Genomic DNA, 72089 nt, shown 5'->3' on the forward strand with positions numbered 1-72089 from the left:
ATGTAGGTGTAATTAATTTCTAATATGCCCAACTTTCGACTAGCAAAGGCTATTCAACTAATACTATGCATTGTTGCTGCTGAAAATATATAAAACATTTCACCCTTTTAAGTGATTTTAAAAAAGGTGCTTTGGCAAGCTCCTGCTTCAAATCATCAAAAGATACTTTACAAGCATCACTCCACGCAAACAGATAGTTAAACGACAATAGGTTCATTAGTGGCAACGTTCTTTCTACCATGGCATTGATAAACCTTCGATAATACCCTACTGATGACAGAAAACTATGTACCTTCTTTGGAGTACGTGGCAGACTCATAGCAACTATGACCTTTATCTTTTAAGGGTCAGTTGCAATCCCTACTGAACTAACCACATGGCCTAGAAATAGCCCATAGGGTACTCCAAAGACAAACTTTCGTGGGTTAAGAGTAAGAGCTATGCAAAGTTGTCTGCAATGCTCAAAACACTTCCTTAGAACGATCAACTATCTATCCCTTACTGTGGCTGCCCCCAGATCATTGATAAATACTTTCAACTCCTCTCGAGAGATTTCACCAAAGGTCTTATCAGCTGTTCTTTGCCATGAACCATATGCATTACATAAACCAAATGCCATCACATGGTACACAAAGGTACCAAAGACAGTAATAAATATTGTTTTAAGATTGTCTTCTTTTGCAATTGCAATCTGGTTGTAAACCACAAAACAATCCATGAACGAATATATTTCCCTACCCGCTAGTTGATCCAAAATTTGGTCAATAAAGGGCAACATGTAGTAGTCCTTAATTTTTTTCTTATGTAGCTCTCTGAAGTCCACGCAAAGCTGGATTTGATTATTTTTCTTCTTCCTGATCACAACTAGTGAACTGGTGAACTTTATGTGTATATGTACTTGGGAAATTTTTCTTTTGTTGGGACCGGCATTCAAGGCATGAAGTCCCAAGGTTAGGTTAGCCATGTCTAGGGAGATTTGAGCAGTTGTCTGCCTCCTGTAAAGACACTGTCAAGCACTCTAAGAGATATTTTTTAGGGTAGTCCCAGTGACCCTATTCTGTTAGCTTGCTAGGCAATTGTTTTTTTAGGAATCCCTATTAGTTGCGAGGCACATAGAGAAGTGTACCAAATAAAAGAGATCAGAATCAATGGCTATATTTAAAATATATAAGATGTGTTAAAAGGGATTCTAACCCCTAAATTTAAAAAATAATGAAAGAAAAATTCATAGAGTAGATGATCATTGCCTTGCAAAGGCCTAGTAGGTTCCTACGGATGAGTTAGGACTCGGGATTGATGCCTTGTCTTCTTAGGAGTGACATTTAGCCAAAAAATAAAGAAGAATGATTGGAGAAAAAATAAAAGTTAGCGAATAATTTAGTATCACCTTGTGAGAGCTTGGTAGGTTTTTGGATACCAAGATAGGATGTGAGGTTGATACCTTGTTCTCCTTGGGACACAATACACTCAACTGCCCCCTTTTTACATGCTCAAGTATAAAGTACTGAAGGAAAAATGTGATGAAATGAAAAATATGTGACTTTTTATAGACCACACTATAGGAGTTCTTACCTAGTAGAAGTTTCTAGTCCAATTATCCTAGGTCAAGTAAGTAGGTTAGATCACGACTTAGGACGACTCCTTTGATGGTTATTTTTAGCTGATCTATGTTGGAGCAATTGGTTAGTAACTAGCTTTGGACCTCTGTTAGATTATGCTTTGCCAGCTTGATGCTCTTTATGATTTGTGTTTGTGCAAATCATTTTGTGCTTCGATGGACTGAGTCGCCCTATCACATGGTCACCAAACAATAAAAGATGATTTAAAGCTAAATTTCAAGTGCAAAGATAGCCCAAGATCTGTAAAAAATGTCGTTTGAGAAAAAATTGAAACGATCACGGATCAAGGAGTTGGAGTTTTTCTAGATGCATTTCGATGCCAGGAATTCAATGCAAGTGTCTATTCATCAATTGGAGTCCATTGGTCCCCCAATTTAATGATCAAGTTTGGCACTATGAAGCAGCTACTAGATGTGAAAGCCGAAAAGCACGTGACGGAGGCTAGGGTGATAGATTTTGATGCTAAAAAGCTGCTTGTCCAGTCAGATCACCATTTCAAGGCCATTTGCCCCTTCGTCTAGGCCAGAACCACTTGTGGACAAGTGTGAACATGCAAGTTTGAACTAGATATTTTGGGACTTGTGTTTTAATCATGATTAAGAGGGCCAAAACCAAAAAAATCACACGAATAGGGTCGGGCATGTTTTTTTCGGTGCCCCTTCTTTCCTATTAAAATTCTTATTTTTGTGCATGTTGCAATCTACCTCCATCTTTGAGGCATGAGTTCTCAAATTTCTTTGCTCTCTAATGCTTCAGACCGTAAGAAAAATGATGTAGTAAATGAAAAGATCCAATTTCAATATTTCTCTCTCCTCTTTGTTCCTTATTCATATGGTTGCGTATGAGAGAGAGAGAGAGAGAGAGAGAGAGAGAGAGAGAGAGAGAGAGAGAGAGAGAGAGAGAGAGAGAGAGAGAGAGAGAGAGAGAGAGAGAGAGAGAGAGAGAGAGAGAGAGAGAGAGAGAGAGAGAGAGAGGATTGATTCAATGAATTGGGGATGAACGATGGTTCAAAAGCATAATGGCACATAGACTGGGTGATTTGGATGCATCAATAGGGGGCTGGAAAAAAGCATTAGTGGCTCCATTTTCTTGGAATATGAGGCATACGTATGCAAATTTTAGAGTAAGCGACTTTTATATAATTGTTATGATGAATCATTCATGCATATGATGAAAATATGATTAAAATTGGTTGAAATATGTTTATTGATGTTTGAAATTTCAAAAATTCATTCATTTTCCTTCACACATATTAAAAATAATAAAGCTACAAAATCCAAAACATAATATTCAATGGAAAAATAGTATTATTATTGGATTTTGGAAGACAAATGATGTTCATATGGCATAAAAATGAGTATGCTAACATTTACATGAGTTATAAAAATTAAAAAACCTTAAAATTTTAATAATTTATGAATAACTGCATTAAAACTTATAAAAAATCAAGAGAATGTTTGTGATTGTGTAATGAAGGTAAAGCATGAGGGCTTACCTCCATTTGTATGTTAAAGTGTGTGTTTAGAGCTTTTTTAAATAAAAAATTATCATGAAATATTTCTACATATGTGCAAGTAAAACGTTAATGGTAGGGTGTGCGGGACATCTACTCCCATGACTTCACGTTTTGCTCAGCCATCTGCAATAGTTGGTATCTCTATGGGTGCTACTTTGAGAGATATCACCCCTGCAAGTATGTCAGATGGACAGGGGTCTCTTGATTATGCCTAGGAGCATGGGCCTTTGTGGGAGAGGTTGTGCCTTAGACATAACATAGCAGGATACTGGTACCTCATGGATTAAAAAATAGGTGTTGTGATCATGAATGATGAGGGGAAGAGGGTAATGGCTCGCATGAGAGAGTTATGCCAACAAGTATGTAGGCACAATGTTTTAGACCATTGAAAAAATATACTAGAGGGAAGCAATGACTATGTGGTAGCATTCTTGTATGAGAAATTTATGGAATGCGCATCCTTTCCTTTCTTAGCCCTATGATCTATGCATTATCTTTTCATGTAGAATTCCTTAGATATATTTCTCATCCTTTGTATGGACTCGTGTTTTGTGATATTTATAGATACATTTCCATGTTTGTTTTGGACTCTCCTCTCTATCATTTCATTTAGTTTTATGAGTTGTCATCATCAGTCTTGTACTTATTTAAATATTGAATCAATGACCCTTTTTTCTAGCATCTCATGATGCATCTGTATTGATAATGATTTTGTATTCAATATATAATTGCTTTATGAAACATTATTCAGTACATGATGCTAGAAGGTGATAGGGCAGCATGCTGATTTGCCACCTTTTTTTCCCTGTAACTATCACTAATTTACTACATGCATCACTATTCGTGTGGGTATATGCATCGAAAAGCATTGCTATTTTTTATTAATTTTGCAATAAAAATGTAAATTGATGCTTTTAGCGATGATGGGGATATTTTTTAATGAATATTTGCAAGATTTAAATGTCAATACGTAGCCCGTAGCTTGTGGCGTATTTAAATAAATACAAAGATGAGGAAGATTTAACTCAAGTAAGAGTTAAATACTTTGAAGAAATGAGAATTTGGTAGAGATTGTAGTAATTTTGGTATTATTTTCCATTATTGTAGCAAAACATGTCATATTGCATCCCATTGTTATGCTAAGAAGGAGGCTATATGCAGTGATAAATTGCAATAACAAAACTATGCATCATCTTCGTGATAGAATGAAGACAAAAATGAATGTCTATTTGTTATGAACATATAATGAATGCTAGGGGATACATGATTATGTATGGTATATCAAGTTAGGTGCATCTAGTCATATAATCCGTCTTGCTAAATGGCTTGGAGCTTGTTTAGAGGGATGAAAGATTTACAAAATCTAGGTTATTTGTGGACGGGTGATGATCTATGCCACCCAATTTCACACATTGAAAAGGTTCTCTTATCTTTGCATGATGGCTAGATAAAGAGTTTGTCAGATGTATAACATATGCCATCAATCATAAAGAATTTAGTGTATGTTGGCCAAATGCTAGAGCAAGGGTTGCAAGTTTAATTTAATGCAAATGGTTGTTTTATAGAAGACATTAATGATAAGTGCAAGTTGTTCATAAAAGGAAGTAGAGTTGAGTTGGCCACATGTTCACTCTAGATGTTGGAATTCTTGTCATGAATGCGACTATATATGCTAAAGAAAAAGGAGTGGTTGTAGACATTAAAATATGGCATAAACGTATTGGACATACAAATGTGCAAAGTCTGAAATTAATACAATCCAAAGGATTGGTTGCAAGGTCACTTGCTTTTAGAGTCGCATAATTTCATAAAGTGTGTGAAGCATATCAGTTTGGCAAGTAGGTAAGACAACCTTTTTTGCATAACATAGATGTGAGCAAAAACATACTTAATGTTGTACATTTAGATGTTTGGGGGTCTACATATAATATATATCTTGGTGGCAGTAAACATTTTGTTATATTTATTAGCGTTTTTAAAAGGAAAATTTGGGCATATTTCATAAAGGAAAAGCATGATGTATTTGAGTACTTCAAAACTTTCAAAGCTGTTGTTAAAATAGAAACGAGCTTGAAAGTTAAATTCTTAAGATCACATGGAGGGGAAGAGTACCTATCTAATGAGTTGATTGACTTCTTGAGATCTCATTGGATAAAGGGATAGTCTACTTGTAGGTATATCCCACAACAAAATAGGATTTTAGAAAGAAAAAATAGGCATAATGCAAAAGTTGCATAAGAATTGATGGATGAAAAAAATATGCCCAAATATTTTTGGTTTGGAGCTGTTCATATTGTTGTCTATATTATGAATAGAACTCCCACAGCTACAGTTCATGCGATGACCCCCTTGAAGAATGCTTTATAGGCAAGAAGCTCGATGTGTCACACTTGTTTGGGTGTATTGCATATGTTCATATTCTAGATGTGCTACAAAAGAAGATTAATCCAAAAGTTAAAAAATGCATTTTTATTAGATACTCTTTAGAGTAAAAACGCTTTCATTGTTATAACCTTATCTCATAGGTGAGTTCAAAGTGAGCAAAGATGTTACTTTTGATGGGATAAGCACTTGATATGTATCTAGTGGTAATGCAATGGATGATGATCATGATCATGATAGTTATATGTAGAAAGAAAAGTAAGAATCACATAGACTTAGTGGACCAAAAACATAATATGGTGGTACATCTATTGTTAGCCCTTAGTCTGGGAGACTAAGGAGTAGCTCCACGTCTTCATGGTGATCTACAAGTGTTGTATGTAAAGACAAAGAGAAGAAGAAAGTGTCAAATGATAATGATGCATCTACTAGTCATTTGGGATTTAATGGAGGTTCTAGTGGTTGAGAGAGTTTGGATGATGAGCTTGGTATTCCTTTAGTCAAGACACCAAGTGTACAGAGAGCAGATGGTAATGTAACGGCTCCATTAATTGATCGATTGGTATGTAGGTCTAGCACGGAAAGATTCCCTATTAAAAGATTTGGTTTGAAGGTTATGGAGCTCACTATTATGATTATATACTAAAGGTGATTGAGGGTGTTAAACCCACTTGCTTTGAGAATACTATTGGTCATGCTCATTGGAATGCAACAATGGATGAGGAGATGGCTACATTAGAAGCCAATATGACTTGGGATCAGTAACATTGCATAAGGGCAAGAAATCTATTGGTTGTAATTGGGTTTAAAAAATCAAGCATAATGCAAATGGTTCTATTAGTATATATATAACTAGGCTAGTTACAAAATATGCTCAAACATATGGTATCAGTTATAAAGAAAAATTCAGTCTAGTTGCTAGAATGGAAACTATTAGATGTGATTGCTTTAGTAGTAGCCAAAGGTTAGATTTTGCAACAAATGGGTGTCAAGAATGTCTTCTTGCATGATGAATTGCAAGAAGAAGAGTATATGGAGCAACCAACTAGTTATGAGAATTTAGAGTATCCCACATATGTGTGCAGGTTAAAGAAAGTGCTCCATGGACTATGTAAGCAACTAGAGCATGGTCTAACAAGATCAAAGAGTAACTTATCAACATCGAATTTTATATTTCTAATGCTAATCACTCACTTTATGTGAGAAAGAGAGATGTAGGTTTGGTCATCATAGTCATCCATGTGAATGACTTGATTATTACAGGTGACACTGATAGTGGGATTGCTAAAGTTAAGGACTTTTTGAAAAAAAAGTTTGACATGAAGGATTTGGGTGAGCTAAGGTACTTTCTTGGTATTGAGGTAATCAAATATAACAATGGTATGTGGCTGTCCCAAAGGCAATATGGCTTGGATATACTGTCCATGTATGGTATGATAGCATGTAAGCCTCTTTCAATACCATTGGAGCAAAATGTAAAGTTGAGTGGTGCTAATGTTAGGAATGAGATAGAAGACCCTACTATGGTCAAGAGGATAGTAGGAAGGTTGATTGACATGACTATCACAAGGCTAGACTTGAGCTATGTTGTTGACCTTGTCAGTTAGTTTATGCAAATGTTTAGAGAGCCTCACTTGGATGTAGTTAGATGCATATTGAGGCATGTGAAGTCCACTTTGCATTATATACTTTTTTATAAGGCAGGTAAGGATATACAAGTGTTTGAAAATATAGATGCAAATTGGAGTTTGACAGAAGATCTACCAATGGATTTGTGTTTTCCCTTTGTAGCGTAGTAGTTATATGGAGTAGAAAAAAGTAATCTACAATTGCTTTATCTAGTATAGAGGCTGGGTATAGAGGTGCTACCATGGGAGCATGTGAGGTGGTATGGTTTGAAAAGTTTTTGGGTGATTTGGATGTGCAGGGAAATGGTCTAGTTTTCATTCACTATGACAAGATGAGCAGCATGTAGTTAGCTAAGAACCCAGTCTTCAATGCTAGGACAAAACATATTGAGGTGCATTACCACTTTGTAAGAGAGAAGGTACTTGCAGAAGCAATTGACCTAGTATATGTTAGCACAGATGATCACATAGTTGACATTTTCACAAAGGCATTGGATACAAATAAGATTTAAAAGTTTCGAAGCTTACTTGGAGTTGTAGAGATACAATTGAGCTTGAGTGGGAGTGTTGAAATGGCAAGCTCAACACATATAGACATTGATAATGGACCATGTGGCTAGATGGGTCTGCATGTCTACACTTAGTGCATTAGTGGTCATTATGATTCTCACATGGCTACCTAACTTATCACTTATTATATTTAGTTTGTTGCACCTACCTACAACTAGCATACTTATAGTACCAATCAATTAGTATAGTTAGTTGTGCATTGTTTGACTTATTAGGCCACTTTTCTTTATGTTGTATCTTTTCTATACTTTGTGTCCATTGTATTGCGAGTGGAAGAAGAAGAAAAAACTAGCATGAAAATGTTTTGGCCTCCATCTCTCTTCTTATGTTCTTGAGTGAGCTTCCTCTTGTGTGTATGGTGTGTGTTTGGTGTAGCAACTCATGCAAGTCCCTCCACCATGAGATTCTTGATATATCATATGCATGGTCATAGATATGAGATGGTGTTGTGAACACCAATCGCCATACCTAGGAGCCCACATGCACCTTGTAGAGTTGGAAAGTGAAAATGAAAGGAAAATTCACACCATTACTAAGCATATGTTTTACCTAGTAGTGCTTACATTCTCAAGGATGAGGTTATCCTCTAGAGGGCTAAGCTCTAAATATTGATGGGATTATAATCATTAGATTGTTGTTTGGTCATCAAATATATTGCAATGATGTTATTAGTGATGATGGTTGAGATTATTACCCTTGCTCATGTTCACAATCATGTTTGAGATTATATCCATTGGATTGTTGTTTGGGCATCATATAGATTGCAATGATGTCATTAGTGATGATGCTTGAGCTTACTACCCCATGTATGTTCTCAATCATGATACACAAGGCATATATGTGTGGGAGGAGGATTAATCTTTTGATATGTCCTTTCTTTCTTTTGACATTGATTCTTGCCTTGACTCATGGATGTAGAGATTTAGCTATGATGAGGATATTCTAGATGTTTTGAATGATCAAGACCTTTATATGATAGGGGCACATAGCTTATTGTATATAGGCACTTCATGGAACATGGCATGTTATGGATGATGATGGACATGATTGGGACTGTGATGAGCTTCAAGAATTTTTGAATGGGAGAATGGAGCAAAATGTTGTAGGAGCCCTTTGTTTGCAGATTAGAAGTGTTGTGTAAGAAGATGATGCTTTGACAATATGTGGATCTTGTTACCTTGCTATAAGGATGGGTGTATATTATTATTATCCATGCCACACATTTTTTGAGCATGCTTATCTTACATCGAGATTGGATTTGGAGGCACTTTGGGAAAATATACATTTGCATGACACATGCTTATAATGGAACGATTTACTTTGTCACACCTATTCTGACTCATGGCCGAGAGGTTCCAAGAGCTATCGTATTATGCCTTGTTAGTGCATTTGAGTATGGATGCTATGGCTTCTATTAGCTTGTGCTAGTAGAGTCCATAGCTTTGAATGTGACCGGAGGAACAAAAGCACTGGCTCTTTCTAGACTTGGCCATAAACAAAACCACAAGCACTAGTGCTTTCTAGATAGTTGGCTAACTATTTTAGCATCTAACTATTGTACCCTTTGAGATTCTCCTTACAAAAACATTGAGGGTTTCCTTACAAAAACATTGAGGACCTCCTTACAAAAATCCAAAAGTACTGGTGCTTTCCTTTCTACCATATCCATTTTTCGATCAAATCATTAGTGCACCTAAGGTATCATGTATCTACATTATAATCTAACCTAAGAATGCAAATGCATGGAGGCATGTGCCTTAAGGGAGGTGTGGTCCTAATCAATGTGGCTTAAGGAATATGTCTTGTAGAAGACCAATATGTGTGTGTAAGTGAAGGATGTGTCTAATGTAAGAGAGTTATTGTGAGTGGAAGTGACTAAACTTTAATTAATTAATGATTATTTTCGCACAAGTTGAGTTTAATGTATCGTAACCAAAAATGGGTCCGGCACTGGCTCTAGGGCTCTTGCAGCTAGACCTCTTATACTTACCTAAACAATCCCATGGCCTTGTGGCGGAGTGTATAGACACTATGAACTGATTTATTAAAAGAACATGTTTGTAGATGCAATCTCTAGATTTTAGTCCGACGTGATGTCCTTCTCAACTCCAAGCAGAGGAAGTGCCCAAACATATAGGTGGCTAGCACCTCCTTACACAAATAAAGGGAGCACTCCCTAGCGTATAATTGTGGCCCCACTATCGCTCTCCTACACCCCCAAGGGATTGGCCCTAGGATGTGCTATCTCAACATATAAACATATAACACATACATACAAAGTCTACTCTTCACAATATTCATTCCAAGAGAAAGTATATTCCTCACTAAATTAGTTCCCAAGAAAACAATTATACTAAACCTACAATATAGGATGCCTCTCACACTCATTGTGGGTCAATACTTTTAAATCAAGTGATATACATCCAAGAGATAGTTCTATTTATATCATGTTGATGTAATGCAATGCAAAGTGGATGCCTTTAAGTACACAAATATTTTACTTAAATGAAATCAACATTGTGAATGTGCTCAAACATTCTTTCCATGATTTTCTTTCACTAACGACTTTGTTGCAATGATAAGGCAGTGTCGGGCTACTCTGTGCCACTGTACCTCTTAATACTTAAAATAAGATCAAAACATGTATGAAAAGTGTAGCAAAAAAATAAAAATTTGAACCATATTTAGTATGTAAACCCCTTCTCTCCCTACCATTTAGGGTTTTTCTTACGATAGTAGGTAGATTAAGAGGTGTTTCTATGTATGTTTCTTCATAATGTAAGTAATAAATATGCACTAAAACATACAAATGGGATAATCTGAGGCAAATCCTTGTGCCCTACCTCCATTATACTTGCACAAACATAGCCTCTATATGTGATTTAATTTTTTCTCAATGAAAACTCATTTTTTCTCCATTTTTCACAATTATTTGTAAGTTTTTTTTTTGCATTTTCTGATGTGAAACACTCAAGAATATTGAGATTCATTATTACTCTCCATTTTTCTCCATGGAAACACAATTTGTCATGATAAAACTCATAAAATTGATGATTTAGCATAAAATAGCACTTTACGTGTTTCACGTGTTTTAAATAAAGTGTGTAAATGATTAAGACTTGTTGTTCATGTTGATACTTTTAATATAATGAACCATTTTGAAATACTAGAAACCATTTTCAACCTTAGGAAACCAATATGCATCATAAAACCAAAAGAAAGCCCACTTACACATAAAATCACATACGCTTTCCATTGTATTTTAAGAACAAGATGCTATTGACGCTCATTTACAGTCACTAATGCTTCCTTGGTGCCTTCTTGGTCTATCCCTTGCATTCTCTTGTCACCACCGTCATCCATTCCCCCTCATTCTCTTAGCCCATATGAACCATGTTTATAGCGAGAGAGAAAGAGGAGAGAGAGAAATACTGAAATTTGATCTTGCTGAATACTACATCATTTCTCGCATAGATTGGAGTGATGGAGAGTGAAAAATTCATCGATCCAATGCCTAGAAGAAAGAAGAGAATCATGACATGTCCGAAAATTCCATTTTTGGGGGGATGGAGGAGGTATCGAAAAAAGTGTGCCCTCCCAATGGCATTTCAATTCTTGCTTGATTTTTAATTCTTTCATCAATTTTAATCATTAATCTAAGAAATAATCAATTAACCTTCAGAACAACAGAAGGCATAAAGAGACTTATGAAGGAGCATGAAAAGACAGCTCATTGGAAAAATAAGATCAAGAAGTGTGGAAGAATGTTAAAAATCAAGAATAAGACACACAAGAAATAAAGTGTATCTTAGCCCCATGTAAAAGAGCACCACGGTCCCTCCTATGTAAGTTGTAAATAAAAAGGCGTATGTAAAAGAGCTATGAGAATAGGAAAATAATAGGAAAAAAAGGGGAAAAGATAACCAAGGTCAGATGGTTGGTCATGGAAAAGGGTTGGATGCCCAAGGGAAGAAGGGCATGTATAAAAGTCAAAACGTAAATGGATAAGCTCATTCTTGGTATTTGTACAAACTAGCTTTCTTCTTGTTCTTGCTCTTGCTTTCTTCTTGTGCATGAGAGACGGAAAGAAGGTGTGTGAGAGAGGGAGAGAGAGAGAGTCTGTGTGTGTATGCGAGAGAGAGTGAGTGTGCATGAGAGACGGAGAGAGGGTGTGTGAGAGAGGGAGAGAGAGAGAGTGTGTGTGTATGCGTGAGAGACCGTGGAGAAGCTCTTCTTCTCCTCCTTCTCTTCTCTTTTCTTACGTGCACGACTATGGAGATTGGAGCTTGGAGTTTGGAGATGGAGCTTGCTTGAGAGAGTGCCTTGAGTCGTGGAGTCATTGAAGGATTCAAGCAAGATGACTACAATGATCAAATTCAACAGTAAGCTCACTACATCCTTGTGTGAGAGCGTGCACGGCTATGTAAGAGGTAGCCATCCCCACTTTCTTGAAACACTTGACTTGATAAGCGGTATTTAGGGTCTCGATAGTTTCTAATGATAGCGACGAAATTTTGGCTCCATTATCGGGACCAATGGACTCAAGCTTGAGTGCTTCCGTGCTCCAAATCGAGTGACAAAGTAGGAGTTCATCTCTGAAACGGTGCTTGGTTTAGGTAGGAAGCGAGAAAGTCGAAAGGTGTTTGATCTCCTATGCTAGATAGTTTAGGTATTGGAAGATTCAAGAATGTTAGTTAGATCAATGATAGGAGTTTTTTCATTTGTAGGATGATGCAATAAGGCTTGGAAAATAGGGAAAAAGAAAGAAAATATAAGTTTTTGTAACAACCAAGAATAGGGAAACAGAGAAAGAAAGGAAAAAAGATTTTGAATATCTTGGAAGGAAAATAGAGATTAAGGAAAGAAAGAAAGAGAGAGCATTAAAAGGAGAGAAAAAGGGAGGGAGATCTCACTTCAGCTTGTGAGATAATGAGAGAGAGAGAGCAGCAGGTCATCAAGGGGGAGCACCATGCCAAGAGAGCAACAGAAATGTGTGTGTCATCACCCTCGGTGGTTCTAGGTACGGTCAGAACTCTCCTATTGACTGATAAATGAGGATAGGATCATAGTTAGGCACATGATTAAAATGGTGGCAAAGAATTTCCAATTGGGGAGGAATTGAATCTCATGTAGGTTTGCTATTTTTCTTAGCTCATTAAAAGAATTGCCTATTGGGGAGGAATTGAATCTCATGTAGGTTTGCTATTTTTCTTAGCTCATTAAAAGAATTGCTACACAATGTACTAATAGAGAGAGCTACTAACTTTGCTCTTGGATTTAACTCTATAGGATAACAAAAGTCCCTAGGAACGTGCTCAGATTCAAAGCATAAACTTGTCGGAAATCATCCATGCTAGCTGGTTAGTAGTAGGTGAAGATGGAAAACAAAAGATATCACTCTATGATGCATGTGTTACTGATGTTTTGAATGCATATATCCAATGTGCAAAGAGGTTGGGATATATCATGGGTAGGTATATTGGATCTAGGCCTTCAATGGACTCTTTGATGGCTAATGCTAGCAAAAGGAAATCCCCAAATCTTGCCTTTGTTGTGCATGCATTGCACGGTATTGTAGCTAGCAGTCCTTTGTATGAGGAGCCCACAATGCAAGGTGATAGGAAGACTGTGCATAGAAAAAATAAGGGAATTGGAGCAACTACAAGTTCCCACAAGCGGGGATATGTGATTGAGTCAAGGCAACGTAAAAATAGGGGCAGACCACGAAGTATGCAGTTTGATGATGGTGAGTTGGAAGAGATATATATTCAGGATGCTGAGGAGAATGAAGAGATACCAGTCAAAAGCCGGCGGAAAGTGGAGTAAATGTGCCAAATGCAGGAACATCGAATTATGTAGAAGAGGTAAAAGTGGCATAGGAGGAATGGGCTTTACGAAGGATGCCACCTAACTGTGTGAGAAAATGTTTTGGTATGGAGGGTAGAAAGAGTTGTAGCAACAAGTTACAAAGTTGGCAAGTGGGGCTAGTTGCACCATGCTTTTGGTTCGAGAGAGCCTATAAGGACAAGATCATTGCACAATGGATATGGTTTTCCAATCATGACGTCACATATACAAATGCTTTGTAGAAAAAAGTGAAAGTATCACTAATAGTTCCTTTTTTGTGGCCAGTTAATATAGGGACAAATATAACAAAGGAAGAGTGTAACAATTTAAAACATATTGGTTTCAAGTTTTCCTGCTTTTCAACACCATCAAAGAATGAGAAGAGAAAACCTCTTACTTCTGTAGAGGGTGGTTCAAGTGGAAGGAGACACAAGTGGAGGCATGGAATTTCCAAAGACGCACAAAGGAGAATAGAGGTAGTTGTTGCATGGTTGCAACCTTCTTGGAGGAGATAGTGAAACTTGAGAGGCAACATTCAGTATTTCAAGACTTGATAGAGAGTTGTTATGATGTGCACATCAAAGAAGAGCCTAGGTGCACTTGTCCTGATTTTCAAAGAAGAGAATCTACCCAAAAGGCATTTCTTGCCTGCAAACATATGTATTTTGTGTACGTGCACATACTTGGCCTTCGACCTAAGGAGCACATAGTTATACATCAACTTGCACTAACTCCCACTGACCTCGCCTTTGTGTTAGGGAAATCACATAAGATATGCCGTGCCATGTGGAAAGCCCAAAAATAAGCATAACTCATTCATTGTTTTGGCCCACTCGCCATCATGCTCACATTAGTATGGTGTGGCATGTCCTTTTTTATTGCAAAAATATTGGGGTGTAGCAATCTTGGAAAATTTCTAGATATTGTACTCTTTTTGGGAGATACAGAAGTTCTCTATTGCTCACTGGAGGAAGGTTGCCCATACTCTTTCTAGATATTTCTCTCTTTTTGGGTGATGCGAAAGTTTTGGTTGTAGAAAACTTGGAAAATTTCTAGAATTTTGTATTGCAACTTCCTCAATTCTAGATACTATACGTCTTGTTGCAAGCTTGAAAAATCTTGAAAAATCAATTTCAATTACAAAAACACGAAATTGAAAGCTCGCAAAAATAACACACTCACGGCTAAGAGGAGCTCAAAGAAAAAAAATTTTGAGTTATGAAGAAGACTGAGAGGAGCTCTCTCTTTGTCGGTGGAGTGGAGAAGAAGAGGAGGAAAAGGGACAAGACAAAAAATGTTTTTATTTGAAAGGAAAATTTTTGGCATCTAACACCCTAGAAGCCATTTTTTCGTTTTTCAATAACGAAATGATAGTGATATTAATCTTTTGAATCATAAATCTCATCGTATCCGCGAATCATCTTGATTAGATATTACTTTAATAATATTATTTAACTATTTTTAAGATGACGTAATTAATAATCTTTAAATGATTATTAAATAAATCACTTTGTTCAAGGTTTATTGATTACATAATTATTAAATCATTTTTAATTAATTAATATTACTTTTAGAGTTAATATGATTTAATCGTTATTAATTGTTAATAGTTAATTGTTATTACTATTTTAATTATTAATAATTAACCGTTAATTGTTAATAATCATTAATCATTAATCATTAGTTGTTTTGATTATTAATTGTAGATCATTAATAACTAATTGTTATTAATAAATAATCCTTAATTAATAATTGTTAATCCTTAATGATCAATAATTGATTAACAATTAATAATTACAATGATTAATCAATAATCGTTAATCATGGTTTTAATTATTAATCGTCGTTCAATAATCGTTAATCAATATTTCAACTACTAATTATAACTCAACATTTTAATTATTAATCGTAATGTTAATCAACATTTTAATTATTAAACATTGATTAAAACGTAACGCTAATCAATAATTAAAATGTTAATCAATAATCACTAATTAAAACATTAATACGTTAATCACTAATTAAAACATCTTAATCAACGTTTTGATTAAGGTCATGATTAATATTAAAGATTAAAACGTTTAATTAATTAATGATTATTTGAATTAACATTTTAATTAATGATTAAAGATGATTTGAATTAACGTTTTAATTAATGATTAAAACGTTTTAAAGCTTTAATTAATGATTAAAACATTTTAATGAACTAAAACGTTTTAAATTATTAAAAGTTTTAATTAATCGTTAATTAATTGATCATTAATTAAAACGTTAATTAGCTATTAAAACATTTTAATTAATTAATAGTTAAATGTTAATTAATTAAAAAATTAACTAATTATTGAAACATTTTAATTAATGAAAATTATTAATTATTAATCATTAAACATTAATTAATTAAAATGTGCATTTATTATTAATTAATGAAAACATGTAATAATTAAAATGATTAAAATCATAGCATTAATTAATGATTTAATTATTAATGATTAAGTATTTAATTATTAATCATTTTAATTAGGCATTTATTATTTGGCATTTTGGAGAGGGTATTTGTTATAACATCTAGGGACATCTAAATGAGAGAGTGATTATCAAAAGAATGTACTGGTTTATTATCAACAAGGCTAAAGAATAAGCTGGAATAATAAAGCACTGAAGTAGGGTTGTTTTCCTATTAATCTCCTTCACCATATTTCCATGCCCACTTGTTTGAGAACCTCCTGCTCGATTAATGTTTATTAAAGGCTCGCAAGTATTACAATTTTGTGAAGTAGATGGCAAAGACCGAGCATCCATTGTGAATTAAAGGTGGCAATCATAACTACAGACATCCTATTGAAGGTGTTTATTATTCTATCATAGTGAGGAGTTTGGTTCATTGAAGCTTTCAAAAGGTCCTTATTTCATCCTATCTGATGCTCATCCAAAGGATTATCATAGTGCATTGCTATTGTTTGCAAGAATCATAAGCCGTATACTCTATGAGTTGAATTTGACTGAGTTTTACACACTAGATTCGATGTCTAGAGCTGAATGTTGGCTTACAATATCATGTGCTTTGTGATAGAAAGGGGTGTAGGTCATCTCTTACAATTCCACCTTCATGGTCGCAACTCATTGGTAGCTGAAGCAAAGTCATATTGAGAGATCAAAAGTGATTATTAGCTTCATGGAAATGTGATGTCATTAGAAAAGGGCTATTATGGGAGGTTGCCACCAACGACTATAGTCTAGGTAAATCAAGAAAGGAATCAACTCAAAGAGAGCATGAGAAAGCAAAGAGAGTAAACCTCAAAAACCCATTAAGGCACTCTTCACCCTTTTGTATTTGTCCACATCCATATTTTTCCTTGGTAGTAGCTCTCCAATATCATGGGATGAAAGTTGTGATTGATCGGGCATTTAAGTGTGAAGCTTCATGATGTAAATGAAACCTAAGGGTATTGTCTTGCTACTTATACTTGAACTAAAAAATAAGATCTTGATATTTGTATGATGTAAGATGAGAGATAAAGAGAAACACTATGTTTATGAGGATGATCAAGGTAATGAGTAGATGCTCATAATGTAAATATGGTTTCTTCTTGGGATATGGATTGAGATACATATTGATAGATGTGGCTTAAAGCAGAAATAAATAAAATGGATGTTCATTAGTGTTTGTAGAGCTTAAGTATATCTCTTCTCCTCTTTCCCGAATCACTTCATAAAAATCCTATGTCTTTTTTTGTGTACACACTAATATTTTTTATAATGCAAGGTAGTCTTTTAGGAGGATCTTTAGTAGCATTCATGTATGCATTTTATATTCATGCATTCTATTTTCTAACATTATATTAGAGAAATTCTCAATTACTATATCACTTTCACTTTCACTATTCTAGTCTCACACTCTATTTTCTAACACTATTAGTGCATACAAATGACAAACAAAGTGGATGTAAAAGAACATTTAAATTTATATTAAAATTGTGCTTGTGAGCACCTTTAAAAATTCATTAAAACTTGCAGTTGTCATTTGTTGAATAGATGCAAGCACATCCATGCATCTCATCATGTGATTTTAATGCTAGCAAGACTAGTGCCAAACACACTTCTCTACTATAGGTTGATCAGTTGATCATCAATCACATTGTTAATACTAGGGAGGAGGATATATTTGATGTAGCTAGCATTGCCAATGCCACCCCAGAGCATATAACGTTCCTAGGTTTCACTGAGAACATCATTGCTCTATAGGACCACATCGATCACACAAGCTAACATAGACACACTAAAGTTAATCACACAAACATCAATTACCCTTGGAAATAAAGAATGCAATAGTCTAGGCGTGATGGGGTGGACATGAGAACCATGTCAACTTTGGAGATGCAGGTAGGGTTGTCGCCATCAATTCTTGTGGAGAAGACAACGTTATTGAAGTTGGAGGAGGCCATGTTACATCAAATACCCATAGGCAAAGTAGTGGCTTATAACTCAAAGTTGTAGTAATGTTGCCATGGCAGGAGTTGGAGGAGGCCATGCTAGATCCAAGGCTAGATAACCTTAGGATGACTTTACACAACCAACTAAATTAATGTATGTAATGTCTAGATGGTGTAGTTAAGGATAAGAAATCGAATCAATTACTAAATTTTATCTTTCCTCGATCTAGGAAAGTTACGTACCTTGCATAAAGGGATAACAAAACCCTTATGTGCTATTGAAGGACTTTTCATATGCAGTGTGCAAGCACACTCAAAGAAGAATAATGTATTTTTATTTCTTCTCATATCATTGTAGAAATATTATTTTTGTTAATTTTTATGCTTTTTTATTTTATTTTTCTTCCCATCGTTCTTCTTCTTCTTCTTGCCATCCTCACTTTGAAGAAATAAACAAGATTTTCTTTTCCTTTTCCTTCATATTTCAAGAGAGAAGCTCAAAGGAGGGGCAATGTGAAGGACCATTCCATGGGTGTATATACAAGCTAGAAGAAGGAAAATAGAATTTTATTCCTCTTTTTAAAAAAGTAAATGTGGGTATTGTTTATTAATTGGATTACTATGTCAGTGTTTCAAATTTTCTCTTTTATTGATTTTCTTATTGTATTATTTTGTTCAATCTAGTCTATAGAATCATGTCATGCACATGTTTAACAATATACACAAATGAACATTAGACATGTTCATTAACATGCTTAGATGCACTATTGATAGTATTATAGATGTGGATATAAACTTGTCTAGATTTATTGCCTATATTACTGTTATGATAGCCCATTATGCTCTTAGGGTCAGTTTATGTCTAGTTTCAAACTAAAGCTATTTTAGCATCAAAACTAACTAACATTAGTTTATATGTGCATCAAGTTTGACAAATGCTAGTTTAATATTAGTAGTAAAACCAATAGTAGTTTGATTTACATTTGTTTAATTGTCATTACTTTTACATTAGTGTCATTTTATTCATTTGGCTTTTATGCTAGTTCAACTAATACTATATTAGATGAGACTAACATTAGCTCAATATTAATAACTTAGTAGCATCTTACCCTTTAAAAACCTAAAAACCCTAAACCTTAGACTTTAAACCTTAAGTGCTAAACCCTAAATCCTATATCCCTAAACCCTTGAGACGATAAGCCCCAAACATGTATCCTCTATGCTAAGCTTGAGTACATAGAAGTGCTTGGGTGATTCTTGCATGATACACACTTGAGCTTCTTACTAGATACATGCGGTCCAATGGTTGGACTTTTGTCTTTGAGGTGGCTAGATGGGTTGTCAATTCATGCATATGTTGGTCAAGTCAGTAGTAAAGATCCATTGTCAAGAAAATAATATCTAGTTTTTACCCATGCTAGGCTAAAAATGGGGTATCATTGGGTCAATAGGAAGATATCCACTACAAGAAAACATCCCCATTTTCCCCATGCTAGCCATTTTCATCTTGCTCCTCATGGACACATTGCAAACTCTCGTGGTCTTTTAGACTTCCACTACTAGTAATGCAATGTATTAGGAAATAATTCTAAATAAATGCAAAAGGTGCGCCCTAATTAATTTGTGGAAGTTGATATCTAACATAAGTGACCTAAGATGTATGAGTACAATGACCCATTATGCAATCCTTATTCGTAGTGCAAGGTATGAGGTATGTATCGTCAAGGTTATGCCTCAATAGATAATTGTCTTCTATGCACAAGGACTAGAGAGGAGCCTAAATGTGCCTAGGTTCATGAACTCTTTGCACTTGTGAATTATGGAAAGTCAATTATGTAGGGTGGATTGCAAGTCATCAAACACATTATCCATCAAACACTAGACATCTTCTTATACCCATGTTCCTTGTTATGACTCACATCCACTTGACTTTTCTAATGCTTGTTGCACAAATAATGTCAATTATGTAAGCATCAAACCAAGCTTTTCCTATGGCAATTTAAAAGATAAAAAGGAAAGTCATATGATGTAAATCTTCTTTGTGTGATATGACTTTAAGGTGTCTGTAGCACACAAGGGATGGTAGCTTGGTGAGATAATGGGAGTTTGAGGTCTCTTTTGTTGTGTGAAGTTGAGGCCTCTTTAGGACGAAGCTTGAGAAAATGCTCAAGCTTGCATCAACCCTCTTCGTCAAGGAGGAAATTGGTAATATTGTTTCCCATTTGCCTCTACTGACGGTGACACGATAGTTTCTCCCTCTCTCATTGAGCTTGAGTAGGTGCTCAAGATGGTACCAACACTGTCTTTTTTATATTGACTTCCTTTCTATTCTAGATGTATTTGAGAGGGAGTGTGAGCATATGATTAGGACTATAGAAACCTTTTGTGTTTCATATGACTTTGAGGTGTTTTTGAGATGTAGGGGAGGGTAACTTGGCAAGATAACGGGACACATCTTGAGCATGTTCCCAAGCTTATATAGACCCTCTCCATTTTTATGTGGCTTTGAGTTCTCTTTAGGGCAAAGCTTGAACATGTGCTCAAGTTGGTATCAACACTATCTTTTTTGTGTTGACTTCCTTTCTCTTTTAGATGTATTTGAGAGGAGCTTGAGCACATGATTAGGCCTATAGCATATTTTTGTGTTTCACATGACTTTGAGGTATCTTTTAGACACAAGGGAGGGAAAATTGGCAAGATAATGGGTCACAACTTGAGCATGTGCTCGCATCTATATAGATCCTCTCCACTTTTATGTGGCTTTGAGATCTCTTTAGGATAGAGCTTGAGCACATGCTCAAGCTTGTATCCACCCTCTCTCTATCAAGAAGGAGCTTGATAATATTGTTTCCCCTCTATATTTGAGATTGAGCACATGGCCACACTTATATCAATCCTCTCTCACTTTGAAACAAGTTTGAGGTACCTCTCAAAAAAAGCTTGAGCATGCTCAATCTTTTATCAACCCTCTATTTAAGTGGGAGGGCAAGGAGCTTGGCAATATAGTGAGATGGTACGGTTTGGTCAATCTTGTATCAATCCTCTATTTAAGTGGGAGGACAAGGAGCTTAGAAAGAAAGTGAGATGATAGAGCTTGCTAGTATCAATTCTCTCTTTATTATGTGACTTGAGTTATCTTTGGGACAGAACTTGAGCACATGCTCCAGGATCGTATCAACCCTCTCCTTATGGGGAAGGATCTTGTTAAGAAGGTTCCCCCTCTTCCTTTGAGGGCATGGAAAAGTAGTTTCTCTTCACTCACTGAGATGGCTATGAGACAATGCACTCCTAGAATTGGATCCACCCTTCACTAGGGCAGAGCTTGGTAATATTGTCTCCCCTTCATCTCTGAGGGAAACTAAGTAGTTTCCCCTCTCTCATTAAGCTTGAGCATGTGCTCAAGCTAGTATCAACACCATATTTTTAGTATAGATTTACTTTTCTTTTAGATGTATTTGATAATAGGGAGCTTGAGCATATGATGAAGCTTATAGTAGCCTTTTGTGTTTCATATGACTTCAAGGTTTCTTTGAGACACATGGAAGGGAAACTTGGCAAGATAATGGGACAGAGCTTGAGCATGTGCTCAAGCCTATATAGACCTTGAGCTAGTATCAACCCTCTCTTTATTATGCGATTAAAAGTTGTCTTTGGAATAGAGCTTGAGCATGTGCTTGAGCTCGTATCAACCCTCTCCTTATGGGGAAGGAGCTTGTTAATAGGGTTTCCCCCTTTTCCTTGGAGGGCATTGAAAAATAATGTGTCCTCTCTCATTGAGATTGCTTAAGCTGGTGTCAACACTATTTTTTTGACATTGACTTCCTTTCTCTTTTAGGTGTATTTGAGGGGGAGCTTGAGCATGTGATAAAGCCTATAGTATCCTTATATGTTTCATATGATTTTGAGGTGTATCTGACGCATAGAGGAAGGAAACTTAGCAAGATAATGGGACATGGCTTGAGCATGTGCTCAAGCTTGCATCAACCCTCCATATACTAGGAAGAGCTTGCTAGTATTGTTTCCTCTCTACCTTTGAGATCATGGAAAAAATAGTACCTCTTCTCTCATTGATATGGCTATGTGACAACATGCTATCAAGCTTGGATCCACTCTTCACTGAGGAGGAGCTTGGTAATATTGTTTCCCTCCATCTCGATGGACTATACAATAGTTTTCCCTTTCTCGTTGAGCTTGAGCACATGCTCAAGTTGGTATAAACACTTTTGTCTTTTTTATATCGACTTCCTTTCTCTTTTAGATGAATTTGAGAGGGAGCTTGAGCATGTGATCAAGCCTATAGGAGCCTTCTATGTTTCATATGACTTTGTGAAGTGTCTTTGAGACATAGAGGAAGAAAACTTGGCAAGATAATGGGACATAGCTTGTCAAGATTGTATCAACCCTCTATTTAACAAGAAGAGCTTGATAGTATTGTTTCCCCTTTGTCTTTGAGGGCATGGAAAATAAGTACCTCCTCTCTCATTGAGATGGCTATGAGACAATATGCTCTCAATCTTGGATTCACTCTTCACTAGGAAGGAGCTTGGTAAGACTATTTCCCTCCATCTCTAAGGGCAATATCGTAGTTTCCCTACTCTAATTGAGCTTGAGCACATGCTCAAACTCATATCAACACTGCCTTTTCCTTCTCTTTTAGATGCATTTGAGAGGGAGCTCGAGCATATGATCAAGTCCATAGTAGCCTTCTATGTTTCATATGAATTTGAGGTGTCCTTCTCTTTTAGATTCATTTGAGAGGGAGCTCGAGCATATGATCAAGTCCATAGTAGCCTTCTATGTTTCTTATTAATTTGAGGTGTCCTTAAGACATATAAGGAGGAAACTTGGCAAGATAATGGGACAAAGCTTGAGCAGATGCTCAAGCTTATATCAACACTCTACCTATGAGGAAGAGCTTGATAATATTGTTTTGCGTCTATCTTTGAGGGCATGGAAAAATAGTACCTCCTCTCTCATTGATATGGTAATCTTCTTATATCCATGTTCATTATGACTCACATCCACCTTACCTTTTATAAGCTTGTAGCAACACTATCTATTTGATATGTCTTTGATATGACTCAAAACTCTCGTTATCAATGATAACCTTGGCGATACACATTCATGGTATCTCATTTGCCTCTTTCTTCAGATGCCTTTGAATTAGAGCTTGAGCATGTATGCAAGCTTGCCTCAACCATCTCCTTTTTGGCAATAATTTTGGGATAACTTTAAAAAATAGCTTAAGCGTGTGGTCCAATTTGTATCAATCCTCTCCTGAAGAAGGTATAACTCTCTCAAGATCTCTTTGGGGTAGCAAAGATTGGCCATGTGGTCAAGCTTATATCTCCACTTTCTTTATGAGATATATCCCATAATAGAGATAGTTGAAATAGGTGTGCCTTATGGCCAATCACCAGCTAAAGGAGATGTACTTCATGATGTGGCAAGGCTTTCAAATAGAAATAAATCATTTATTAAGTTTCAAATTGGTAATGTGGTTGAGCTCAACACATTAACTCTCTTTGAGCTTAGCAAACTCTCATTGAGATGGAGATTTTCCATGTTTGGTAGTTAACATTTTCTTCATTACATTAGGTAGAGGTTTTGTATGCTCAGTTGGTTGTATTTTGATATTCTATGTTTGGTTATCTAGAATGTTTTCATATCTCTATTAGTTTCATGCTAGCATAGTCTAAGAATATTATTTGTGTTTTATAGATTATATCTTACAAGCTGGAGAAAACGTTTATTTTGTTGAGATTTGCAATCACATCCATGTTGCCTCTTTGTTCTATGAAGTAGATGGGTAGAGGATATGCAGGCAAATTGAATCCCATAGGCATAGAGGGGAAAACTACCCCCTACCCTATTCTATATAACATTGTACTTGGATGTCACTTTCATGATGTGATGAATGCAATGCCATTGTCATTTTGTTCTTCAGTCTAGTGTACTTAGTTTGCTTGTGTTTGTACTTTGAGTCAAGTCTTGATTCCTGTAATGTCTAAGTACTCATGAATCTAGGTTGGTCTATGAGCCACCATAGCTGCCATGCTCTAGATTTGTGTTTTTGCATGGTATCAGAGTAAAATTGAGCATGGCTTAGCATGTTCTAGCTCACCTCTTTGCTTTTACAGGTCCCCTCTCACTTCTCTCAGCTTAGGTCCAACTTGGGTTGAGTGCATGAACTCATTTTACACCTCCATCTTCACTTTGCCCTCTTGTGTGCCATAGCCAACAGACAGTACCCATAACTCAGTTGGAGCTTCTTGATCTATGCCTACAACCCATATCTCTTCATGCTTCCTTCTAGGGGAATGTTTCTGAAGTCAAGGCGTAGCTTTCCATCACGAGAATGCCTGACATTGATCACTTTGTAGGCTGGCATTGTGGAAATTCGTGGTCGCAGTCCCTGAACAGGCGTAGCCTATTTGTACCGTCTCTGCACTTCCTACATGCTACGATTTGGGCCACCACCATGGGTCTTTGAAAGCCCATAAGATAGGCTTTCTACCCGTGTAAAATTTTTGGGAAATGATCAAGTCTACAATGCACATGAGCAGAAAAACTAGTCACTAGAACCCTAACTCACAGTCCTCCATAGCTTTTTGAGCTCAAGGTAATCTCTCACTTTAGTTTCTCTCTCTTGCCACTCAAATTAACCTATTGCTACTCTGATTCACTGATCTACTTGGTGACACACACCAAGGAAGGAAAGATCATTGGAAATTTTTGGGAAATCCTGGTGATTTTGTTTGGCAAGATTGAAGCATAGTCAAGCATAGTGTCTCTTGACACTGATCTAGTGACTCTTGTCACTTCTGTCGTCTAACACAATCGGCTTTACCTCTGATCAAATATGAGATTTTTGTAATACTCTAGCATCAAATCAAGGAGGGGAAGACTCAGAATTGCAACACCTTGAAGACCTCAAATATCTTTGAAGATTTCAAGTTCAAAGGGCATACTTCAAGTTCAAAGGGCATACTAGTCACCTAGTATCTTTTGATACTAATCACCTAGTGCTTCTTGGCACTTGTGCTCAACTCTTCTGCTACTAAAATCTAAAGTTTTTTGGAGCTGATTTTCTTGTTGATCTTGCAACCTCAGCATGGGCAAGGACTCACTGATAGTTTGATTCAAAGGGGTCGGGTTTCACACCTCGCAGACCCGCATCAAGCTCATCTTAATGAAGAAGGATCTTTGGGCCATCACAAATGGCAAACAGAAGAAGCCTCGGGATACAAACCTTGCTGTCACATGGAAAAAGAATGATGACAAGGCACATGCCATTATCAAACTAGAATTGGATGACAGCTACATCCACCATGTGGATACTTGTGAAACCTCTAATGATACATGGAAGAGATTAGATACTTTGTTTGGTGCACAATCAAAGCCATCTAAGTATGGATTAGTGATTGAATTTTTCAGGCTAGATATGAAATCAAACACATCTCTTGCAACTCACTTAAACTACATGGAAAGTCTCTTAACTCAGCTTGTAGGAATTGATCTCAAGATGGATGAAGATATTCGTATTGGTGTGTTGTTAAAAAGCCTACCTCCTGACCATAATAATGTGTCAACTACATTGATCAACATGCCTAGTCCTAAACTGGTTTGACATTAAGGCCTCATTACTAGAAGAAGAAAAGAAGGTAAAATTCAAAGAAGAATCAAGCACCTCTAAAGATGAACAAATGTTATATGTAGGTACCAGGTACAAAGGCAAGAAAGATCATCTGATATGTGAATTTTGCAAAACGATCGAGCACATGAAGAAATTTTGTCATGCCAAGAAGAGGTCCCAAAAGGCCTATCTAGTTACTGTTAAAGAAGAAGAAGACCATGGAGCAAAAGAAGAAGAAGAAGATCACCAGGAGAAGGACAACAAACCTCATTAGTCCTTCTATTTTGATAGAATTTTTTAGCCTTGTATTGCTAGCCCTAATGCTTCGGACATTAGCTTGTAAACTCCTCATGTAACCTTGTACTATAGCCTCTGTACACTTTGTGAGATCCTTGTTACAGCCTTTGGATGCCCACCATGTCTTTGGTACCCACACAACTTTTTCTTGACAACCTGTGTGTTTACCATGTTTGTGGTGTGCCCACACTTTTCAGGTGGTTGCTCACTAAAGCCTCTGCACACTTTGTACTTCTCTGATTGTGATTGAGGAGGGGTGTTGAGATTTGCAATCACATCCATGCTGCCTCTTTGTATGAAGTAGATAGGCAGAGGATATGTAGGCAAATTGAATCCCATAGGCATAGAGGGGAAAACTGCCACCTACCCTATTCTATATAACATTGTACTTGGATGCCACTTTCATGATGTGATGAATGCAATGCCATTGTCATTTTGTTCTTTAGTCTAGTGTACTTGGATTTCTTGTGTTTGTACTTTGAGTCAATTCTTGATTCCTGTAACGTCTAAGTACTCATGAATCTAGTGTTAGTCTATGAGCCACCATAGCTGCCATGCTCTAGATACATGTTTTTACATATTTGCTATTGGATAATGTAGAAGTTGGTTTTGGTTCCATATGCTCAACTTTTCCAAATGCAATCTACGATGGATCAAAGATTGGGATGGGTAATGCTTTTGTGATATTGAATGCATGCTTCAAAAATGTCATGGTTCCTTTTCCTACTTTAGATGTGAAAGAGTTGAAAGATGATGTGTGGAGAGCTATTCGATGGCCCTTATTGGGTGTAAGGCTATTAGTTAATAAAGAGAATACTACAACTTTAGTATCTCCAGTTGATGATTTTGAACAAATAAAACACTGTGGTGTTACTAAAAATGTGGATGTCTTGCATATGTGTGAAGAAAGTATACCCTCTAATGGTTCTATACTGCTTGATGCAATGTCACCTACCTCAGACCAAGATGATGCAATGTCATCTATCTCACTCCAAGAAGATGTGCTAAGGATTCATCAATCATGGAAGGATTATCGTGTCACCTTATGGGATGAGAGTAAGGTTCTCAAATTCCACGAAGGTGTTATACTATTTGTGCATCCAGATAATGCTATACATTTTGACTACTTGGGAGAGAGTTGTATTGGGATTAGCATAGAGTATACTTTCATTGAAGGTTCTCAGGAGAATTTGTATACAGTTGTGAATAGTCTTGACATAATTAGGTGGCCAATTGATCAAGTGACTTTGTTGGATGGTAGTCCACTACCATGTTCTTCTTTGGACCAATCACCCAGTAGAAAACCTAAGCACTTCAATTGGTGGAATCCTAGATATGGCTTCTAATAAACCATTCTCTAAGAAAAGGAAGTATACTTTCATCAAGAGTGTTCCAAGAGACATGTCTCCAACAATTGCTAGCACATATACTTCACTTGGTTCAGTACAACAAGTAGCTATTGTGGATTGTTGCTCTAATAGATGTTGCCAATATGCAAATTGTGGTACTAGTGTGATGCAAATATGTAGACAATTTTGGGGGAAAAACTCGAAATCTCAAACTAATTATGTATATGATATACTTTCCACTACTTGGCATGATGACAGTACAAGGAAGATCAAGTACACTTTCAAGATAGATGGGCTCACTGTATGTTGCAAGGCATGGTACATAGTGCATGGAATTCCTAAAACAACCTTTTATCATTATAGAAGCAAATTTGAGAGTGGAGCAAGGTGTTATGTCCATGGAAATACAAAAAGACTAAAGAGAATCCAAGCACATTTGGGGATGGCAAGGTTATTTGTAAAAGAGTTTGTTGAAAAAAATGAAGAACATGTGCCAAACAGAAGTAGGACATTGCTTGATGGGGTCAGAGAAACTCAATTGGTTATTCCAGATACGTATAAGCAAGTTTACATTTTACATGAGGTGAATTTGTCACTACAACAACTAGGTTACAAAGCAGGAATGTCAAAGTTAACATTCGATAGAATCAACTTGAAGCCATAAAGGATATTTAGGAGAGACAAAGCATATCTACAAATAGACAGTTTCATATGCCACAAAAGCTAAGTTGTAGGAACCTCTACTACACATGGCGTAGGTACTCAGAGGTTCAACCAAAAAAATATGTGTGCATCATTCATGATAAAATGGATTTAAAGAAGATTGCAATCCCTAGATTGACTCAAGTTCCAAAAGAGTTGGATTTAGAATGGCAACTCCAAGTATCACTTATTGGAGCAATCACTCATAATCATGGAGAAGGTCACTATGGGCACTTTGCGCTAAATGGTATATGGCCTTCTGATCCTAATCTCACAATTGGATCTCTTGCATTTTATTTGCATAACTTAGAGAGAGCAGATAGACATGATATTGGGGATCTAGTGACCAGTGGTCTAACAAGGGGTAAAAATTCATTGTTTAATGCTTTGAATGGTAGAAATGCACTAGATTACCATATAGCTCATGGTGGCAAATGACAACTACAACCACCCAATAAACATCCTTGTACTGCTAAGTTGTATATAAATGGCTGCTCATCAAATGGAGAGGATATGGTGATTGATATCAACAACAATAGCAAAGTACTTCCTCTACCTGGGAGCACTCATTTCGTAAGCTCCCAAAAAATTTGTTACTACAAATGGACAATTGTGCATCAAAGAATAAGAATAGATATGTATTCACATATCTCTCCCTTCTTGTTGCAAGGGGGGTTTTCAAAATTGTGCATCTTGGTTTTTTGATGGTGGGCCATACACATGAGGACATAGATGCAATGTTTGGTCGATATTTAAAAGTCTTGAGAATAGAAAAAATATGCCCACATTTGATGGAGGTACTACAAACATCCACATCATCAATGCTAGCCCCATTTTTACTTACACGAGCTCCCAACTTTAAGAATTTTATTGATGGATACCTTTGCGATGGTCCCGATGCCCTTGTTGGCCACTCAAAGCCACTCCAATTTCAGTTTTTATGTAGGGAACTAGTCCAACCATGCAATATAAAGCGCATCCAAAAATAGTTGATTGGATGCCTAAGGATGGAGGTCTAGAGTTATGGAAGAAGGATGCCCAAGGTAGATCACTACTTCCGAGAAGATGTCTTGAATTGTTGCTAATGGCTAGTTTTGTCAAGGATCACGAGTTAGTTATACCAAGGATAAAGGCTCATATGAGGTTTTGGGAGAAAATAGGAAAGGGTCATGATATCCCTTTGTACTTCAAGCATGTTATCGACTATTGGCATAATATTATTAAAGAGATTGAGAGTCCTATTAGTCAAGCAAAGAAAAATTTTGCATCAAATGCAGACTTTTGGCCAGGACATGTCAAATAGATGATTTTAGCATCACATAGAAAAATGGAGACTCCGAAAAAGATGAAAAATGGTTAGGATTTGAGCAATGGAATGAACACTATTGTGGGTCATGTTCTTTGAAACCAAAGGAAGAATTAAAGTTGTATATTGATGTGTAGCATGGAGAATTCCTCCTACTATGTCATCCAAATGACAACATCTATCCCATTCGGATTGTGGTTGCTAAGCCAAATGTTGAGGTGGATAGGACATCACCAAACAACCAAAAAGTTTTCATCTAGTATTGGGCACCATGTGCAAAAAGGAAGGATATGGATGATGTAGAGGTTTATCATGATTGTTGGAATAAGTATTGGATGGAGAATAAGGTAGACCCAAAGGTATGGGAACATGTTGGTTCAATTGTTTGAGCATGGAAACCAAATGGACAGGTTCAGCATAAAGGAGTGAAGATACCAAAGACTGCATGTGAGAAGGCACAATCAAGCCTATGAAACATGCAACTTTAGTTCATGAGCACATAAAGGGTAACTAACAATGCCTTCAATATCATGTTTCCTTAAATTATATTTTGTTAACTATTGAGTTTTGACTATAATGATGTCAATGACATTCAAATTTCATTAAATATATTGTAGTTTTCATTTGAATTTATGCAAGTTTTATTTGATCTTTTGTCTTGTGAAGACTTTGTACTATGACATAGTCTAGCAATGTAACCCTAAACTAGTACTTGTGACTACTTGGAAGGAGTTCAAACGGTGTTTTAAAACACCACCCACTTTTTCTTGAGAGTTATTACTAAAAGATAGAGTTACCAAGTCTTGCCAGTCCAACATACTTCTCATCATATACTATCATCAATGACCTTGCTAATATTGATATTCACCATAAAATAACAATATTAGCTAGTAATAGTCAAGAGGGCTATTCATATTCAATGTATAGATGTATGGCCTGGTCACATAGCTCAGCTCAAAATCAAAAGAGAGTAATAAGCATACTAAATTTGATACTTCTCAACCATATTATCCCTTCCTAGACTCATAAAACTAGACAAACTTACTATAACAAATGTTCACCTTGGAAATTTTAATTTTCCAGTAACATGGGATTTTTCCCATTTTACCTAAAACACTCTTTATATCTTTTGACTAAATTGTCATAGTCACTTGTCCATTTAATTGAAAGAGATATATCTTCTAAGACGATGGCGACGACATATATCTCACTTAAGTTAAAAGTTGTCATCATCGCTTTGCCCATATATCTTTTGAGATTACATATAGTTGAATTGACTATAAATAAAATAACCACTTTTACCTTGAGCTTATGCAAAATTCTAATCATGTGCTCATTACGTGTTGCTTCTAATTTGACTTCTTAATCTTTAACCCCTTTTCTTAAATCACAAGCTACTATAGGTAGCACATAGAGAGAGAGAGAGAGAGAGAGAGAGAGAGAGAGAGGCTAACACTCACACCATCACTCTTTGTATTATAAGTTTGCTAAGGCATTTGTAATAATTTATTTCAACATTCATTCTGCATTTTTTTGTGTGTTGTGTGTGTGTGCATGCGTGATAAACCATATTTGAGCTTTGCACCAATCTCTTCATGCTTGTCTTGATTGGTTAAGCAACAAAGATTTAACTTTTCATGCTCTCTAATAATGTTCATGTGAAAAGATCCCGCTCATTGAGGAATCCCATTCTTTTGAATATATTTAAAGTAGCTTAATAATTGTTTACAAGAAATATGCGTAGATGTGTTGTGAGGTGGTTTATACGTGTTAACACAATATTAGTGAGTTTGGGAATCTCCTAATTTCCATTTTTTGAATACTAAAAAGGTGGCACCCGGATAACATGCCCATAAGTTTCTCAAAACCATATGATGTGACCTATCATTGGAAATCACTTGAAAAATGGAATCTATTGAGCTATGGAGCACTTGATTTGGAGTTATAGTGTTCAAGCTATGACAAATTCAAAGATTTGACCACGTGTCCCAAACTTGTGGAAAATTCCCATATTCCCCAATATGGTGTTTGTTGTTGTATAGTTCCTTTCTATGGGCACTCGGCATTTCGACCTGGCCCTCCATAAAAGAGAGAGGTTTTCCAATTCTCATAGTGAACAACTTTGACATCATAGCAAGCAGGGTTGCTAGCATATGTCACCATGTCATCCAGTGATATGTGTTTCATCTTGTTGTTGGAATCAACAACTTGTATGGACTTGACAAAAGCAGATTTTGTGTATCCCTCTTTAGGAAAGTGACCACTGCCCATTTGGGTTGTTGTGTGTTGCCCATTGTCTGCACCCACGTTTGCAGTCTCTCCACCCCATTGCATCATATTTGCACTATCAGAGAGGTGCTTGAACAAAGAGCTTGGCCAATATCCTACCACTTCTGAGAAATAACTCAGCCACCAATTTCCAGTCTCTGGATCCTATGTACAATGACACAGGAAACTTGTTAGCACAAGAAGCTCATTAATGCAACTCATATCATTCTGATGATTATGTGCATCCTCACGCAACTTCGAATTATAAATGTGGTTCAAGAGTAGCTACCTTCCACACAGAGAGATCAATTTCAAACTGGTTTCCTTGATAAGTTGAGAGTGGAGCAATTGTAGATCCCAATGCTACCAGTGAAGATGTTTGCACAAATCCAGGGCTACATCGTAGGTCAAAACACTGGTGTTGTGTGTAATAATCATTCTGCACACAGTCACATTATCCACTAGCTACTTAGATTTGCATCCAAGTCATGAGTAGCACATAATTATATGTTTACACCTTATAAAATGAGTAGGTACTGATTGATGAGAGTAAGGCGCCCTAATGATTACCGTCCAAAATGCAAAGAAGCGAGGATTACTATCACCATAAAGTCGAGGATTCACCTGCGAAGGTAGAATGACTTATAAAAATATTGTACAATCGCCAACATGGGTAAACTAGATGACTGACTGTCCAAGTAATCAATCAACACAACAGAACGTTTGAGATTGAGAAGTGTGAGCATTAAACCAGCCATCCAGTTTCGATAGTCTCTAGATCAGTTCCTTCGTACTGGCCCGCTACTACCCAAATCTGCGCCACACTAATCTCAGGCTCCACTTGCACTCGCGGTTTCCACACATTGAAGGTCGCCGTAGTACCATACATCTTGTCTCCCGGTTTGTAACTTGCTTGTGCATACTGTATACACAGACAAAAGATCTGCAAATTATATCAGGAATAGAATATCATGATCACAGCTTGAGAAGTTTCATGCAACACATGATTAGGCACTAATCAAATTATCACAGACCACTACATTCTCCTGTATAATTATCACATTTTCGCAAGATATCACGTGGGCTGAAAGGAATTCCTTGATCCATTGGTTGTTTCGTCAAGAAGACAAGCGACAATCATGTGGGCTGAAAGGAATTCCTTGATCAATTGGTTGTTTGGTCAAGAAGACAAGAGATTTTAAAAGATGAAGTACAACGCAGTCTATTAAAATGAAGTATTCTAGAGTCATGCAGCAATTAATGATGTAAATTAAGTTAAATTGATCTTGTGGTTTGATGTTGATGTAAAGTTAGCTTTTTAATGAAGAAGAAAGAGAGATAGAGAGGCAACAATAAACAGCCAAGGTCTTGGAGAAGAGGATGAGGGTGTAATACATAAGTTGGCAAGTCTTTAGTTTCTACTTGAAAAATAAGAAATGATTGAGGTTGAGTAGTTAATCTAAATATGATGAGTCGCACATGACTTAAACTAAGAATGAGGGCGAGGACATGTGCAAGTAAGTAAAGTGGCCACTGACCTACGCATATCCAACATCAATCAACTTGAACCTCGTCAAATAAGGAACTTAATCCACTTTCCTAAGTACTTCTAAAAATGGAGGTGCTTGGGTTTACTCTATTGACTTCTTAGACATGGAAGTTTGCTAACCATTGCATTATTTCTCTCTTGTTTGATCAAGGTTTCTCTCCCCTTTCTATAGTCCATCAAGCTCTGGCTCCACTATCAACTTGATTTGCACAAGCCTATAATTGATGCGTATGTTCAATTACATTGGCAACTAAAGTTGTAAACTTACAGGTGGTGCGGCTCTAACTCTACTCTTTAACTTGGTCTTATGACAAGGTAACAACTTTGCCTTATTCGGAGATTGGTGGCAAATGAAATAACTATAATGGAGACTTGAGAGGCTCTCCAAATTCAAGAATATTTCACCTCTACATGCCCTACACATGTGATAGGGAGTGAAAAGTGTTCAAAAACCTGTTTTGGGATTGCCTAGAGGTACAAGCCCTTTGGCAATAGATAAAAGAAGGCATGAAGAGAATCAATTTAATTGAAAGAAAAATGATCATTTTTAATTATAGAGACAATTTGAGTGAGGTTTCAAAAAATGTATGGGTAGTTCTTAGAGATTTAGTTGTATGCTACGGTCCGATCCTTAGAAAATGATGTTGTCTATGGCAAGGTTAAGCAAGCCAAAGGTGGTTTAGGTGGCTATAGTAATAGCATTTTTATTGCTTCTCAAGTCTTGTTGGGGAAGCTTGCTAAGAACAATGCTTGACCTTTGTGTGTGTAAGCAATCTGATGAAAAGCTTAGGCACTTAAGATGGAGTGATATGATATTCTCTCTTTTTTGGCTAGGTGATGTAAATATTACCTACATTAATACAATGCACGTTACAAAAAAACAAAAACTTTGCCTTATGGTTCTAGGCATAAGGATAAATCATATATTCAAATGATGTACATGTAACGGGATGTAAGGACATGTCATTTAGGAATTGAGGCTATAAGTTGCTTAGTTGGTTGTACTACATTATTTGCAAACTAGGCATTTAGGCACCGTAAGGTACTTGATCATGGAGTTCAAAGGTGAACGTATTTTGAGAGGCAACAAGAACCATACTCTTGAATTGTTTAAATTCCCCCCAAGCTTATCCCAAATTATAGACAAGTATGCATTTATTATTATGTCATTATTGTTTTTATATCCAAGTGACACTCTTTCAAGAGGTAATATCCTAGTACTACTATCCTAATAGCACTCAAGAGTAACCATAAAGGATATTTTGTAATTCACCAAAATCATTAATTAGTTGACTTGAGACTTAGATGTCAAATATGCAATAATCATCAAAATGCAATTCTAAATTTCCTAAATAAAGGATGTGTGAAAATTTGTATCTAACTATGACTAATTATGCACATATGTCTCACATATTGTGATTGTGTGGTAGATTCGTATTTACCTCATGAAGATACCCATCAAGCTTGATACCCTTTCTTAAGAGGTGAATGCTACTTGAAAATTTCTCATTTTGGATTGCACCCAATGAGGTGCCATTTGACTTGAAGAGGTGATGGCTATCTACCACAGGAAATGTCTCATTTTGCAAAATTGCATCCAATGAGGTCATTAATCTTCGTATTGGAATCGTGCCGTTAGGACAAATGCTCTTTTGATGCCAAGGTTGTGTTCCAAGTGCTAGCATGCGTGCTAATGAAGTACTTGAGGTTAACACTCTTTTAGGGAAAGAGCTTGGAAATTCCTGCGACGAATATAAAAAAGTTATGAACTTTCTTGGTCTTAGCTAAGTAGTTGTCTTGTAAAAATTGTTGGATTCCACTCTTATTTGTTTCTAGTTTTGGTATGGCCACATTATCAAGTTCATAGGAAAGTGATGAAATGTACTAGTAAACAATATGCATTCCTACTGCTTAGTTGATAGTATTCATAAAAGTTTTGCTATAAATCAATTAAAACATGTGGATTCTAAATGAATATAATATTTGATGAAAGATCAAGGGTACGCATGTTGTTATTATAATTACCTGAAAAGTGTGATCTTTCATTGAGGGATGAGTCAATGCAGGTTGCGCCTCTCGTGGAATGCAATCAATAATATCACCGTCTGGGCTCTACAACATTGTAAATGTAAGATTGCGAATAATGCATTGCTTATATAATGAATCATGCCAATGAAATTGTTGTAGTATTGACCCATTCATGTGTGTGAGTATGCATGCAAGCCACACGTTAATGTATAAAATCTATGTGCACATGTTTTAGGCATAGAAAATGAAGCGCTCTCTCTCTCTCTCTCTCTCTCTCTCTCTCTCTCTCTCTCGTAATACTAGCAAACATCCATACATGTTTCCGATTGCGTACTGTGGATGTGGATACACACATATAATACTAATAAATCATAAGATCCACACACATACATCGATCCATGCATACACTATGTACGTGTATCATATGCGCTAGCTGGCGCTCGGTAATTATAGTGCGCGCGGTGGTTGTCATTGTGAAGCTCCAGAGGGTATAATTGGAGAGAGAGAGAGAGAGAGAGAGAGAGAGAGAGAGAGAGAGAGTTAATTACTTGGATGGTGTGGGTCGCAGCGGCTGCAGGAGGCTTGTCGACGTCGTTAATATTGAGGGTGGTGGCGCCATGATCAGTAGTAGTACTGGCAGTGATCAGGAGACGACGGGCGGATGCGACAGTATGATGAGTAATATTGCTATTCACTAGCGATGATGATCCCGTCATCATCGCCATCGTATAGCTCATCATCACTGCTAATATCTGCATCAAACTCACGATCGTCTTTATTCGCCTCATTATCGTCGCCGTCGTCGTTTCCAGTAGTATAGAGTATTCCCTCCTGAATTAAACTCGGCTCTCGAACTCTCATCAGTATATAATTGATCGGCCAGTAGTGGTAGTAGGCACAGCTGCGATGATAATGATGATGATTATCTCATTGAGCCTGTTCGTTCCTCTTTATATTATTAACATGTGCATCCTGCATTAGTCGGCCCGCCCCGGCCCGACAAATTTCATAATTCTATATAATTTTAATGACAATCTTATTATCTCAGCGTAAGAAACTTACTTACATCCATCGAAGTAGATTAGATCGAACATACAATTAACGATGAGGTTGTAACTCAAGCGGTCAAAGTTTGTGGGTGTGTACATGGGTATGTTAGTTCAAACTTTGGGTTCACCCTTGAGACATCTTTCAAATTTCAAACTTTTCTCCCAAAAAAAAAAAAAAGGTTGATAGCTAGACTTAGGTTTTGGGATTTTGTCTTGTAGACAATTTGAGGTCGGTATTGGTAATTTTGCTTGCCTTTCTAAGAGTCCTTGTGAAAGGCAGAGGAATTAGGTAGGGAGAAGGGGAGCTCTGAAATAACCATCTCATCACTATATTTAGTAATCTCTTATAAAAAATTTCATGGGTATATAAATCGTTATCTGATTCTTCTTTAAATCCTCCTTACAAGCATACACGGTAACTTGTGAGCCTCTTCTCCATCTATCTACCCAAAGGTATCTTAAGAAGAGGGCTAAGAGGTGAGAGAAAGGAGAGCAAAAGAGAGAGAAAAGAGAAGAGAGAATGAGTGATGAGGAGAGAGAAATACTAGAGAGATAGAATAGAAGAGAGAGAAGCCATAAGAGTTATGAGCAGGAAGATGAGATAAGAGACAATAATTGTATTTGACAAGGTATTATCAATAATTTGTCACTAAAATATAAGTCTTTCTAGCTTTTTACAATCTATTCCTTCCCAAAGGTTTTTGCCCATAAGTTCAAATTTACAATAGCTAAAAAGGATGGAGAAAACACAATCCTACTCTAATTTCACCTATATAAATGATGGAAAATGAATAAAGAGAATGAGATTTATTAACCAAACTAAAGATATAAAGGAAAGTCTCTACCATGTACATAATCCAGATGACATCTTCAAAAAGAAATATGAGCCTTTAGATTGTAAAGAAAATGTCTCTATAGTGAATATATAGCTTGTTGAAAGAATAGGCCTTATCGAACAAAAATTGAAACAGCTTTTGATAGAAGTCTCCAAATGAAGCATGCCACATGTCAAATGTAGCTATTGAAGAGTACTTTGACCGTATGTAGATAGCATATTTCTAAAAATTAGGTAGAATAAAATTTCTTTTAAAATAGAGTACTATCTAGGCCATGTTTACACCACTATAATTAGCTCAACTATAACTATGCCTCAACTACACTAATGTATCCCATAAGTAGAAAAACTTGTCCAATATAGAATCTAGCCTCTTAGAAGCTTCCTCAAGTGAAAAATCTCTCCATTTGATCAAATACTTAGTGATAGAACAAGAGTGAAGCTTCTTCTCATGGTGGCCGATGATCTCCGCATGGAGATATTGAATAAGACATTCTTTATCAATAGGAGATAGTTCATCAATTGTTTCCACTTGAGTATCATAAAAGGGTTTGAGCTTGCTGACATAAAATATATACATTATGAATCTTAGTGGAAGAGGAAAGTCCCAGTCTATATGCCAAGTCTCCAACATGCTTGTAGAGGCGAGCTACCGCCAAGACCCACTGACCGCTTATTGTTCAAGTGTTTTTTAGTAAACACCTATGGCTATCTATCACCTAGCCGACGCAACTTCGGTGCTACCAGGGTGTAGTGAGCTTACCTTGATGCCCAAATGAGTTGCCTCCTCCCTTAAGTACGCCGGTAGCTTCACGATTCGTGATGCAAGCTCAAGCAATCTCAAGCCTTTACCTTCAAGCTCCATCCTCCATAGCCGCACGTGCAAGACAAAAGAAGAGAAGAGAAGAGAAGAACAGAGGAGATGATGGAGAGCTTCTTCTCCTTGATCCCTCACCCTCACACACTCAGTCCCTCACACTCTCACACTCTCACACTCCCTCTCTCAAGCACACACAAGTAAGCAAGAAGGAGAGAAGAAGACGAGTCCACTTTGCCACACACCAAAGAATGAGCTCCTCATTCACTTTTCAACTTTATATACAAAACCCTAAACCCCTTTTGGGCGGTCATCCCCTTATCTCCTTTTTCACATGGTTGGCCGTGGCCTAGGCCATTTTTTCCCTCAGGTAAGTTATGAATATATGTGTGCATCATATGGGTTCAAAACAAGGTATTTTTAAAATACCATTTCTATACATTTTTTACATATAGAAGGGTATAATATAAAGGGGTTATTCACAAATGGAATAAAAAAGGGTTATGTTTTATTTAGGAAAAACTCACAGATAAGGATATTTATAAATAGGCCTTGAATGCATGTGATGCACATAATATACATATAGTAACTTCCTCAAGTTTTTTCCATTGTCCTCCTATCTTCCTAGCTTCCTTCCTACCGCCCATCTACCTTTGCAGTTTGCACAGGAGAGAGCTTGGTGCTTTTTTACAAAAAGTTTTAGGGATGCCTCGCATTTAAAGGTGTAATTTTTCCTTTGTCTTAGCTTTTGAGGCCGCCCAGTGCGCTCTCGGTCATTTCCCTTTCTGCTTCTTCTGTTGTGTCTGATTTCCTTCTAGGCCACCTCTTTTAGGTCCCGACTCGCACTTTTTTACTTTTTCCACTTTTTTGTTGTGCTACAGTTAACATTACCCTCCTCCTAGCACTATAGTCCCATGGCATTGATGGGAAGTAATTGGAAGGTAGGATGGGTGTAGCCAGATTACTTTTTTGAGTTTGTATACCAGCCCTTGCAGGGGATGGTGTTGGATGGATCAACCCTTGAAATTGAATATGGTTTTGGGCCTGGTTCTTTGCTAATGCTAACAATAGGGGGATCTCTCCTTTGAAATTGAAGATAAAGCTTGGGCGAGTCCCTCCCCGATGTTGACCTTGAGTGGATATGTCCCTTGAAATTGAAGATCATGTTGGATGGATTCTTCTTGGAGAATGGCAGATGGACATCTCCGTTTTTGAAATTGACAATGGTATTGGAGAGATGCCTCCTCATGCCTTCCGAGGGTGCTATGACTTGAGCTTAAGATGGCTTCTCCTTATTCCCTTCAAGTTGCCTTACCCCTTCACTTATGCCCGTACAGACTTTCCCACTTGCACAAGAGGAAACCTGGTATTTCTCATAAAATGAATTACATTGCACCTCACACTTTCCTTGTGAGAGCCTTCAGAGATTCTCCCTCATCCTTGAGGGAGCATCCTTCATCCTTGAAAAGACTTCTCTCATCCTTGAGGAAGCATCACCAAAGTAGTCAGAGCTTCCCCACGTTGTTTCAGAGGTTGCCATCCCATGCACTATTCCTAATGAGCTTCTTCATTCACTTTTTGATTGAGGCCTCCTTCGTCTTCCTTTGCTTTTCTTTGGTGGCTACATGGTGACACGTGCAACACTAGGAGTGGAAGTTGATGATGATATGGTTGTAGGGGAATCAGCCTTTGGAAGAAATCGATCAACCGGTTGAAGTGATGGGAGCCGAGAGTGTATTGCATGGATAATGGGGCCTCCAAAGTTGGTGGGTTGCAGCATTGATTTATACCTAAAAAGAAAAGAAGGTGCACAAATTAGGGGTGTGTCTGCCTTACTGTGTGGTGCATAGTGCTCATGCTATCATAAAGGAAATCCTCGGAGTCGACTCTACTAGTAATATGGAGTTCCTCTTCTGTGAAAATTTGATCTAAATAGGGATGCCCTCTCGCATGTGGTCCTCAAGGGGTGGATTACAAACGATGGTCAACACCCCATAGGAAGTTGGAGCTACATATGTCGGGTCATACTCTGCAGTTTTGGGTCGTGCTTCTCTATTCAACATTTGCCATGAAACCCTTCTAGTTCTCATTGAAGTCGAAGAGCATACCATTTGCGTAAGAAGGAGGAGTCGTTGGCAGCAGCGAGTTGCTTCAACTTTTTAATTTACTAGTCCGTGGCAATGACTTTTCTCTTAACATAAGATGTGGTCATGCATTACTTGCATACTTGTTCAATGGAAAGCTCGTTGGCAATGAGTTCTTGGACTACCTGGGAATTTTTGACAAAAAAAAATTCAGATTCCTCCCATGAGCAAGGTAGCGTACACACTTCCGTTGCTAAAGGCTCGTCCAAAAGACCTAAGTCCAGTTGATCGTAACTTTTAGTAAGCATGGTAAACGTGGCATCCAAGAGGCTGAGGCAAGCAACCAAGTCATCGCTTGTATTCTCAACTAAGTCTGCAGAGCCAAGGTTAGAATGAATCTCTGCTCTAGTAAAAGGGTCTAAGGCCAGCAGCAGGTGGCTTAGGTTTGGTTGGGCTTGATAGTTCTACAACTGTCGAGTGCAGATCTGTTGGCTGGGGTTGTGGCCTTAGTACATAGGTGTGGCCAGTCCAGTGGGTAGCATGCTACTAGATGCTTGGGCAATAGTTTGGGTACTAGAATGGCAAGGTTGAGGCAGTTTAGAAGTAGCAAGCTTTGGTTTGGGTTGATAGACTTGTTGAGTCTCGATGGGTTTAGGTTTTGGAAGGGTATTGGGCCTTGCAGTTAGAGGCTTTAGTGACGTTGATGCTTGAGTTTTCTTGATGCTTTGTGTGGTCAAGTTTGAGGGCGGCGTTTGAGTAGTGTCATTGGTCACCTTGGCTTTAAGTACTCAAATCTAGGTACCGTCCTTGTAATAGCCTTGCTCTTGTAACAAGGTCTTGGGGACCCATCACAGCTTAACCATTGTCGATGCCTGTAGTTTCTTATAGACCTCCTAGTTTTTGAGGGTGACAAGAAGACATGATCTAGGGATTGCTTCCACAACTACCACCAAGTCTAATAAGGCCCCAAAGATCGAGTAAAAGAAGTGGATGTGGCTAACGCCTTCTTAGATCCCGGCACCCCATAGATTGAAACTTGGATTGAAGGATGTTTTATTGCAGATGTATTGATTGATGGAGGCTCATCAATGAACATAATGACAAATGTGACAATGAAGGATCTAGGTCTACAAGGCATATAACCTACACAATGGTTTATTAGACTGGTAGATAAGAGCATAATTAATCCTTTGGGCATTCTCCCATATGTGAAGATAACTCTGGTGGAAGAGACTATTGGATGACCTATCTAGTGGTGAAATGAAATTCCTACAGGAACTCATACCCTCCACTTTATTGGGAAGACTATGGATTTTTGAAGCAAGAGCAAGGATAGATTGGTTTAAAGAAACCCTAATCCTAAGCAAGGAACCAAATAAAGTAGTATTGAAGTTATATGGTGCTCAAAAGGGACATGGATCCACCTCCATAGAAGACTCGTTTGACTCTCCCAATGAAGAAAAGTATAGAACATCAGACTACGTTGTGAAAAAAAATTCTCAAAAAAACCAAAAGCACAGTCCCTAACAATGGGCACCAAAATTCAACTCTTGAAAGATGCAAAGTCATTGTCAATGGGTGAATATCTTTTGCTGGAACCAGAAATGACTTTACACAATATTAGTGAGTTTGGGAATCTCCCAATTCCCATTTTTTAAATACTAAAAAGATGGCACTCGGATAACATGCCTATAAGTTTCTCAAAACCATATGATGTGACTATCATTGCGAAGCACTTGAAAAATGGAATCTATTGAGCTATAGACCGCTCGATTTGGAGTTATAATGTTAAAGTTATAACAAATCCAAATATTTGACCACGTGTCCAAAACTTATGGGGAATTCCCATATTCCCCAATATGGTGTTACTTCTAAAATTACATCTGACAATGAGATAGAAGCATCGATATATTTCTCTCCCTATTACATGGCCATAGCAGAGGTAGAGATAGAAGTAGAAGACAAAGCAGAGAACCTATTCTTCTCTTATAGAGCCCCTATAGAGGTAGAGATAGAGTCGAAAGAGGACAATGATGAAAGTCAAGATGCAAATCATGAAGGCAACATGCAAGAAGCTATCCAACCAAAAGAGGATACTAATGATGAGGAAGTCCAAGAGGCCACAAAAGCTAAAGATCCCATGCTGTTGGATAGAATGACTCTGGTGCCCTTTGGACTAGTAAATGAATCTCATTATATGCAAAGGATTTATAAGAAATGGATGAAGCAAAATAAACCTTCCTTTAGCAGTGGCTCTTGTTGCCCTAATTTATCCTTCTCAAGAAAGGACAATGATGATGTACCTTAGCAACAAGCACCAGTTCTATAGCCTAAACAGAACTTGGATGGTTCTTGTTATGTGACATTCGTAGATGCATCCTTAGAAGATGATTCCTTGATTTAGGAGGTAACTAACTTTCAAACAAAATTAGAAAAAGCCTTGATACCAATTCAACATCCCAAAGAGTCTGACAAGCCACCATTGAAGGAAGAAGCCACCTCTAGTAGAGAATTAGATGAGGAAGCTACTCCCTTGAAGGAGTTGGATATACCTAGAAGCATTCTGTAGGACCTTTGTTTGAGAAGTGGAAGGTGAAAAGTAATTAACTTTTCTGGATGCAGATGGCATTGAACATCACTTAAAGGTGGGTATCGGCCTTCTAAAAGAGGAGTTGTTGGTCCTATGTGACCTATCAAAGGAGAACTTGGACGTATTTGCATGGTCATATAAAGATCTAAAGGAGATCGATCCCACAGTGTGTCAAGATCACATCAGCCTAGAGCCAGAGGCACATGAATCCAAAATACTCAACCCTAGTGAGAGCAGAGTTGTTGAAGCTATTAAAAGTTGAGTTCATATATCTCATGGCCTATAGTGAATGGGTTTCATCCATTGTGGTCGTACCTCAGAAGAATGGAAAACTACGAATATGTGTAGACTTTTGTAGGTTGAACTCCAAGACAAAGAAGGATCATTTCCCTATCCCTTTCACAGACCAATCGTTGGATACAGTGATGGGACATGAGCTCTACTCCCTCTTGGATGGATTCAGTGGGTACAACCAAGTTTAGATAGTAGAAGAAGATCAGTCTAAGACAACCTTCACAATAGAATGGGATACTTATGCCTATAGAGTGATTCCATTTGGGCTCTGCAATGCCCCTGCCACATTTTAGAGAGTGATGACATCCGCATTCTAAAATCACCTGCATGATTTCATTGAGGTATATCTAGATGATTTTTGTGTCTTCAGCCTACTTTGTAAGCATTAGGGACACTTGGAGTAGTGATTTGATCAATGTCAAGAGTATGGGATCTCCCTTAACCTTGACAAATGCATCTTTGGAGTCTCTTCAAGAGTTCTTCTAGGTCACATTGTCTCTACACAAGGGATAGCAATAGACCTTGCCAAGATTGAGAAGATTGTAGCTTTGACAATAGCAATCGATCTAAAATAGCTGATAGGGCTTCTTGGCCATGTTGGCTACTATAAGAGGTTCATCACACATTTTTCTACAAAAGCAGCCCCCTTCAAAAGCTCTTGAGGAAAGGTGCAGAGTTTATTTGTACATATGAGTGTGAAGAAGCCTTCAATACCCTAAAGCAATGTCTGATTAAAGCACCAATTCTGGAACCCTCTAATTGGATAAAGGAATTCCATGTGCACACTAATGTATCAGTAGAAGGCTTAGGTGCACCCCTTTGCTAGAAAGGCTTCTCAAAGTTGGTTCAGCCCATCTACTACGCAAGCTATAAGGTCATTGATTGGAAAAGGAACTGCATAGTGATTGAGTTAGAGTGCCTCGTAATGATCTTTGCCTTGGAGAAGTTTCAATACTACCTACTATCAATACAATTTATGTTTTATGTGGATCATGAGACATTGTCCTTGTTGATGAATAGAGCAAATGTGATAGGTAGAATGATGAGGTGGTTACATTATTCTAGGAGTTTGACTTTGAAGTCCTTACAAAGCTCAATCGCTCCCATGTTCTAGCTAATCATCTATTGCACTGATCCCTCAGATTGAAGAATAGGAGCATGATGATCCAGACCTCCTTTATGCTTTTCTATTTTTGGTCAAAATAGTAACCTCATGATATGCAAACATTACCAACCTCTTGGCTATATAACAATATCCTCCTGATATCTCGAATAGAGAGAAAAAGAAGCTTTTGTTCGAATTAGCCCCTAACCTTATTAGGTGGTAGATTGTACAAGTGAAGCAAAGATGAAGTGCTACGGAGATGTGTTGTGGGAGATGAGATTGGGATCATGCTGAAAGCATGCCACGACAAGCCATGTGGTGGACACTTTGTGGGAGGAGTGACAGCTAGAAAGGCTTTGCTTGCAAATTATTGTGGTCTATACTGCATAAGGATGCCTATGATTAGTGTAATTGCTATGATGCCTATCAGCAGAGCAGTTAGAAAAGGCCACCAAGACCACTGCCATGCCCTTGCAGCAGCCCATCCTTTCCCTAGGGCCATTTGAGAAGTGGGGCATTGACTTTGTGGGCCCAATCGACCCTCCAACCAGAAGAAAGTAGAATCGGTATATCTTAGTATGTACGAACTATGTGACAAAGTAGTGTGAAGCCAAAAGCTCTCAAATGAGATGATGGCAATAGCATGGCCCTCTTCCTATATGGGATTATCATCACCTGCTTTGGTAGTCACTTAGAGTCGGTAAGTGATAGAGGCACCCACTTTTTGAATAAGACTATGGAAGAGCTGATAGAGCTTCATAAGATTCGCCATCGCAAGTCCACACACTACTACCCCAAGGCCAACGGCCAAGGCAAAGTTAGTAATCACTTCCTCTGTTCAATCTTGATGAGGATGATTATTGCACATCGTCACGACTGGGACCATCATCTTATAGAGGCTCTCTAGGTGTACAACATCTTCCATAAGGCTTCTATTGGACAGACACCTTTCCAATTAGTGTATGGCACAGAAGTTGTCTTTCTTATCGAGCTAGAACTATCCTCTTTGCAAGTGGCTATCACATAGCTCATGGAAGATGATGAGTCCTTACAATGCCACCTCCTGCACTTTGAATATTTGGATAAAATACAGTAGATGGACTTGCAGTGTATGGAAGCCACACATACTTGGCGACAGGCTTACCATGACAACTTCATCAAGCAGAAAGAAATCAAAGAAGGTGACCAAGTCCTTTCCTATGATTTGCACTTTGGCATATTTCCAAGAAAGCTCCAAAAGCACTGGATGTGCCCCTACAAAGTACTCGCTATCAATCCTAATGGCTATGTCCAAGTGCAAGCCATCAATACCTTTGATGATTCCTTACTGATTAATGGTTACTTCTTGAAGAAGTATTTCCCTCCTTGGGGATCCTAACAATCACTATTGATAGCCCCTTTCCATCTTGGGCGTTACTCCTTACTACTTCACATGCTGTTGTTGATATCCATCATTTTCATTCTGATGAGGTGACATGATTCTTTTAGCTCCTCATCTCCACCTCCCATCCCTATTCTGTTACCTTTATTTTTAATCTAGCACATGTGGTATATATGTTTCAAATATATGGTGTTTCTACCATTTACCTGAAGAAATTAAAAAACAGGTCATGAGAGAAAAGAACTTCAGTCCCTATCATACTGACCTGCTCTTTGGAAAAAGGCAAAAATACCCTCGAGAGTAAGAAAAAAATGAGAAAATAAATAAAATAAACATGTTTAAAAAATGTGTTATGAGAGAAAAGGAAGAAATTCCCTATCATAATAGGCCTCACTCCAAGAAAAGATGGCAAACATCCTTGGACGGAAAACTAGCTATGGAAAAGGTGGAAACACTTCGCACTCTAGAAATAGCTCACTCCTTAGTTGAAATTCCCATGATGCAGTTGCGAAGCCACCTCCCTCGGTACAATGTGACCTTTGCTTCCATCAATGGATCTGTCCCCTACAACAGATGACCTTTCCTACATACCATTCAAGTTCTTGATCTGTTGACTACCTCCTTGGGTACGCCTCTTCATTAGTGGCCGATATTATTTGACATCATCAATAAGGCAAAGCCCCTTTCCCTCTTGAACATCACTCCTTACTACTTCTCATGTTGTTGCTGAAATCCATCATTTTCATTCTCATGAGGTGGCAACATTCTTTTAGCCCCTCACCTTCACCTCTTGCCCCTATTTTGTTACCTTTCTTTTCAATCTAGCAAATGTGGTATAGATGTTTCTGATATATGGTGTTTCTACCATTTACTTGAAGAAAGAAAAAAAATAGGTAATGAGAGAATAGAACTTCAGCCCCTGTCATACGGACCTACTCTTTGAAAAAATGTGAAAATACCCCTAGTAGTAAGAAAAAAATGAGAAAATAAATAAAATAAAGATTTTTAAAAAATTTGTTATGAGAGAAAATGAATAAATTCCCTATCATAATAGGCCTCGCTCCAAGAAAAGATGGCAAACATCCTTGGACGGGAAATTAGCTATGGAAAATATGGAAACACTTTACGCTCTAGAAATAGCTGACTCCTTGGTTAAAATCCCTAGGATGCAGTTCCAAAGCCGCCTCCCTTGGTACACTGTGTCCTATGCTTCCATAAGTGCATCTAACCCCTACGACAGACAACCTCTCCTACATACCATTCAAGTTTCTGATCTGTTGGTTGCCTCCTTAGGTACGCCTCTTTATCAATGGCCGATAGTATTTGACATCATCAATAAGATGAAGCCTCTCTTTATCAATAATTTTTAAATAATGTGAGCTTTCATCCTAACTGGATGGGGATGTAAGTATGGGCTACCCTTTGTACCTATCAATAGAGTGTGAGATAGAAGCAGGGCCAAGTGTGACTAATTCTTCCTTCAATCAAATCTGAGAGGTGAGGATTGAGGGATGTTACGATGCTAGCACTAGGTATGTTGATCTTTTCCTATGCACATATGGGATGGGGCTTTGCCATCGCTATAGCATATGTCACTTTGCTCTATGCATGATATTACAATGCTCCATGGCTTACCTTCTCATACCTATGCTAGATGGGTTGGGACGCACTAATACACCATCAATTATATATACTGGCATACTCCCTCTGTGTTATTCCTCTTATCGATTTCTCAATCAGATGTGAGATGTGGTTTCTGTTTCTTTCTCTCTAAGTGATGTTGGCCATGGGGCAAGAGACTGATCTATCATTCTTACATGAGTGATTATTGAGCTGAGTGTTGTATTTTTCATCATCCATAACTTAACGACTCTTCATCAACAACACTACCTTCTTGGATATTGCTGCATGGTCATTGCCATGCTAGACCTGTGTTGTGGCGAGCTATTGTACCTCCTATAGACAACTCCACCTCAACCATCTAAATGGGCCAAGTGTTTCTAACCTTACATCTTACATTTATGTATATATATATATCATGTTTTAAGTGTGAGGATGCAAGGGTTTAGTTCATAGCTAAGTGCTAGGCCTCAGTTGATTAGACAAACCAGTCCATTAAGGTTTTAAGCATGGGGATATATCCCTGCACGTATCGTCTGTATACACTCATGAATACATCACTATATGATCTTTAAATGATATAATGTCTTCTTCATACCTTATTGGGGTCCCTTCTCCACCCAACTGTCTTATTCCACCCTGTACCCGGGGTCTTCTCTTGCTCATTAGTTCCTTTATCTCATTTTACTATTCTTCCAGGTGAACGCATCCTACGTTCACCAAAATTGACATCTACCTTGAAAACCCTCTTAGACCCTTTGATCTCGATATTTTCTTCTTACTTTCCTTTGTTCCCAGTAATAGTTCCTTACTTATTCATTTTTGAAGAATTTTACGTGAATCAAATGTGTTTCCATGTGAATGTGCCTTTACCAAAACTATAGTTTGACCTTAAATCCCTAATCCTCACCTTGCCTGAAACCTTTTTTCTTTTTATAGCTTGTCATTTTGATGCACAACTTGACCGTTATTCATTTTTTCCATGATTGCGGGTATTTTCTTATGTGTTTTTGTCGTTTTTCCATGTAAACATGGTTTTTTTCTTGTTGGAATGGTGTGTTACTTGGATAGCCTTGAGAGCAACACATCCAATAGAAAAAATTTCTTTTTTCTCCCCTTTGTTCAAACACACGGATTTCATGTTATTAATTCTTGATTGTGTAATTTTCATGAGTATGTATACCGTCTCTTCCAAGGAATGTATCGTTTGTCCATCAGAAGTGCATTTTGACATGACAACCTTGTCAAAAACCACTCCTCTAACACTTTTCCTTTCGTTGTGCTCTGTTTTGACTGATAGATCTCCTTGGATTAATTTTTGTTTCACTTTTCCTTTGCATTTTTACCATTTATGAACACCCTTGTTTCTCACTGGACCCGTGTTTTGATTTGATACCATGTCCATATTGTTCAACCGGATAATTTTTAGTTTTCTTGCACTCTATTTTGGTGAATGTATTTTCTATTCTTAATTTTTGATCACTTTTTCGGGTGTATTTTTTACAAATTTTCCATATGAATGCCTATTTTTCATGCTAGATGCATCGTTCTATTGTCCATCCTATTCCCCTGATCTTCTTGCCCAACTTTCCTTTTTATCACATGTCAATCCGATGCATGGATCTTTTTGAATTAAATTTTTAGCAAATTCTTGGTCTCGTTGCCTCTACATATTTGCGCAAATGCCCAATTTTCAACTCGAAATGCATGCCGTCAGTTTTATGAAGTATCACGGCCAACCCACCTATCCTCCTCCCTTTTCTGATCCTGATACCACAAATTTTTTTACCCTACTGCCCCATGCTTGTACATGGGATTGGGGGGTTCCAATTCTTTCATTTTTTTAATTTTTAAGAAAAGAAACACCCCAACTACCCCCCCCCCCCAACAGTATTCTCCTTCTCTCTCTTCTTCCTCTCTCTACTCCCACCTCTTTCTCTCTCCTCGTCTCCTCCACCCCTTCTCTACTCCTCCTCTACTCCTCCCTTCCTCCTCCTCCTCCTCCTCCTCCTCCTCCTTTTTTCTCCCTCCCTCCCTCCCCCCCGCCCTCCATCATGTCCTCCCTCCTCCCTCCTCCTCATCCTCCTCCTCCACCATCTCCTCCTTTTCCACCTTTTCCACCAACCCCCCATTCCCACCCCTTCCCAAACCCCCCATTCCCACCCCCCTCTAAATCCCCTTCCCCCCCCATACCCACAGACCCTCCCCTCCCCCTTTTCCCATGGACACTCACTTCCTCCCCAACCCAACAAAAAAAACCCACAACACCTATGTTTTTAATTGGCCCTATTCTTGCGATCACACACGTGTCTCTCCTAGCTTTCATCAACATGGTTCCTACACATAAGTTTTGTGGCTAATCATTGTGGTTTGTGTGCGCATGTGTGCCGCACTTGCTACTATTCACACATGACTGCAACCTAATTCTTGTGTGTTTCGAGCTAAGTTGTTGTTCATGTGCAAATTTTTGTATTCATGTGTACTTGGTTAATTTGTTGATGTTCACGCACAAGGATGCACGTGCCATCTTAATCGTGCCGTAGAGGTCTCAGACCTGCTATTCACATGTAGTAGAGCAAATTCGAGTACACACCTTCGTGTAATTAATACACACGTCTTTCTAATATTACTAAGATATTTGCTAGAAATCATTTTTAAAAACTAATAAAAAGAAATTATTAAAAATTTAAAAATCATTCCACACAAAGTTAAATTTTGGAATATCTATTTCCCATTAAAAATTACCAAAAAAGTAAACATCTAAAATAACATCAAAGAAAAAGTCAAAAGATCCATAAAATTTTGAAATTATAGCAAAAAAAGTATCAAAATTTTAAGAAAACCTTATGATATATTATTTTCACATTTTGCATTTATATATATATATATATATATGAAACAAAATAAAACAAATTGAACCAAACCAAACACATAACTATTATTTATTTTACACAACATATATACATCAACCAAGTTGATCAATTACGCCCAAAAATCCCTCTTTTTTGTTGGTTTTATTTGTTTTTCTTTAAACCAAAAACTCAAATCCAAATAAATTGTGAGAGATAGATGTCATATTTGTTTTTTGTTTTTTTCTCCTTACACTGTCAATTTTCAAGTTAGATGGTTTGCATTTAGGATTACTTCATGGTCGTAGTTTCCTCTCCATCAATTGATTTTGTGTGCACTCATTCAGACTAGGGTAGATTCACACACCCTATAGATATCTTTTCTTTTTTCTTTTTGCACCACAAATCACATTTAATAACTAAACTGAACCCACTGATCACCTTTTTCATGTGTATCCATGCTCAACACACACCATTTAAATAAAATAAAATAAATCCCACCATTCACATTGCACACACTTCATGCGCTACTCGTCACTCATGCATGCAACACTAGCAAAAAATGTACCATACACAATAATTTGTAAAAATGAATATACACTTGGAGACTCTCAAAGTCGGGTTCGAAGTTTGAGGTTTGTTTAATGCACCGTGAAGGTGTAATAATTTTCTTTAATGTGGATAAAAGGAACACTGTTTTTTTAAAAAGGTTGATCATTCACCCATTGATAATAATTTTGTGAAAGTTACTTGCCATTAAATTTGAATCTATCTACATTGCACATCCATCAACCCATTAATGAATACACTGTGTGGGTATGAGGGTGACGTAGTCTCTTAATCAATCCTTGTTGTAGTCTTGGTCCTGTCGTATCAATGTGGTAAAGTTTGTTGTATTTCTGATATTTTGATAGTCAGGAGATATAGTCCTAACTATGATGTGTGTACATTTTTTATTTTCTTACTTGATACGATGGATCAGCGTGCCTGTATGTTTGAATCTCACAAAGCCTATCAGTCACATGTGTAGGTAGGTCATGTCAAATTTTTTTCTAGTATGTGGTTTTCTTGGGGTGCTCTTCTATGTTGTGTACAAGTTGATGCTCTGTGTTTTTTATTATGTTGCTATGTAGGCCTCCTTTGTGTTTGTTTGTGTGGTGTGTGTGTTTCATTCTCATCTGAATGGCACCTCAAACTTCTCTCCCAGTCCAATATGTTCCTTTGTTCAGTTGCAACTATTCTCAATTGTTGGAATTGGACCTTATTACTAAGGCCGGCCTATCCCATTTTGTAGCTCTCTCATTGCCACTCAATCTCAATGATCCTACCTTGTGTGATGAGTTCTTAACCTCTTATAGCAAAGCAGTGTGGTTCTGTCCATGGTACCACTGTCCTAATGACACCTCGAGGTGACTTGGCCATTTCTTTTGTAATGAAATGTTATATTTTGTTAGGCCAATATGGCCATTTCTTTTGTAGAGAAATGACTTATATCATAATTTAGTCTAAGAGGGCCATGTGTCTCTTTGGTGCAGGTGCGTTCAATGGTTCTTTGTTTTAGTGATGCACTAGACAACTTTGCATGAGCACCTAGAGAGAGCCAATTGCAGTGTGGAAACTTTTTGCGGCTAGTCCCCATGTGATATCTTTCCTTTCCAAGTTATTTTCCCTCAAGCTAAATGTGTTATGTGTATTTTGGGGATTTTCCTTTCTTGTGTCATTGCGGGGACCGACAGTCAAGGCATGAAGTCCCAAGATTAGGTTAGGCATGTCGGGGGATTTTTGAGTAGTTATGCCTCTTGCAAAGACATTGTAGGGCATGTAAAGAGTTGTTTTAGAGGGTAGTCCTAGTGACCCTATCCTTCTAGCCTACTAGAAAGATGGTTTTAGGAATCCCTGTTAGTTGTGAGAAGTTAGGAAAGCTTGATAAATAAAAGAGAAAAATGATAAATATATTTGAAATGTATGTAATAGGGAGGTGTGTAAAAAGGGGTTCCAAACTCTAAAATAAGAAAATCAAAAGAAAGAAAAATTTCAAAGTGTTGATGTTTATCACGTTACGAAGGCCTGGTAGGTTCCTTAGGATAAGGGGCTGATGCCTTGTCTTCCTAGGGGTGGCATTTTTCCAAAAAGGACACGAGGATGGTTGGAGTGAAAATAAAAGTAAGTGAAAACAAAAAGAAAATTGTATGGCTTCACGAGAGCTTGGTAAGTTCTTGGGTATCGAGACTCGATACTCTATTCTCCTTAGGTCACAATACGCTCAACTCTCTCCTTTTTACACATCCCAGTACAAAATAATGAAGAATAGAGATTGAGCCAAAAAGAAAAAATATATAAATGAGATAATTTATAAGATTACTCGCCTAGTAGGAGTTCTTGGTCCAGTTTTCTTATGTAAGGTAGACAGGTCAAACCACCACTTTGGATAACTTCATTGATTGTTCTTTTAGCTATCTATATTGGAATAATTAGTTTGCAACTATCTCTTGATCTCTTTACTAGATTATGCTTGGCCTATCCCTCGTGGGATTCATGCCTTGATTTTGTCAAGGGATGGGATGAGAGTTGTGTTTTGTGTTATGTTGTGTATTTGATTTGAAGCAGCTTGATGCTCTCTATGGTTTATGTTTGTGCAGATAAGTTCATGGGTTTGATAGGCTAGGTCACACTATCCCATGGTCACCAATGAGAGGCATATTTAAGGGTGCACTTTTCAAGATTTTGGATACTTTTACATGGATCCGCAAGGCATTTGTGGGTGAAAATGAAGATTTTAGGCTCCAAAGTTGTTCATGGTGCAAAGTAATCAAGGTGCAAGAGAGCATTTTGAAGTTTGAGATGAAGTGAAGCACCAAGTTGAGTCTACAATTAATAAAGAAGCATCCAACTATCATTCGGGCATTAATTCCATGCACTTAAGGCAAAATTTAAGGCCGTAATACCTAAATGCTATTTCTTATGAGAGAAGGGGGATGGGTGAAAGAGAGGGAGAGTTGAGAGTTATGTGAAAAATATGGTTTATGGCATGTTGTTGGAGCATTATAGAGTTCCAGTAATTAATGTTAGCGGCTTTCTCAAGTGTCAACAGCCTCGAAATCCACATGGCACCTCATTTGTGTCACATCGTTTAAGTGATTTTTAAGTACATTAATTTTCATAGTCAATGGAATAGGATTAAAAAAATATTTTAAAGGGTGGAAAAGGGATATGAATATTTGATTTTCAACACTTCACATTTGATGTTTGCTATTTTTTAAATTATTATTAAATAAATGGGGAAAAATATAAAAAATCATAAAAAATAGAGAAAAATATCAATACATAGTGGAATAGTGAGAAAGAATTTGAGAACCATAAAATATAATTATATTATATATATGAATTCAAAAATCATGCGAACAAGCTTTTTTGTATCTAACTAAGACGTTTCGATAGCAGGGGAGTGGTCTTGATGCCGTTCGCAGTGTGCTAAAGGAATCCATCAGTTTTTGAAGATAGCATAAGCTCGAAGGACTCAGTACCTTTGGGGTGCATTTAGAAATGCCACAATGAGGAGTGTTCAAGCCATGGCAAAACTTGGATACTTGTTGCGAATATCCATAGGCGATGTGTATTTTAGTAGGGTTACAAACTTTGAATAGTAGGCTTCCAAGGTTAATTCGAGCTGCTTGAACTTGAAGAATTCATTCATCTTCAAAATTTGGTAGGTTGGCGGAAGATATCATCCACATACCACATCTTTTAGTTGAGCCCAGGTAACAGCGACTTCAAAAATACCTCCATCTTTGCACCATTGCTTCCACCACATCTTTTAGCTGAGCCCAGGTAACAACAACTTCAAAAATACCTCCATCTTTGCACCATTGCTTCCACCACATCTGAGCCTTGCCAAGTAACTTGAGTTTGGTTATCATTTCTTGATTGGTAGCAGCAGTTTCATCGAAAGATATAAATGAATGATTGCTGCACATTTCACAATTTGGTTGTCTCATTAACATTCATTCACATTTTGCATACAAGCATAATCTTGCATATATCATTGCATTGCAATTGTATTCTATTGAGTGAGTGTGTAAGATACATCCAAGCCGTTGAGATATGTAGGTCATAAGGGATATTAGTGTTTGGTGTAGGATAGTCATAAGGGCCACAACAACTAGTTGGGGGTTGCTCTATTTATGTGTATAACGAGGTGTTAGTCACCTCTTTGTATGGGATACTCCCTTTATTTGGAGTTGGGATGGGTAGTACATTGAACTACAGTTTGAAGTTTATATTTACATATGCATTTATTAGATACATTATTTCGTAGCATCCAGACGCTCCTGGCCACGAGGCCATGAGCATTGTCTGGTGCATGTAGGAGCCCACGGCTAGAGCCTTAGAGTCAGTATCGAGCCAATTTTTACTCTTGATAACATGCAAATAAAACATAACTTATATGTACAAATTTCTATACATACTAATATATATTTTTCATATTTTAATGAAATGTTCATATTGTTGAGATAGAATTTAAAAAGGTAAATTTTTTGCTAAGATTGGATCTTCCATGTGTGAAATGTAATACAATTGAAAGGAGTAGTAACAAAAAATCTATTTGCTACTAAAATAGATTAATTTTTAATCTCTAATGAGGAATGAAGCAAGCACTATGCCATGTTAAAACACATTCAAATTGCAAAAATAAAGGGCTAAACTTTTTTGATTTTTATTGGATGTTAGTATGGTTGAATTAAATGTTTTCTAACTAATATTAGAAAAATAATCTAAGTTATTTAACGATGGAGAAAGACTTAAGTAGGAATTTATTCGATGATTACTTTTAGAGTGATATGACTTCTATGAAACAAAACATTTCAAAATCTTAACATTAAGAATCTTGGATGAACCATTGCTAAGGGACATGTGAACTTTTATGAGAACCAACCCCTAAGAGATGGAGAGAACCCACAGTCAGCCTAAGGTATTTTTCCTAGTTCCTATTATTTGAGACCTAGCTATGTATGTTCATCATTAAGAGTAAAAGTAATTGTGGAAGGGTTGAACCCTAAGGGTTTGCCTAATTAGTTTGATAAAATTTTAAGAATTAGTGTACATTGGACTAGGAAAGTAAATTCTAGGTTACACTTGGAAAGTGAGTAAAGGACTATACTTGCTAACATAATTGCACCTAATCTAGTTCAACAATCCTCATTGGTTAGCTTGCTACCCTAACAAAAGTGGCTTTTGGCCTTGGACTAGTCCTTTTTGAGTGTGTTTTTTGGGAGCCAAGTACATTTGATAGGTGGAAAATCTCCCTAGGAGAAATTAAGCCTAAGTATGTACACTTAGAATTAATGAATGAATACAATATAGTCTCTTTTCTAAGAGACTACTTTCCAAACTTTTCCCAAGATTTCCAAATGTAAATACTAAACTAGGTAAGGGATATGGATTTGGTTGATAATGGAAGATACTTCAAGCCACAATTATATATGGATGTAGAACAATTATCAACTTAGAGTTTGGGATATAACAATTATGCTCGAATAGTTGCCTTATTGGTGACCTATTTTGAGTTAGATGACTAAGAGTGGATTTTAAAGCTGGAATTCAAGTGCAAACAAACCCAAGCGCCATAAAAGAGACATTTTTGGCACAAAATGAAACAGTTATGAATTAAGAAGCTAGAGTTTTCCTAGATGCATTTGGATGCTAGGAGTCCAACACAAGTTTCCCTTCGTCAATCGGAGTCCATTTGACCCCCATTTAGTGGCTGTAATGTTTGGCATTATGAAGCACCTACTGGATCCAAAAGCTAAAAAGCATGTGACAAAGGCGAGTTGATTGATTTCGATACCAAAAAACTGCCAGTCTAGTCGGATCGCAATTACGAGGCCATTTGCCCCTCCAACCAAGTGAGTGAAAAAACCACTTCGGGTCAAAGGTAAACATTCAAATTTGATCTAGATAATTTAGGAGTTATGCCTTAACCATGATTAGAAGCCAAAAGCCACAAATTTCTCACAAGATGGGGGGCGTATTTTTTTTGGCGCCCCTTCTTTCCCATAAAATTTTGATTTTTCTTTACTATAATCATCATCCTCCTCCTCTTTGGCCACCTAAGTTTCACTATTTTTTCTCTCTTCATCACTCCAATTCTTGCAAAAATGATGTAGTAATCAACAAGAATCAATTTTAGTATTTCTCTCTCCTCTTTGTTCCTTGTTCATGTGGCTATGTATGAGAGAGAGAGGAGGGCTGATTTGATGAATCGGTAATGACAATGGTTCGGAAGTGTAATGGCATGTAAATCAAGTAATTTGGATGGATTTATTTATTTATTATCATGAATTGTTAGTGTATCTAATGGAAAGATGGTTGCAAAAGATTGAAATATTTTTGTTACTTGATGTTTGCAATTCCAAAAATTCATTCATTTTCTTTCTTGTTTAAAAATAATAAAATTGCAAAATCTTAAATATGGGATTTAATGAAAAATGGGGTTGTCTTTGGGTTTTGGGGATCAAATGATGTTTGCATGGATGGAAAATGAGTATGCTGATAGATTACACTTCATATAAGTTATACAAATAAAAAAACTCAAAAAAATCAATAATCTATGTAGAAATAAATGGAAAATTTCATGGAAAATAGTTAAATAAAGAAAAAAATTGTGAATAAAAAAATAAAAAAAATATTTGTAAATTATAATGAAGGTAAAGTATGAGGGTTTGTCTCAGTTTGCCTTTATTTATATCTTAAAGTGTGTATTTTAGGGCTTGTTTCTATGGAAAATTATTGCGAAATATCCTTACATTCATCAAAGCAAGTAAAATATAAACAGTAGAGGATGTGGGCAAAAAATGGAAGATATTAGATTAAGTTGCTATTTCCTTTGCATATCTTAGCATATAGGCCATGGTTCATATAAGTTTAAAGGATTCAGTAGCACGGGTTAGCCCGGTGTTATTTCTTAACAATGCCGCACGACGCTAGTAGAGAGAAATCATAAAAAAATTGTTTGTAGTTTTTTGGAAGCTCTAGCATTCTCCTTTCCTTGAAAAGTCTGTCTACTTCGTGGGAGTGTAACGGGCCCACTAACACAAACTCCTAGAGCAAACCTGAATGTCATGATATTGTAAGCCATTGCAATACCTCTATAGGAACACCAGATTTACTAGCCACCGTAGATTTTTCTCTACCCATTTTTAATGGGTTAGCAAAGGAAGATATGGAGCTTCATATCACTGAGTTCCAAAAATCAATGTTCAATTGTCGAATTCAAGATGAAGGATATCTCATGATGTTTTTTTAGTATGACTCTGGAAGGAAGAGTTGCAATGTGGTATCATGGCTTGGAAGCCAGAACCATAACCAAGATCAACTCATTCTTTGTAACCTTCCAAAGAGAGTTTGCCCCTGAGAGAGGTGGTCAATATTGGTTTCCTGTTTTGAATGTGACACATCAAGAGACTCATGAGAATGCTCAATCATATGCCAAGAGACTAAAAGAGGTGTTTTTGAAATTGTAAATCTCTGTTCTTATTCCACTTGTGCCCAAGTGAGTACTTTTTACATATATTAAACTTCAATATACAAGTGCAGTTGATTAGTGTTGCTCTTACCAATATAGACACTACTATTACATGAGCAAAGGAGGTAGATTCATGCTTACAAATAGCCTATGCATCTAGGACAAACCCAAATTTGAGTCTAGGTCCTAGAAATAATTTGGCATTGATCAATTGAAGTCAAGGTGAGACTAGTACACCTATGACCAATTCGAATGGAAGAGGAAGCATAATACAGAATGTACCCATGTTGTCGGCTCCTCCTAATGTTGCTATGCCAATGGCTAGCCAAATGGTTCCAATAAATAATGGAAGCCAAATGATGAATCCTAATATCATGCCAGCTAATCATTGGTAGAGTCGATTCCTAATCAGGTTGTTAGACGAGTTGAACTGCAAGCGGATGATCATGGTTATGAGTCTAGTGTGCCAAATGTTCTTGGTGAAGTCAAGGATATGATGAAGCTTTATACCAATATGATAACGAAATAGTATAGACAGAAGTCAATGTCCTGAAGAGTCCCGCCATCTATCTAGTACTTGTTGGTGGAGTAAGATCAGTTGCCTTTAGCAAGGAAGTAAGCAACCAGGTCTAATTAATCATCGAACACAAGGGAATAACCTTTAGCAAGATGAGGGACCAAATAAAATATTGCAGAGAGGAAACGTTATCATAGAAGATCTTCCCAGTGGTAGTGGTGTCAGCCTTATTGAAGCTGTGTGTGTCAACATCAATGAGGCTTCCAATTTACGAGCCATTGGAAGAGGACAAAAGGTCAAGGAAGGCAGTAGGGATAATGTAAAATTTATTGAGGAAAACCCTAAATAGGATGATAAGGGACACAAGTTCTTAATTGTGATGTGGAAGCTGGTCCTCTAAAAGTTTCTCATAGAAAAGCTGACTCCAATAAGGAGTTGCCAAAGAAGAAGGTAAAAGCCAAGAAAGAGGAACCTAAGTCTATTTAGTGACCAAGAGAAAGAATGGTCCGGTGGGAGAAGAAAACCATTGCTTACTAAGTATCAGGAATTTGACTTAGTCAATTCTCTTTGTGAGGTAAAGCCTGATGTGAACCTCTTGCATCAAAAGTAACTCATGACATTATCTCCAGGAGCATGTAAAGTGTTTAAGAAAATTCTTCACATTGGGTATATCATCTTGGGAATAGCCCATGTGGGAGATGACTAGTTTGAATATGCTAAAAAGCATTGTCCAAGGGTGACAACATATGTTGATGACATTAGTGGATCGTGCCATTATGGATATGGAATCCTTCATCAACATTATGATTTCAAAATTGATGGAAAGGCTAGGATCAAAAATCCAAGAGGATGCCTTCATAATTCTTCGAATAGCTGATGATAGTTTAAGACAACTGAAAGGTTGCATTGCCAAAGTCCACATGACTATTGTCAAAATGGAATGCATTTTGGACTTTAGGGTTATTAGGTTTGCAAGGTGGCCAAGCTATCAAGTATTATGGGGAATGCTATGGATCTTACAATCTAATTGTCAAGTTGATATAGCTACTAGTTGTTTCATTTTTGGAAGAGGTGCCAGATGCATAATAGTGTATGCATATTCTAAATCTCCTTAAAGCGAGATAATACCATTATCCTTTGTAGAATTAGATACATTAGAGGATCCTTTTGGTAGTGAGATTTTGTCCAAGAGATGAATCAAGAGAGGGATCTACTATAAAAGATGTCTACCATGTGACTCCAAATGAGCCGATAGAAGCTCAAGATAGAATTAGAGGCACTGATGTGATTAAGCTAGATCTTGGTACGTTGGATTAGCCACTATCAATTAAATTAGTATCTATGCTTAGCCTAGAAGAGAGAAAGGACTACGTGTCCTTGATCCAAGAATATTGTGATTATTTTTCCTAGAGCTATGATGAGCTGAGGGGTATTCCTCCTAGTTTGGATGTGCATACTATTCCTCTAAAGGAAAATAGCCATCTTGTTTTGAAAAAAAGTGAGGTGTATGCTTGTGAACTAAGAGACAGAGACTATTTGAGGAGCTACAAAAATTGCAAAGGACTGGCTTGATATTTCCTTTACAACACATAGAGTGGTGTTCATTGGTAGGTATCATGAAAAAGAAAAATAATAAAATCAAACTTTATGTAGATTTTAGGGAGCTTAATAAATAAACAATCATTAAAGATTACTATCCACTGCCATTTATTGATTATATTCTAAATCAGTTAGTGGATAGGGATATTTATTCATTTATGGGCTGGTTTTCCAAGTATAACCAAATGGCTATGGCAGAGGAAGATAAGTTGAAGACAACATTCATCACTGTATTTGGTACATTTGCATATCATGTTATGGATTTTGGCCTATGTAATGCGCCAAGGTCTTGGCAACATACAACTGATAAAACTTTTGGTGATATAGTGGATAGGGATATCTATTCATTCATGGAGTGGTTTGCCAGGTATAACCAAATGGCTATCGCAGAGGAAGATAAGTTGAAGACAACATTCATAAGTGTATTTGGTACATTTTCATATCATGCTATGGATTTTGGCCTATGTAATGCGCCAAGGTCTTGGCAACATACGATTGACAAAAATTTTGGTGATATTTTCACACAAGAATTGAAGGTCTTTATTGATGACCTTTGGGGATAGCCACCACCAAGGAAAGACAATTGATCATTTTGAGAAAATGCTTTGAGTAGTAAAGGCAGCTTTGAATTTCTCTTAACCCAAGGAAGTATGTCTTTGGAGTACCCTATGGATTGTTGTTCGGTCATGTGAAGAAGGAATTGGAAAAAGCAATAGTCTTGAAAGCATCTAAAATAAGTGAGATGTTTTATATATTTTCAGCAACTATGATATATAGTATTAGTTACTGTTTATCCCAGATTTGGGAGGAGTAGTACCATCTGATTGCATTTTTCAGTTGTAAATTGGGGGTATCCGAGATTAATTATACCTACATGGAAAAACCGTGCCTTGGGATGGTCTTTGCAATAAAGAAATTCAAGCACTACATCTTGCATGAAAATGTAGTATTTTAAGGAAGGTAGAGGGGCTAAGGCTATTGTTGAATAAGTTACAACCACACGACCACCAAGTGAAGTGACTAATCACCTTACAAGAGTTTTATTATCAAATTAAGAATAAGCCGTCAAAGTTATAGGGAATTGTCGAATGTCTCATGGATTTTAGAGATTTGAAGGAAGCCTTGGCTGAAGGTAGTGACCTCGAGGGTCTATTCAAAATCCATATGGCTTCCATTCCAGCATGGTATGTTGTTATAGCGCACTATCTATCCATAGGAGAGGTTGGAGCTACTTTGTCGAAGGTTGAAAAGAGGAAAATTAGGCATCACGTCTTGAAATTTACATTGATCACATGAACATTATATTGACATGGGGTCAATGATGTTTATTGCCAATGTGTTATGCCTAATGAGCTTGTTGTTAGAATGTTATGCCTAATGAGCTTCTTGTTAGAAATCAAGCTCCACCCATATCTCTTTATGTCCGTATGATAGACCATAGCAGCTGAATATAGCTATACATGTGTGTGACATTAATAAGTTGGGACCTAACCATAGTTAGATGATGGTTAGTGAAACCTAGTGTAATACTCTCACTTTCAGTTATAGTAATCGATGAATGGAATAATGAAGAAGAAGATGATGATATGAAGCTGATGGTTCCGCTCCACTCTCTATCTCACCCTTTGTTTCAGTATGGTATTAGAGCTATGTTAGGTGGGCTCTCTAGAGTAGGAGACAGTGAAGAAGACCTGGAGAAAGTGAAGATCTAGATTCTCTGAAGACAGCAGGCAGGCTACCATTGTTCCTGGCAAAGGTATGCATTGAAGGGTATGTGCTTATTCTAATGAAGCATTGTTTGTGACCTATTTGTTGGGGGACTTACCAACGATCCATTGAGCATACTTGAGTGGCCAATGAGAATTATAAAGCTCAGATCTTCTCTAAACACATCCTATCAGGTTGCATGAACTGCGCCTGCATCAATAGACTTCTGCCATGCTACAAATCTTGACATTAGCATGCTCATTGGGTCATAAAGTGCTTGCACATAGACAGTACATGGTATTTGAAGGTTGTACTATGCTATCGCCTTTGTGGGAGCTCATCTAAGAGCTGTAACAGTGAATTGCAGACCTGAAATTAAGTCTGAACTGCTATATACTTGAATGGATAGCATGTACTTTGTCATGATTGACACATAGAAACTCTGTGACATGCTCAGAAAGCATCATTGAAGCATAGGTATATGCAAGAAGGACATATGCACTTGTTCTAGTGCCTTGGAGCTAAAATTTGGAGGTCAAAACATTCAGATATGGGAGGCTTTTACGAGTTGAAAACTGTCACAAGTCTGTTAACAGCAAGCATGGTCTTTGAAAGAAGCATTAAATACTATTAAAAACTAAAGTTTGGAGCTGGAAATTAATGTAGTTACATTGTCTTAGCTGGTTATAAGTAGGGAATGCAGGCCACAACTTTGCTCCTTGAAGATAGAGTGTCTATGGTGTCAAGATTGTGGGAGAGAAGGAAGGAGTCTCACTTGTAGCTTTCTTGCTTGCACCATGGGGGAATACACACACAGGTGGAGGCTGAAAACAGTTTTCCTCTTCTTAGTTGTGTAAGCCAAAACAACTCTCATACAAAGAAATAGAAGAACCCTATATATGGGTCTCAAACCAAAGACAACTAACTAAGGTGGCATACTAACTGAGCCACGAACTAGAGTAGATAAGGATAGCTGTCATCTAGCTATTATTCATGGGCGGTGTACCAACCGCATCTACAACTGACAAGTCGGTGACATAAATGCACAACGGTCACCCTGGCATATCACGAGTGAAGCTCGATATCTCAACACTCCCCCTCGAGCTCAATCCCAATTCATGCACACCAAGCAGGTCTCAGAACTTGCGCAACTTCTCTGCGCCCAATGCCTTCGTAAATATGTCAGCTACCTGATCCTCTGTGCTGACATAAACTAGATCAATAAGACCTAGTAAAACCCTCTCCCGCACATAGTGATAATGCACCTCAATGTGCTTTGTTCTAGCATGATAGACTGGGTTATTTGCCAAGTGCATACTGCTCATGTTGTCACAATAAATGACAACTGGCCCATCCGTAGGCTGATGCATATCATAAAGTAGCTTATGCAACCAAGCTACCTCACATGCAGCCATTGCTGCACCCCTGTACTTGGCCTCTGTGCTCGACAAGGCAACTGTAGGCTGTTTCTTGCTGCTCCAAGTGACTGCAGCACTCCCAAAAGAGAACACATATCCACTGGTAGATCGCCTATCAGAAATACTACCAGCCCAATCAGCATCAGTGTATCCATGCAGCTGTATCTAAACCCCAGTCTCATAAAGTAGTCCATACTGCAATGTGGACTTCACATACCTGAGTATGCATCTAGCCGCATCCAAATGTGGTTTCCTTGGATCCTGCATAAACTGACTTACCAATCCAACAGCATAGCTCAAATCTAGCCTGGTAATAGTCATATAAATCAAGCTTCCTACTATGCGTCTGTACATAGTAGGGTCTTCCATAAGCTCACCTGCATCTGCACTCAGCTTCACATTCTCCTCCAAAGGAACTGAAATAGGCTTACAACCTGTCATCCCATATTTGGACAGCATGTCCAATCCATACTTCCTCTGCAAGAGCTATATCCCACTTGGTGATCTAATCACCTCAATGCCTAAGAAATAACACAGCTCTCCCAAATCCTTCATCTCAAACTTCTGCTTCAATAGCATTTTCACATGAAGGATATCTTCATCACTGTCACCTGTCATAATGAAATCATCAACATAAATGACAAGTAGCATAATACCTTTCTCTATTTTTCTCACATAAAGTGAGAAATCTGCCTTGGAAATCTAGAAGCCAATAGTGACAAGATACTGTTCTATCTTGTCAGACCATGCTTTAGGTGCTTGCTTCAAGCCATACAAGGCTTTCTTCAACATGCAAACAAACTCAGGATGAACAGCATGCACATAACCTGGTGGCTGCTCCATATAGACCTCTTCTTGCAAATCACCATGCACGAAGGCATTCTTTACATCCATCTGATGTAAAGACCATCCCTTTGATACAACCATAGCAATGACTGCTCTTACGGTTGCCATCCTTGCAACCGGACTGAATGTTTCTTCATAGTCAATGCCATATGTTTGTGCATACCCCTTGACTACTAATCTTGCCTTGTATCTGTTCACAGAACCATCAGCATTGTGCTTCACCTTATAAACCAACTTACAGCCAATTGCATTCTTACCTTTAGGAAAAGGTACTAACTCCCATGTAGCATTTGCTTCCAAGGCATCCATTTCTTCATTCATGGCTTTCTCCCATTTTTCCTTTCCCATGGCTTGCTCAAAAGAAGTGGGTCCTGGTTCTTGTATCACTTTGACCATATATGCATAGTGAATGGCTGTAAATCCATCATATTTCAGCCTATCCACAGGATACCTAGCTCTCGTAGACCTGCGCAAAGTAGGTTCACTCCCAGGTGCTGTCAAAATATCCATGGTCTTCCTTACTCTAGGTGTAACAATAGAAGGAATACCCAACTCATCATCAATGCTCTGTTCTGAGCCACTGGATTCACCATCCACATAAGAGTGACCTGCATTCACATCAAACATGGGCTGATCAACCTTCTCTTTTCCTTTTCGTGATACCTGCATACCACTATCTGCATTGCTTTGAGAAGATTCTCCTGATCTCAATCTGCCTGTCCATGGCGAAGAATGTGAACCACTGCTAGAGGACACTCCAGGTCCACTAATATTTTGTGACTACTGCTGTGAATTATATGCAGCATTACCATTTTGTGCATCTACATCATCAATCACATTTATTGGTTTATACCAGCTACTCATCTCATAAAAAACAACATCTCTACTCACTGTAAACTTACGAGTAGAAGGGTTATAGCATCTATACCCTTTTTGCTACAGAGAGTAACCAATAAAGATGCACTTCTCAGCTTTTGGATCCAACTTGGATCTCAACTCATCTGGCACATGTACATAGGCAATGCAACCAAAAATTTTCAAATGAGAAATATCTGGTCTCCTACCAGTATACCTCTCCTCTGGAGTCATCCCATGTATTGCTGCAGTGGGAGTCCTGTTCATTATATAGACTGCTGTAGCAACTGCTTCAGGCCAGTAAAAATCTGGCAAGTCTTTTTCGTTGAGCATGGCACAAGATACCTCTCCAATATGCATGTTTTCCCTTTCTGCAACTCCATTTTGTTGTGGGGTATGACTGCATGAATATTGTTGCTTTATGCCATGCTCCTGTAGGAACCTTGCAAACTCATTTGAGAGGTACTCTCCCCCTCCATCTGACCTTAGGCATTTTATTTGCAGGCCTGTTTCTTTTTCAACCATAGCTTTAAGAGTTTTAAAATGCCCAAAAACTTCACTTTTCTTTTTCATAAAATACACCCAAACTTTTCTACTATAGTCATCAATAAAAGTGACAAAATAATGACAACCTCCAAGAGATGCAGCTTTAGTAGTCCACACATCAGAGTGGATTAATTCCAATGGCTTCTCACTCTCTTGAACATGTCTAGGAAATGGTTTCCTTGCCTGTTTTCCAAATTGACAGGCTTCACATACCTTATGCATTTCTGCAACCTTGAATTTAGGCAATCTTGCAACAATATTTTGGGCTTGCATTGATTTAAGTCGCTATACATTAACATGACCAATGCGTTTATGCCAGATATCAATATCTACAACTACACCGGTCCCATGTGCAAACATTGTTGCACTCAATTCAGGCATGTCTGCATCCAATGTAAACATTCTGCCCTTCTTCTTTCCTTTTGCTATCAAGTGACCTTTATTTTTCATATCCTCAACAAAGCATCCATGAGGATTAAATCTGACCTGCAAGCCCTGCTCAACCATTTGACCAACAGAAACAAGATTCTTGGTGATATTGGGGACATGAAATACATCGGACAGGTACTTCTTTTTCCCATCCTGCATAGACAAAGGAAATTTTCCAATCTGTATAATAGGATGTGCAGTATCATCACCAGTCTCCACAAATCCTGGTTTTTCCATTTTCCTTGCATCCTCCATCCATTCTGCATGACCTATCATGTGGTTTGATGCACCTGAGTCAACATACCATACATCATTGCTTTCTTCTGCACTTGTCACAGAATTGTTCATGTGTTGCACCATAAACAAATGCTCATTTCTGTCATCACCGTGTCTACTAGAAGATGCATAATTCCCTTGTTGCAGTTTTCCATTCATGATGTCATTCTGCTTTTTATAGCAGTCTTTAGCCATATGACCCATTTTACCACAGTAGTAGCATTCAACATTACTGTTTGCATTTTGGCCTCTTTGCCATCCACCACGACCTCTTTGGCTCCCCTGCCTCTAGAGTTACCACATCCTCCTCTATAGGATTGGTTTTCTTGAGTTTTTTGCATATTCTGATTTCTACCACGGCCTCCAAATCGGCCTCCTCTACCTCTTCCAGCATTTGAGTAGAAGACAGCTTCTTTTGAAGTTCCTCCTAAAGAAGATGCACCACCATTTCTTTGCTCCTCAGAAATTAGAAGAGCAATCAACTCCTCAAAATCAGGAAATCTTTCAGGAACTGAAATGGATGTCCGAAACTGTGCATAATCCTTTCCTAGACCATTCAAGGTCACAGAAACTAAATCATCATCTTCCACTGGCGACCCAATGGAAGCAAGTGCATCTACAATCTTCTTCACCTTCATGTGGTAGTCATTGATGCTCATACTTTCTCTTTGCACATTATGCAACTCTTGCTTGAGCTGCATTTTCCTGGCTTGCGTATTTGTGCTATACATTTTTGACAAAGTATCCCATGTCTCCTTTGGCGTACTTGCATCCTGAATATGCACAATCATAGAGCCTGAAATATTGATAGACAGCCAGTACATAACTTTCCTGGCTCTCTCATGCCATGCTTTGAATGCCTGCATTTGCTGTTGATTGGGAACATCAGGAAGAACTGGTTCTTCTTCATTTCCTACAACAAATTTCCAATATCCTTTTCCCATAAGGAAATTCGTCATTCTAAACTTCCATGCCTGGAAGTTGTTCTTGTCAAGCTTTTCAGTTACAATCTGTGAAAGAGAATCAGATGCCATTACAGAACACTGCAAAAAATTCTGTCACTGCAAAAAACACAGCTTCACCCTCACAAGGGCAAATCTGCAAAACTGGTGAAAGTGGTATTTGACCGCACTGTCACTTCCTAGTGACGATTTTGCATAAACAGGAACCAAATGATGATTCTGAAACTCCCAATGTCTCTACGCACAAGCATACGATGCAATTTCTACATTAACTTTTCACCAACCTGTAGATTAGTGGTCCCACATCATAAAATAGGGCTTTTTCCTGAGTGCGTGCAGAAAACTTTCGCCTCCAAAACAGGCCCCGCAATGGCCTCAAATCAAAAAAATAGGGTTACTAAGGGCTAAAGCCCCTGTCCCGCAGCATATACTGCCCTCTTGCTTCACCGCGAAGGGCATCTCAATTTGAGACAATGCACTCTTGCAATTTCTGATTGTGCTGCCTGTAGAGATCTGCACCCAAAACAGAAAATGAAAGCAACACTACTCCTCTTACCAGAACATCGCGAGCTTGGCTTGCTTTCTTGAGCTCCTTACCACGAACAAGGCTTTGATACCATGTCAAGATTGTGGGAGAGAAGGAAGGGGTCTCACTTGTAGCTTTCTTGCTTGCACAATGGGGGAATACACACACAGGTGGAGGCTGAAAACAGTTTTCCTCTTCTTAGTTGTGTAAGGCAAAAGAACTCTCATACAAAGAAATAGAAGAACCCTATATATGGGTCTCAAACCAAAGACAACTAACTAAGGTGGCATACTAACTGAGCCACGAACTAGAGTAGATAAGGATAGCTGTCATCTAGCTATTATTCATGGGCGGTGTACCAACCGCATCTACAACTGACAAGTCAGTGACATAAATGCACAACGGTACTGGCATATCACGAGTGAAGCTCGATATCTCAACATATGGTTGTATGTATGGTCATGTATTGACCTCGACACACAATAGCATATGTATGAATTGGTTTGAGGAATCTTTGAGCTAAAATATAAATTGGTTTGGCTGAGTCTTTGCTGATTGCAACCTGCAGGCAAGATATTTAACACTTGTACTTGATGTATATGCATTGATATGTGCCCAAATGATCATGTATGGAACCCTATATGCACTAGCAGATATCCTCTAGGTTTTGGAGCATGCATGACATGTATACATCTCAGATTTAGCTATGAATCAACTGCTAGTCACTCACAGTTTACAGATTTCAAACTACATGTATGTACGCTGGCAATAAGGTTGCATGATACAAACTTAAAGCAACTACATGGTGTATGTACTAATGATGTACCTACAGGTTATGCCACATGCTTGTGGATGGCTTTGAGATGTTGGTGGACTGAAATACCCCAGTTTTAATAGTGAATTGGTTGTAGAAAACTTTCATAAATAGTCAAAGACTACAATTGGTCAATGATACTTGTTGGCTTGCAGGTAGTTAGGAATTGACATTGTCTATTGCAACATAGCAAATGCATAGGGCACTGACAACATTACCTAGATTGTTGGTGAGAAGTTGGATAACAAGAATTTTCCATTGTGGAAATTCAAAATGAAGAACTTTTTGGTTGGCAGAGGATATTGGGATCCATGCACTGGTGATGAAGCTGAACCTGAATTGCTTGAACGACTGACACATGATCAGAGAAGAGCTCATAAACAGTGGATAGAGAGAGCATGCAAAGTGCTACATTGGTTTTCCTTATGTATATCTAATGCTATGGAAATACAGATCAGTGGAAGTGATTCCCCGAAGGATGCTTGGGACATACTCATGAAAGAACTATAGAAATGTAACACATGCACAAAATATTCAGCCAAAACAACAATTTCACAACATGTCTAGGAATGGAAAAAGCATCCGTGCTTACACGATGGAGATTAAGACCATAGTGGACCAACTTGCCACTATTGGATCACACATATTTAAGGATGATATGATTGCTATCACTCTGAATGGACTTGGCAAGGAATATAAAGCATTCGATACATCTATTTCTGTTAGATTTAAACCCCCTATCTAGGATGAGTTTCTTGCTTTGTTGTTGCATGAGGAAGTAAATATTGGATTGAGCACAGGTTCTAGTATGTCTCAAAGCAGAGACATAGTCCTTTATTCTAGCCAGCGTGGCAGAGGTGATAGAGACCGTGGCTCATTTCAAGTTTGAGGGGACACTCAAAACACCTATGGATAGCAACAATAGAGTAATTGGCATGGCACAAATACATAGGACCAGCGTGGCGGCTTTAGAGGTAGGGGGAGATCAACCTGAGGGAGAGGTGGTAGATCTTGGTAGTCAAATGATTAGTCTAATAGGGACAAGGATTGTCATTATTGTGGCAGATATGGGCACATTGGAAAGGATTGTCATAAGAAGCAGGTAGATATGAAGGCTGAGGGCAAAAGACATGGGGACTATGTGTCTTCTAGTGGTGCTCATGATGAGGAAGGTGACACGTTGTTTGCCATGCAATATGTGTCCAGGAATGCACTTAGGTAGAAAAGAGATGAGAGATGGTTCATTGACTCTGGGGCTTCTAACAATATGACACCCCATGGAGAGTGGTTTGATGAGTTGGTTGCAGGTTCACATGGTCATGTTTATACTAGGGAGGATGACACCCATCATGACATTCAGCACACATGAGTTGTTCCATTGATGATGCCTGATGGCAAGAAAAAGAGCCTACATGATGTATTGCATGTACCATCAATAACTAACAATCTCTTGTCAGTGGGAAAAATGGCAAAACAAAATATATAGGTTAGATTCAATAAAGATGGTTGCTTTATTGAAGAATACGGTAATGGCTACAAATTAATTGCTCTAGATAGAAGGGATGATAGGATGTTTACATTGGATGCGACCATTCTAGAACTTAAGGCAGCCATGCTTGCACATGATGAGGGTGCTATACGGGATGTTGAGATTTGGCATATGAGGATTGGCCATGTTAATGTTCAAAAGCTGAAATGTATGCAACAGAAAGAGGTGGTACTTGGATTGCCCAAATTCAAGTATAATAACTTTGGCCATGTATGCCATGCATGTCAATTTGGAAAGCAAGCACGATTTTCCTTTATGAGACATGTGAAGAATAGCTCAAGATCTTTGGAGTTGATACACTTTGATGTATGGGGTCTGTCTCATAATGCTTCATTTGGAGGTGCTCGTTACTATGTATTTTCAATGATGATTTTAGTAGGTATGCTTGGTTGTACATATTGAAACATAAAGATGAAGTGTTTGAAGCATGCTAAAAATGAGTTGGGCTACTATATCTCTTGTTTTAGGTTAGATGGAGGCAGAGAATATGTCTCTAAAGAGTTTGATAGATATCTTACAAAGTATGGGATTAGAAGACAGCTTACTTGCAGCTATACACCGCAGCAAAATGGTGTAGCAGAGAGGAAAAACAGGGCACTGATGGAGTCAACTAGAGCTATGCTAAATGAAAAGTGTTTGCCTAATGCTTACTAGGATGAAGTAGTGGTGACTGTTGTATATGAATTTGGAGTATAAACGAGGAGAAGACCTAGGTAAGTTTATTTCACATATGAAGGGGCTCATGGCACAGCTAGCCTCCATTCAAGCACCAATTCATGATGAAGATGCCATTGCCATCCTTCTCAAGGCTGTAAAGAAATTCTTTCCAACCCTTGTAACTACCCTTACCAATATCCCTAATACAACTTTGGAAAGCACCATCCAGTCCTGCTTAGATGAGGAGAAGAGGGGTCAAGGATCTACTTCAACAACCCATGAGTAAGTCCTGGTGCATATTGTCTCTACCAAAAGCTCATTTTGCAATAACAAGGGACATCTTGTCAGTAATTGTTAGAAAAAATATCCTAACAAAATGAAGTGTAACAAGTGTAAGAAGATAGGGCATATTACCAATAAATGCCCTACCACTCCTCAACTGCCCAAAGAATTGGAGGCCACATTTTGTCTCCAAAACATCTGAATGTAGAATTTTCTAAATCCTCTACTTATAAGCACTATTGTAGCCTGATTTACAAAGGCACCCCATTTTTTAAAGGGGGAGTCTTAAACATGCTTTGTACTCCAGTGCCACTCTAGCATTGAGGGGGGGTGGTTGAAAGATAGGCATGTGAACCCTATGTATACAAGGGTGGATAAGAGTAGCTGTGTGTAAATGAATTAGAGGATAGGAGAGTAGGGGAAACCCTAATCCTAACTTCTCTAGAGGCTATATAAATTGCCTAAAGGTCACCCTCACAGTAGAGGAGAGTATACTAGTTGTACTTGTGAACAACTTACTAAGAAAGATCTTCATCTTGTACTTCAGTTCTCTCTCTCTCCCTCTTGTGCACACTCTCATGCTTCCACTCTAATATTCCAGCATGGCTTGAGCATGTGATGAAGCTTGGATAAACCTCTCTTCCTTTTGGGGAGGGGGAGAGCTTGGTAAGAGAGAGCTTGGCCAAGCTATTGGTAATCCCCTCCTTTATTATGTGGCTTTAAGATGTCCTTGTGCCACAGCTTGTTGACCACATGCTCAAGCTTTCCTAGCCCTTATGTGGAAATTTGAATCCTAGTTGAAGCCGGTAGAAAAGGGAGGTGACAACTCTAATGTTTTAAAATAAAAAATTTGTTTGTTGGAGATGTATCTCTTAGTACTTAAAATGTAAATTCAAAATTCAAAATTTTGAGGTATTTAATAGTACAACCAGGAGACTTAGATTTGATTGAAGTTTAAATGCACTCATTCTGAGGTTAAATACTTTACACCATAAAATTAGAATCCTGAAAGCATAAAACATTAGGTTTGCACATGTGTATTCAAACCTTCTCTCACGCTTGACCACGTGCTCATGCTTCTTCAAACCATCTTTTAGATTGAAGCTTGGTCCTATATAGAAGCACATGGACAAGTTCTACCTTCTTAAAGAGATCCCACTAATAGAAGAGGTGCTACAAGCTTGAGCACATAGCCAAGCTCTACCTCAAGGAGGAAAGAGAGTCAAACCCTATCTTTGTCTTTGAGACCTCTTAAGAGATAGAGTTTGAGCACACACTAAGGCCCACAATAACCATCTCTTTTTAATACACATTTGAGGTGTCTCTAGGTTAGAGCTTGAGCACTTGATCAAGCCTAGATAAACCTCTTTTCTGTTTTTTTTTTTGGGGGGGGGGGAAAGAGGGGGAGGGGGAGAGCTTGGGCACATGACCAAGTTCATGGTAATCCCCCTCCATTATTATGTGGCTTTAAGATGTCTTTGTGCAAGAGCTTGTTGACCACATGCTCAAGCTTTCCCAGCACGTGCATAAATTTGAATCCTAGTTGAAGCCCATAGAAGAGGGAGGTGACAACTCTTATGTTCGAAAATCAAAAAATTGTTTGTGAGAGATGTACCTCATAGTACTTAAAATATAAATTCAAAATTCAAAATTTTGAGAAACCCTATCTTTCCCTTTGAGATGTCTTAGGAGATAGAGCTTAAGCACACACTAAGGCTCATAATAACCATCTCCTTTTAACACAATTTTGAGGAGGCTCTAGGATAGGGCTTAAGCATGTAATCAAGCTTGGAAAAACTTATCTTCCTTTTGGGGAGGTTAATAGCTTTGTAA

General features: G+C 37.7%; 1 protein-coding gene across 1 annotated transcript; it reads right to left on the bottom strand.

Annotated features, from left to right (window-relative positions):
- Nucleotides 1-31044: 31044 nt before the first annotated feature.
- Nucleotides 31045-32569, bottom strand: LOC148017587 (protein neprosin-like). The gene is made up of 4 exons (XM_087663177.1): nucleotides 32302-32569; nucleotides 32121-32174; nucleotides 31840-31989; nucleotides 31045-31715 (listed from the first exon to the last, which is right to left on the bottom strand). The coding sequence occupies exons 1-4, from the start codon at nucleotides 32437-32439 to the stop codon at nucleotides 31332-31334; spliced, it is 726 nt and encodes a 241-aa protein (XP_087519303.1). The 5' UTR covers nucleotides 32440-32569; the 3' UTR covers nucleotides 31045-31331.
- Between the last annotated feature and the right edge of the window lie 39520 nt (nucleotides 32570-72089).

This window comes from Lygodium microphyllum, chromosome 22 (assembly GCF_053477565.2).
Source record: "Lygodium microphyllum isolate KBCC chromosome 22, Lygodium_microphyllum_v1.1.10, whole genome shotgun sequence".
Taxonomy (NCBI): Eukaryota; Viridiplantae; Streptophyta; class Polypodiopsida; order Schizaeales; family Lygodiaceae; genus Lygodium; species Lygodium microphyllum.

Bases quoted from the DNA above. Each gene is read 5' to 3' on its own strand.
- LOC148017587 (XM_087663177.1), bottom strand. From the start codon at position 32,439: ATGTATGGTACTACGGCGACCTTCAATGTGTGGAAACCGCGAGTGCAA. The intron at 31,990-32,120 runs GTAATCATTAGG...GACTGTGTGCAG, and splicing joins GCTTCTTTGCATTTTGGACG to AATGATTATTACACACAACA. The intron at 31,716-31,839 runs GTAGCTACTCTT...CATTGTACATAG, and splicing joins TTGATCTCTCTGTGTGGAAG to GATCCAGAGACTGGAAATTG.